A 72089-nucleotide genomic window follows, 5' to 3' on the forward strand; every position below is an offset into this window, starting at 1 on the left:
CATCACAAGTATTAGCCTTTTGTTTTCTTTCCTTTAATGGTCTTATGTGATTTTAAGTGATATGAAAAAAAATTTTTTTTAATTTTGTGGTGCATATCAAAGATATGTTTACACTATCCTATAGCTTTTTTTTTTCTTACTGGTTTCAAAATTCTTTCTTGTCTCAGACTTTTGACACTTTGACTACAATGTTTCTGGGTGTGGACTTCTTTTGGCTTTTCATTTGGGCATCTCTGGTGGGCTTCCTCAATCAGCATGTCCATTTACTTTCCCAGGTTTGGGAAGTTTTCAGACATTTATTTTGTTGAATAAGCTTTTTGCCTCTTTCTTTTTCTACTGGGATTTCTATAGTACATATATTAATCTGCTTCATGACATACCAAAGTCCCTTAAGTTTACTTCAAATATTTTCATTCTTATGTTTCTTCTCTGACTAGATAGTTTTCAGTGACCTGTCTTTAATTCTGCAGATCTTTTATTCTGCTATTCTAAAGGGATTCTGAATCTCTCTAGTGAAGTTTTCAGTTCTATTATTTTTTTCCTTTACTTCATGATATCTATCTGGTCCTTTTTTAAAATTTTGTATTTCTTTTTTGAAATTCTCCCTTTATCCATGCACCGTTCTGCTGACACTGATGACTATCTTTATTAAAGTTATTTTAATTCTCTGTCAGGTAAATCATACACAGGTTTTCCCCTACTATTCAAAAATAGGACATTTTTATGAAATCTTTCATAAACCAAAATTATATGAAACAAAGAAGCAAATACTTTAGTACAAATGTTGCTAAAGAATCCACAAAATATATCAAGATAAAGCATAGATGCTCACAGATGAAGTTCAAAGCTGTGGCAGCATGATGTTGAGATGCTGGGTGTAGTTCCCAGGAAAGGAGCTTGGAGGAACTTGGGGCATGTGCTATCTCTATAACAGTTTACTGCAAAACATATGCTGAAAGCTGTTTTCACTTTTCCCTTTTTTCATAAAAGCAAAAATCCTCTTCAGATTTCTTTCAGTTAGTTAGAACAGGTACTACTGTAGGTCTTTCATAAAAGCAAAGTGGCATAAAGAGAACTGTTGAAAGCATGGGATATCTGTATTTTCATTTCATTGGGATTGGTTTCTAGAAATTTGTCTTACACTTCCTTTAGGATGATATTTCACTGTTTCTTCATTTTTCTTAATTCTTTCTGTTGATATGTCAGCATTAAACAAACAGCCACCTCTTCCAGCCTTCTTGGATTGGCCTTATACTGAAGAAACTCCTCACTGATCATCATGGCCAGAGATTCTGGGGGCCTCTTAAATTTTTATGCTAGTCAAACCTACCAACTTTATTCTTAGTGATCCCCAGCTGTGTAGAATATGATGGATCATGATGAGCAAGGCAGAAGCCAATCCCTTGGATAGAATCTAGAAAAACTGGAACATTGGACACATTTAATTTTTTTCCTCTCTAGGGAGAAGTTGGGATCAGGTATTTTTTGCCCTCTTACTCTGTGCTGTGCTGACTGGATGAGCTGTGACGAGTGCTAGCATGCTAGGTTCAAATTTCCTTCTTTATTCTCAGTGACCCTACAGGCATCTGGAGTTTTCTGGGCCCCATCAGTATTCCAAGACAGGGAAGACAAAAGCAAGTGCCTTGGGCAGTCCCCAGAAAAATTAGACCCTTGGAAATATGATGCAGTCATTTCCTTGTTCCCCAGTTAGAAGCTAGAATCTGAAAGTTTCCTCCCAATCACCTGGTACTGAGACATAATTCATAATTTCTGAGGGTAGGAATTATGGGATGAATAGGTCCCAAATTTTCCTATTGGCTTCAAGGTAACTGGTTTTATGCTCACTCAGGATGCAGTAGACATTCAGTTTTCTGAGTTTTACGCAAAGGCAGTTGGTCTGTGTGTTGCTGTTGAATTGGTTTGTTCATGGGAGCAAGGAGAGTCTAGAAATTCCTATTCTGCCACCTTGCTCATTTCTCATCAGACAGACGATGACTGAAGTTGAGAGTTAAAGAGCCTGTGTTTATTATTTTCTGTAAGCACTTTAGTGCACTCAGAATCCACCCCATGTCATAATTCTTATGGTCATTATTAGTTCCATATTGATCAAGTGAACTAGCCACTTTAGTTCCCAAAGAATATGCTTCAACTGACACCGTAGTTTATAGCTTAACTGTGATTGCTATTTATGTTGCCCTGAATTACTAGTTGTCAGGTCTCATTGTCAAGGATCTTAGCACAATGATTAATCCAAGAATCAAACTTATTTCATAATTCCTTTTTTTGTGGAATCTATCTCCTGAAACCACTCCTAGCACCAAACCTGGATCAGCAAGAGTCCAGTTAAAAGACAAAGGAGAAGTTGGGAACAGGAGTAGATAACTAGAGAACTCAGAAAAATAATAAAGGTAAACTTGGAAGTAAAATTTTTTCCCAAGGCTGGGATCCAGACCTTGTCGTAGACTGGGACTTGCATCCCAGTGGATGGGAGAGTAAATCTGCTGGATTGCTTTGGGCCAGAGTTTATCCAAAGCTAGCTGGCTAATGAAGTAAAGAAGAAAACAAATGGGCCTGGAGCATCACTCAGGAAGCCTACAACTGAGGTATTGCTCATGAATTCATTGCTCACGAATGCTGTTGGTAATTATGTTGATGGATCAAGAGAAGACACTAATTAGAATTAGATAAGAACCAGCCTCTTATAATATCCTTCTAGTTCCCTCTACTGACAAAACTTATCACTGCACCATCTGACAAAGAAGTGTCCATGAGGTTCAGTTCCAGCATCACAAATAGATTAATAAAAGTATTCCTATTTAGCAATAAAAATCAATGAGCTGCTAGTACATACAACAATGTAAGTGAATCTCAAAAGTATTACACTGAATGTGCTGTGTGATTAGGTCACTCACTCATGTCTGACTCTTTGCAACCCCACGGACTTGTAGCCCACCAGGCTACTCTGTCCATGGGGATTCTCCAGGTGAGAATACTGGAGTGGATTGTCATGCCCTCCTCATTACACTGAATAAATATATCTAGACACAAGATCCTACAAACTGTTTTCATTTTGGAAAAGACATTTTAGTGGAGGCAAAACTATAGTGACAGGACACCAGGTTAGAAGCTGCCTAGGGCCAGATTGGGGGAAGAGACTGACTGCAAAGAGATATTCAACAACTTTTTAGGGTGATGAAAATGTCCTGAAATTTGACTGAGGTAGTGGTACAACTCTGTACAGTTTCCTTAAGTGAATAGATTTCATTACATATAAATTATACCTCAAAAAGCTGTAAAATAATCTCCAGTGATTTTTGTTCTTCTCTCTGCTGCTTTATTTATATAAACTATCCAAACTTGGTAATTTCACTCTCAAAAATTAGTCATCAGACATCAACAAGATAGCCTAATAAGATATCCCTAATTCATATTCCCGCTTCAGCAACAATAATCTGGCATCCATCCACAGACAAGAGTAACTTTGTGAGAGCTTTGAGGTTTAGGTAGAAGACTGTGAAAACCCAGTGAAGTCCACAATCTAGGAGAGCTGTTTTGAGAAAGAAGAGTTGTACTCAGGCAGCTGACTTAACCGACCATAGTCCCAGGTACAAACCTGGAAACAGCTCCATAACTCCTAAGAACTCGACTACAGCCCCATTTAGCTTTGGTTCCATTACCAGTACCATATACCAAGAATTCCAGGAAGAGTCATGCACACCTGTATGTCACACTTGTGTGTCAGGCACACAAACCTCTGTCTGAGCTGTGTACCTGAAGTGTTCCATGAAATGGCTCCAGTCCCTCTCAGCTGTAGTCCAGGTGCCCCTGGAGAGGCCTAGCAAACTCAGTCTGGTTGTAGACACAGAAAGAACCCTGTAACTGGAGGCCTTTCCAGTCACAATCCATGAACATTTCTACTGGCTCAGGGACCCAGAGGACGTGCTTCTGTCTGCACCCCTAGAGATTTTGAAAGGGCCCTAAATTCTGTTCCTGCTTACTCCCAGCTGCTCAGAGATAGCACAAGAAAGGAAAGAGTAAATATTAGAGCATAAACAAATAAAAGAGATTAGAAGGACAATAAAAAAGATCAATAAAACTAAGAGTTGATTTTTGAAAGATAAACAAAATCAAAAAACCTTCAGCTAGACTAACCAAGAAAAACAGAGAGGACTCAAATACAGTTATAAATAAGAAGAGACATTGCAATCAATACCACAGAAATACAAGGGATGATACAGGCTATTATGAAAAGCTATAATACAATAAATTGGATAATTTAGACCAGGGGTGGGCTACAGTCCATGGGGTCGCAAAGAGTTGGACATGGACATGATTGAGTGACTTCACTTTCACTTTCACTTTCACTTTCACTTTAGACCATTGGATAACTTTCTAAAAATATACAACCTACCAAGGCCGAATCATGAAGAAACGGAAAATCTGAATATATCAAGTAAAGAGATTTAATCAGTAATCAAATCCCTACCAAGAAATAAAAGCCCAGGACCAGTTCATTTCACTGGTGAATTCTATCAGACCTTTAAGCAGAATTAAAGCTACTGCTGCTGCTGCTGCTAAGTCGCTTCAGTCGTGTCCGACTCTGTGCGACCCCATAGACGGCAGCCCACCAGGCTCCCCCGTCCCTGGGATTCTCCAGGCAAGAACACTGGAGTGGGTTGCCATTTCCTTCTCCAATGCATGAAAGTGAAAAGTGAAAGTGAAGTCGCTCAGTCGTGTCCGACTCTTCGAGACTCCATGGACTGCAGCCTACCAGGCTCCTCTGTCCATGGGATTTTCCAGGCAAGAGTACTGGAGTGGGGTGCCATTGCCTTCTCCATTCCCTAAAGCTAATCCTCCCTAAATTCTTCTTAAAAATATAAAAGGAGGGAACACTTTCAACCTCATGATACAAAAATTAAATAGTAACACTACAAATACACTATGGGCCAATTTACATGAGGAACATAGATATAAAAACACTCAGCAAAATTCTAGTGGATCAAATTTCATAGCACATTAAAAGGATCATATACTATGAACAAGTGGGATCTATCCCTGCGATATGTGGTCAACATATACAAATCAACAAATGTAATAAGCCACATTGACAGAATGAAAGATGAAGTCATATGATCATTCAAAAGATGCAGAAAAATTACTTAATCAAAATTCAACTTCCTTTAACAATAACAGATTTCAACAAACCAAATGTAGAATTAAAATGGCTCAACATAATAAAGCCATATATAACAGGCTCACAGCTTAAATCACACTCAACAGTGAAGAGCTGAAATTTTTCCTTTAAAATCAGGAATATCACAAGGGTGCCTACTCTCACCACTCCCACTTAACAAAAATGTTAACAATACTTCCCAGAGTAATTAGGCAAGAGAAAGAGACAAAGACATCCAAATAGGAAATAAAGAAGCAAAATCATCCTTGTTTTCAGATGACATGCTCTTATATATAGACAAATCTAAAGACTCTACCAAAATACTATTAGAACTAATCAACAAGTTCAGTAAAGTTACAGGATACAAAATCAGCATACAAAAATCAGCTACATTTCTATACACTAATAACAAAATATATGAAAGAGAAACAAAGAGAATAATCCCACTCACAAAAGAATCAAAAACAATAATACACTAGAATATACAATGGAGAAAAGATAGTCTCTTCAATAAGTGGTGCTGGGAAAACTGAAAGGCTACATGTAAAAGAACGAAATTAGAACAGTCCTTAACACCAATCATAAACATAAACTCAAAATGGACTAAAGACCTAAATGTAAGGCTGGACACTATAAAGTTCTTAGAAGAAAACACCCATAACACTCTTTGACATAAATCGCAGCAAGATCTTTGTTGATCCACTATCTAGGATCATGAAAATAATAACAGAAATAAACAAATGGGATCTAATGAAACTTAAAAGCTTTTGCATAGCAAAGGAAACCACAAACAAAAAGAAAAGACAACGCTCAGAGTGGGAGAAAATATTTGCAAATGAAGCAATTGACAAGGGATTAATACTCAAAATATACAAACAGCTCATGCAGCTCTATATTAAACACAAACAAACAAACAAATCACCCAATCAAAAAATCGTCTGAAGACCTAAATAGAAATTCCTCCAAAGAAGACATGTAGATGGCCAACAAACACATGGAAAAAATGCTCAATATCACTAATTATAGAAATGCAAATGAAAACTACAATGAGGAATCACCTCACACCCATCCAAAAGGCCATCACTGAAAAATCTTCAAATAAATTCTGGAGAGGGTGTAGAGAAAAATGAACCCTCTTACCCTAATGGTGGGAGTGTAAATTGATACAGCCACTATAGAGAACAGTATGAAGATTCCCTAAAAACCTAAATATAGAACTACCATATGACTCAGCAATTCCATTCCTGGGCATATACCCAGAGAAAGCCATAATTCAAAAAGATACATGTACCCCAATGTTCACTGCAACACTATTTACAACAGCCAGGAATGAGAGCAACCTAAATGTAATCAACAGAGGAATGAAAAATGAAGATGTGGTATATAAATTCAATGGAATATTACTCAACCATAAAATAGAACAAAATTGTACCATTTGCAGAGATGCGGATAGACCTAGAGACTGTCATACAAGAGTGAAGTCAGAAAGAGAAAAACAAATATTATATATTAACACGTATATTAACTTGTGGAATCTAGGAAAATGGTATGTGTGTTAGTCTATCAGTCATGTCCAACTCTTTGCGACCCCATGGACTGTAGCCCACCAGGCTCCTCTGTCCATGGGATTTTCTAGGCAAGAACACTGGAGTGGGCTGCCATTTCCTTCCCCAGGGAGGAAAATGATATAGAAGAACTTATTTGCAAAACAGGACTAGAGACACAAATATAGAGAACAAGAGTATGGGTACCAAGGTGGGAAGCCGGGTGTGGGGTGGATTGGGAGATTGTTATATATACACTAATACCTATAAAATAGATAGTTAATGAAAATCGACTGTATAGCACAGGGTACTCTACTGAATGCTCTGTGATGGTCTAAATGGGAAGGAAATTCAAGGAAGAGGGGATATATGTGTACATGTGGCTGATTCACTCTGCTGTACATTATAAACTAACACAACATTGTCAAGTAACTATACTCCAATAAAAAATAAAGTTAAAACATAAAATATTTATAATATTACTTTGCTAGCTATGGGAAACCTAGATGAGATCACCTATTGTGTTCTGCCTTTTTGCCAGCTACTATATATCAATGATAATGATTATCACCAAATTTTAATTTATTATTTAAGCTTGCAGAAATAGCCAGAAGCCTTCATGTTCCCAGCAAACTTTAGAGGCTTCATTACCTTACTGTGTATAAAAGTCTTTATATTACTTTTCATTACTTTACTGTGTATAGAAGTATATATACTGTATATATATTTTAATGCTATTAAAATAAATTAATTTTTCCTATTTCAGTTATAGCACAAATAAAATCATCCTTTATTTCAAAACACTCAGTCTTATAAGCATCCATAGTACATAAATTTAGTTAACTGGTTCCATCTGGCGATATAAATCCTACAACAAATATACAAAGACTGGAGCCAAGAATGACATACAACCCTCTTGGTGGCACTCAACCTAAAGTGTCAAAATGAACTTCAGAAATACTTGCTCATGCTTGACATGAAACACACAACTAATCACACTCAGTATATGGCAGTTTAACAAAGAGAATTATAAGGACTGACTGGGCCAAATTTTATGCTTACCACTCCTGTTTCTCATGTGTACCCTCAAACTTAAACAAATCTTCAGAAGAGAGTTAAGTCTAATATGATGCTTTAGCCAACTCCTAGAGAACACTTTTAAAGTATAAAATCAAGAATATCTTGAACCCCTGTTTAAGTCACATCTATTTCCTCATTCTCCTTCTGATCCCTGTAAATCTGTTTAATTGTCATCACCTCAAATGATACTTCGGTAAGAAAATCTGTTCCGATTCCACTGCTATGGTTAAGCTTCTCACACATCTACTCTACTTCACTGAAGCGTTTTCACAATTGTGAAATGAAGTGAAGTAAAGTTGCTCAGTCACGTCTGACTCTTTGTGACCCCATGGACTATACAGTCCATGGAACTCTCCAGGCCAGAGTACTGGAGTGGGTAGCCTTCCCCTTCTCCAGGGGATCTTCCTGACCCAGGAATCAAACCGAGGTCTCCTGCATTGCACAGCTGTAAATATAAAAGATTCACACAATTTTGTTTAATGCTTGTCTCTCCAGTTTTATATCTGGCACATGCGTGCATGCTTAGTCACTCAGTCGTGTCCAACTCTTTGTGACCCCATGGACCACAGCCCACCAGGCTTCTCTGTCCATGGAATTTTCCAGGCAAGAACACTGGAGTGGGTTGTATTTCCTACTCCAATACCTGGCACAGCATTCAATAAATAACTTTTGAATGAAGAACAACAAAAAAAACCCAATGGTATACTTAGGAGTAAGATGAACCAAATAGGTAAAACATTTATGCACTGAAAACAATAAGGCATTGATGAAAGAAATTAGAACAGATGCAAAAAAAAAAAAAAAAGGAACAATATCCCATATCATGGTCTGGAAGAATTAATATTGTTAATATGTCCATACTATCCAAAGCCAGCTATAGATTCAATGCAATCCCTATAAAACTCCCAATGGCAGTTTTCCTCAAAATAGAAAAGAACAATCTTACAATTCATGTGGAATCACAAAAAGACCCCAAGAGCAAAAGTAGTTTTGAGAAAGAAGGACATAAAAATATTCTAAAGAATTTCAATGTGGTGTAGGTCCATTTAAATATATATATATATATATATATATATATATATATATATATATATTCAACACATTCTGATTAGTTAGCAAGAGCAGCTGACTAACATCAAGGAATATGGTAATTTACAAGCTAAATATTAGAAAAATTCTTTTTACAGGATTTTCTTGGAAGTCCAGGGGTTAACATTTCACCTTCCAATACAGGAGGTGTGGGTTTGATCCCTGGTGGAAGAGCTACAATTCCACATGCCTTGTGGCCAAAAAAACAAAACATAAAACAGAAACAGTATTATAACAAATTCAATAAAGACTTTAAAAATGGTCTACATCAAAAAAAAATTTTTTTAAGAAAAATCCTTTATAAATTAATAGTTTTTTAAAACAAAGTGCCATGATTTTTAAATGTACTCAAGGATGGGCTTTTTTTAGTTAAATAAATACGTACTTGTGAGGAAAAGAGGATCTAATATTCAGTTCAGTTCGGTTGCTCAGTCGTGTCTGACTCTTTGCGACCCCATGAACCGCGGCACACCAGGCCTCCCTGTCCATCACCAACTCCCAGGGATCTAATATAACACTGAGAAAAAAGTCAGAAATGCAGGAATAAAAATTATTATCATAGAATCCTGAGGAGGCAATGAGTATCAGAGTGTGATCAACAGTGACTAATTATTAACGTATAGCTAATTAAGATAATACTTGAAAAATGCATTTCAATTTGGCAATTAGGAAGGGAGAAGTTATCTTGGTGAGAGAGCAATGTCAGCAAAATGGAGGGTGTCAAAAACAGAACCAGTTACAACCAGAACCTCTCAGCCCCTCCTATTCCTAGAATACACACAGTCTCTGGCTACCCAGATTTACTCTCTATTCCTTAAATATGCTGTTTCTTCCTATTATACCTCACCACACATTTTCTGCTTAGTGAAATTTAGCTTTTCCTTGAAGAATCATTGGAATTCTTTGTGATGCCATCTCTTAGCTCTAAGTTATGCCCTTCTTTGTGTTCCCGTATACCTAGATCACAGTTTTATTTTGATCAAGTGTTTGAAAAATCAACATGATCCTTAAGCTAACTTTAAAGATGGCCATTTGATTTAACCTCAGACTTTCAAAAGTCTTAAATTGATGCTCTTTGGTTTACCTTTGTTTTGGGAACTATGTCTCTCAGGTTAAGAGTTTCTGCAGAAACACTGATGCAGATACCAAGGAAATCCCTTTAGAATCAATGGAAAACTTTTACTTTGCTCCAAGGCTAATATAATTATTGTCACTGACATATTGGTGGATGGAGTGTTCTAAATTTTCATAATTGATTCCCAAATGTTTTCAAGACCAAGGTTTTAATATTAATTTTGCTAAAAACAAATAATATCAGGTGGCCAATTACATACTATAAAATATCAGTGAACTCAAAATACAAGGACAAATTTCTAATTTATTTAAAATATTAAAATGCAGAAACACCCATTTTCCTAAAATGTCAGCATTTTTAATTGGTTGTTCATATTATCTAATTAATAATTTTCTTGGTTTCTCTCTAAATTGAAGACACTATGAAAGGCCATAACAAGACACAGTACCTATTTTGACTGCAAAAGGACCACTGTCTTATCAGCAGATACACAGGTAAGGCTATAAAGAATTCCGTAAAATAATTCTGGGAGATAAAGTAAACTGATTTCTAATTCAGTTTAATTTATATAATAATGTATGTTTCAAGTTGGGGAAGAGAAAATGAGTTTTCACTCAGGACTACTCTGATCCAATATCTTCTCTATAAAATATGATTATTGAAAATTAATCCATAGTCCACATGACAAGTAACTTTAGTTGACTCACCATCAGGTATTGCTAAAATAATAAAACACTGTCTTTGAATATTTTTACTAAGTTTTCATAAAATACTTTAATTCTGAAAGATTTTTCAAAAACTGTTATAGATCTACATTATAAAGGGCAAACATATTTTACTCATTTTACAGCCCTCTAGTGATAAAACTCCAGAAAACCTCATGATGCTATGTGAACAAAAAGAAAAACAATGTATTAAGTTCAGAACAGACAAGGATAAGAAAGGGAAAAAGTTAAATAAAATATTTTTAAGGTAATATACTTTGAAGAACTTTCAGGTTCTTCTCCAACATTATTTATTTGAAAATTTCAGAAACCAAAGATTTTATCAATTTATGGAAAAGAAGAAATATGATTTTACCATTCCTTAAAACTTATCCTTCTTGTAATAATAACTATTACAGTAATTTATAATAAATCTGGGTGATCAGTGAATTTCAATAAATATATAGTGCATTAGAAGGAAATGATGAGTTTGTAAACATAATCATATAATAAATGTAGAACCTCCATGGGATTCACCAAAATGACACTAGTTGCTTAGAAGAGGTATAACAGAGTGTGTGTGCTGTGCTCAATCACTTTAGTTGTGTCCGACTCTGCAACTCTATGGACTGTAGCCCGCCAGACGCTATCCATGGGATTCTCCAGGCAGGAATGCTGGAGTGGGTTGCCATGCCCTCCTCCAGGGAATCTTCCAGATCCAGGGATCGAATCCCTGTCTCCTGCATTGCAGATGAATTCTTTACCCACTGAGCCACCTAGGAATCCCATAATAGAGTACAAGATAGGTATTTATATAAATACTTTGAATGGAGACTTGGTAACATCATAATCTCATAATGTTAAACATGTATTTAGGAGTTAAACCTAAAGACAGGAAGTATTAGGATAAATGAGTAATTAAGAATAATAACTTCTTGAGGGCATATGCCATACCACCATAGTAGTAGGATCCAAAATGTGATGAAATAAATATAAAAATGATAACAAAATTAACCTATTAATAAAACTTCTAAAATTTCTATATTCTTACTGTCTTAAAGGCTTAAAATGTCTTCCTTTAAATTATCCCTTGATAAAGGGATACTAAGCAAGAGAAATAATTTTTAAAGCCAACTATGATTCTGGGAAGTTTTAAAAGTTAGGCATTTTAAATGTCTAAATTAATTTATTTTCAAACACCACATCAATCCCATAGGACTGTATTTAAAATTTTTTTTCCTGGAGAAAAAAACACCATAAAATTTTTTTATGTCTTCTAATTTTGGAAATGTCAAATTATATACATTAACCAGGAATTAGTACATCAGCATTAGATAATTCATGCATAAAAATGTTTTCTGCCCTGAGAATTTACACAGGATTTCTAGACTACCCCTCAGTACTCAGTCTGTGATACTTTTATTCTCACAGACTTAATCTACTATGCATGTACTAGTATTCAGGACACAGCACAGGATGATTAAAGACGAGCTTCTTTCTTTTTGTATGTGGGGAAATTAGAGGAAAGAACTAGATACTTTCTAATTTAGAATCTCATTTCTGTGCCATTTCTATCCCAGCTGAAAAGCCAGGAATGGCTAAGGAAAACCAATCTTTGACAACTGAGTTCATTCTCAAAGGACTTACAGATCATCCAGTGCTGAAGACCCTTCTGTTTCAGGTGTTTCTTACCATCTATCTGATCACTATGGTGGGCAATCTTGGTCTGGTGGCATTGATTTTTATGGAACGTCATCTTCACACTTCAATGTACTTCTTTCTGGGTAACCTCGCTCTGATGGATTTCTGTTGCTCCAGTGCCATAACCCCCAAGATGCTACAGAATTTATTTTCTAAAGACAGAATGATCTCCCTCTATGAATGCATGGTACAATTTTATTTTCTCTGCCTTGCTGAAACTGCAGATTGCTTTCTCCTGGCAGCAATGGCCTATGACCGCTATGTGGCCATCTGCAAACCACTGCAGTACCACACTATGATGTCAAAGAAACTCTGCATTCAGATGACCACAGGAGCCTACATAGCTAGTAACCTGCATTCTATGATTCATGTAGGACTTCTACTGAGGTTAACTTTCTGTAGATCTAGTCAAATTGACCACTTTTTCTGTGACATTCTTCCACTATATAGACTTTCCTGTACTGACCCTTATATTAATGAACTAATGATATATATTTTTTCAATGCCAATTCAAATCATTACCATTGCCACTGTCTTGATTTCTTATGTTTACATTCTTTTCACTGTTTTCAAAATGAAATCCAGAGAAGGGAGAGGTAAAGCCTTATCTACTTGTGCATCCCACTTTCTATCTGTCTCAATATTCTACATTTGTCTTCTCATGTATATTCGACCATTTGAAGAAGGGGATAAAGATATACCAGTGGCAATTTTTTACACAATAGTAATTCCTTTATTAAACCCTTTTATTTATAGCCTGAGAAATAAGGAAGTGATAAATGTTCTGAAAAAAATTATGAGGACCTATAATATTCTTAAACAAACTTAATCTTCTATGGAAAACTGATTTTATTAAAATGATTTATAGATTAAGGGACACAGAAAATGAAAACTGTATTCTTAAATAAAATATTAATCTATAATTCATTAGACTGCTGCTGCTGCTAAGTCACGACTCTGTGTGACCTCAGAGACAGTGGCCCACCAGGCTCCCGTCCCTGGAATTCTTCAGGCAAGCATACTGGAGTGGGTTGCCATTTCCTTTTCCGGTGTAGGAAAGTGAAAAGTGAAAGTGAAGTCGCTCAGTCGTGTCAGACTCTTCTCGACCCCACGGACTGCAGCCTACCAAGCTTCTCTGTCCATGGGATTCTCCAGGCAAGAACACTGGAGTGGGTTGCCATTTCCTTCTCCAATGCATGAAAGTGAAAAGTGAAAGTGAAGTCGCTCAGTCGTGTCCGACTCTTAGCGACCCCATGGACTGCAGCCTACCAGGCTCCTCCGTCCATGGGATTTTCCAGGCAAGAGTACTGGAGTGGGGTGCCATTGCTGGTAATAAAAGTTATTATTGAGTTTCCTCCTGATTTTAGTCTGGTATTTGTGGAATTTGGATTAAGATCTGCCGGACAATTTTGAATTTCATTCATATATCTTTAAACCAACGATTTATATAAAGATATATGAATGAAATTCAAAATTGTCCATCAGATCTTAATCCAAATTTCACAAATACCAGACTAAAATCAGGAGGAAACTCAATAATAACTTTTATTACCAGCAATGGCACCCCACTCCAGTACTCTTGCCTGGGAAATCCCATGGACGGAGGAGCCTGGTAGGCTGCAGTCCATGGGGTCGCTAAGAGTAGGACACGACTGAGCGACTTCACTTTCACTCTTCACTTTCTTTTTTTTTTTTTTTTACTTTATTTTTATTTATTTATTTTTTTAAATTTTATTTTATTTTTAAACTTTACATAATTGTATTAGTTTTGCCAAATATCGAAATGAATCCGCCACAGGTATACATGTGTCCCCCATCCTGAATCCTCCTCCCTCCTCCCTCCCCATACCATCCCTCTGGGTCATCCCTGTGCACTAGCCCCAAGCATCCAGTACCGTGCATCGAACCTGGACTGGCAACTCGTTTCTTACATGATATTTTACATGTTTCAATGTCATTCTTCACTTTCATGCACTGGAGAAGGAAATGGCAACCCACTCCAGTGTTCTTGCCCTGAGAATCCCAGGGACGGGGGAGCCTGATGGGCTGCCGTCTATGGGGTCTCACGGAGTTGGACACGACTGAAGCGACTTAGCAGCAGTAGCAGCAGAAGATTATTCTTATAGAATTGTCTCAGATCAGTATTTTCAACTTAATAACTCAACAAAGAATCAAAATTAAATGTTTAGAAGAATTTGCCTTGATTTACCTTGTTTAGCTAATGGAAAACATTATGTCTGATTCTATGTAGACTGTTTGAAACACTTAAAATTTTCTGGCAGACTGAAATGATAATTCTTATTCAGAAAACTGACCTGGTAGACACAAGTAGATGAGTTTGAGGGAGAGAGAGACTAGAAGCAAGCTAACTAATTGCATGTGTGAGCGTGTGCCCAGTTATTCATGATAGCTTATGGTGAACAGTGTCACTGGATTCATGGTCTCCAAATGAGAAGATTTAACTCTGGGACCAAAGATAGTCTCAGTCACTCAGAGCTTTGTGTAGAATTTATTAAAGTAAAAGGGACAGAGAAAGTGTCCAGCAAGAGGCACTGGAAGGGGGCAGGAGAGTACCCGCCTCACTAGTTTAAGCGGGGCCTTATATACTTCTCAACCAGCTGCTGAAAATAGATTAAAAAATATGTCAAGGCTACGAGAATTTTGCCCAGACCCTTTCCTGTAACGTACATCCTGGGTTGACATCAGAACAAGATTAGCCAGAAAGAACAGGTTGCTGCTGCTGCTGCTGCTGCTAAGTCACTTCAGTCGTGTCCGACTCTGTGCGACCCCATAGACGGCAGCCCATTAGGCGCCCCCGTCCCTGGGATTCTCCAGGCAAGAACACTGGAGTGGGTTGCCATTTCCTTCTCCAATGCACGAAAGTGAAAAGTGAAAGCGAATTTGCTCAGTTGTGTCCGACTCTTAGCAACCCCATGGACTGCAGCCTATGAGGCTCCTCCATCCATGGGATTTTCCAGGTTAACTCAGAGCTAAAAACTGTAGAAGTTTTTAACCCAGACCTTCTCCCATAACATACATCTGAAGCTCAAAAAAGGTGTGTCCTTGAACAAGTGATACTGTTGCCTATGAGACCAACTTGTTTCTGACAAAAGAAAGTGAAAAAGAAAGAATGTTTACCTCCTCCTTAAAGGGGCCTTAGGCTTGGACTCATCAACCTGCCTAAGTTAACTATCTCACTCAAGTCGTATCCAACTCTTTGCAACCCCTTGGACTGTAAGACCGTCAGGATCCTCTGTCCATGGAATTTTCCAGGCAAGAATATCAGAGTGGATTGCCATATCCTATTCCAGGGAATCTTCTTGATCCAAGGATCAAATCTGAGTCTCTTGCACCTCCTGCACTGGCAGGCGGATTCTTTACCACTGCACAGCCTGGAAAGCCCCTAACTGTGCAGTAATCTATATTTAAAGTAATGAAGTTTGATCTAGATACAATTCCAAGAATGGGGGGAAAAGGAGTGAGAAGGAATAAACACACACACACTCACAGTCACATATACATTTTGTAGAATAATTAACAACAAATTATAGCAAGTTGGCTACAGTAGATTCAGATCTACTTTAACCTGAAGTGTGATTAAGGTCCTTCACCTTTTTGAAGGCATCAATCATATTATATATTATGGAACATAGAATAGCAACTTACATAAAATATACTCAATAAGCATTCTAAAAAGTATTAATGAAGGCAGTTTTTTGTCTAATTTTTCAGTAATGCTGAAATATATTAATATTTTATTTGTTTTCTGGCCATTTTTACTTCTATGAATTTTCTATTCACTTTCTCTTTGTCTTACTATTTTTTTCCTCATTTATTTGTACCAATGTTTATAGAGAAAAAATATTAAAGTGTTGTGACTATTAGTGGTAAATGATTTCTCTGTGTGCTGATAGTATTTTCATACTTGTTTGTCTTATTTATAATTAATACAATTATAAAATTGATATATTTATTAATTTTTAAAATACGCACTTTTTTTTAGATTTCTTTTCTTTTCTTTTTCACATACTTTTGTTTAGATTTCTTTTCTTAATCCAAATTCTACTATTAGCCAATATTTGTTTCTCCTTCTTTTGTATTTTTTTTCTCCTCTTCCTCCCCCTTGTTTTCCTCCTTTTTTGTGTGTGTGATAGTGTGTATTTGACCTTTGAGTCTTCCTGGAAACTATTTAGTATATGGCATGAATTGAACATGTAACTTTACTTGGCTTTTTTATCCAAAAATAATCCACATATTAATTCAACTCAAATAAACATCAAAGGAGGACTTCTTTGGGAAAGTGGCAAAATTAATTCTAAAAGTTTTGTAGAAAAATAATAATAAATAAGCAAACACACTTGATGTATTATATATTAAAATATATAATGAAGTACCAGCAACTGAAATAATTTGGTTGCAAATTAAGAATTCAGTTCAGTTCAGTTGCTCAGTCGTATCCGACTCTTTGCGACCCCATGAATCGCAGCACGCCAGGCCTCCCTGTCCATCACCAACTCGAGGAGTTCACCCAGACTCACGTCCATCAAGTCAGTGATGCCACCCAGCCATCTCATCCTCTGTTGTCCCTTCTCCTCCTGCCCCCAATCCCTCCCAGCATCAGAGTCTTTTCCAGTGAGTCAACTCTTCACATGAGGTGGCCAAAGTACTGGACTTTCAGCTTTAGCATCATTCCCTCCAAAGAAATCCTAGGGCTGATCTCCTTCAGAATGGACTGGTTGGATCTCCTTGCAGGCCAAGGGACTCTCAGGAGTCTTCTCCAACACCACAGTTCAAAAGCATCAATTCTTTGGCGCTCAGCCTTCTTCACAGTCCAACTCTCACATTCATACATGACCACAGGAAAAACCATAGCCTTGACTAGATGAACCTTTGTTGGCAAAGTAATGTCTCTGCTTTTTAATAAGCTGTCTAGGTTGGTCATAACTTTCCTTCCAAGGAGTAAGCCTCTTTTAATTTCATGGCTGCAGTCACCATCTGCAGTGATTTTGGAGCCCAAAAAAATAAAGTCTGACACTGTTTCCACTGTTTCCCCATCTCTTTGCCATGAAGTGATGGGACCAGATGCCATGATCTTCATTTTCTAAATGTTGAGTTTTAAGCCAACTTTTTCACTCTCCTCTTTCACTCTCATCAAGAGGCTTTTTAGTTCCTCTTCACTTTCTGCCATAAGGGTGGTGTCATCTGCATACCTGAGGTTATTGATATTTCTCCTGGCAATCTTGATTCCAGCTTGTGCTTCTTCCAGTCCAGCATTTCTAATGATGTACTCTGCATATAAGTCAAATAAGCGGGGTGACAATATACAGCCTTGACATACTCCTTTTCCTATTTGGAACCAGTCTGTTGTTCCATGTCCAGTTCTAACTGTTGCTTTATAGATAAATGAAAAAATGAGATTATCCAAAAGTAAATTCCCAAATAAAACAGGAAGAGCAAAGTAAACCAATCAGGAAACAAAGGGTTGTTTAATGAATAGTCTTCCATCAATTGATTAACTGTTTCTTCCATTTGTGTTAAACTTTATAAATTTCCTCTCATTCAGAGATATCCTATAAATCTACACCATATTTTTTCCACCTTAAGTTTTTATACATAGCACTTTTACTCAACTGGAATTCATTCTATAATGTTGTGAAGTAAAAATTAAAATTTGATTTTATGGCTAAATGGCATTTATTAACTAACTCTTCTCTTACTAAATTTTATGCCTCCTTTCTGTTTATATACTCACATATATACATGCATACACAAAGAGGTCTATTTCTACCTTATCTAGTCTGCACAATAAAAAAAGACAGTTCTAAGTGATCAATGTGGCAAACTAGGAGGGTATGGACCTCATCTCCCACCATGAACACATCAAAATATATCTATATGTAGAGAAGGCAATGGCACCCCACTCCAGTACTCTTGCCTGGAAAATCCCATGGACGGAGGAGCCTGGTAGGCTGCAGTCCATGGGGTCACTAGGAGTCGGACAGGACTGAGAGATTTCACTTTCACTTTTCACTTTCATGAATTGGAGAAGGAAATGGCAACCCATTCCAGTGTTCTTGCCTGGAGAATCCCAGGGACAGGGGAGCCTGCTGGGCTGCCATCCCTGGGGTCACACAGAGTCGGACACAACTGAAGCGACTTAGCACCAGCAGCCGCAGAGTAATTCTCACTGAAAACAAACTGCAGACTGACAGACTCTTGTACAACCAAGGCTGTAAGACAGAACCACATGGAATTAGATAGGAAGGTAAGAGAAGTGAACAGATCAGGACTTGCATCTGTTAGAGGGGACAGAGAAGAAAAGAGGGATTACACAAGTGGCGATACTTTCTGGGGAGTGAGTGGTTGGAGCAACATATTGGATACTCTAGTCCAGGGTTGTAACACTGAGAAGTGGAGTCCCCTTACCTGGTTTGAAAAGCAGTAGAACTACCAGGAAGGCTGTAAGAAAGCTAGACTGCTTATGAAGAGCATGCATATACTTGCTTGCTCCCAAAGCAAGACAGAGGAAGCAGATTTCCCATGACTGCCCTGAGTTGAGCACTTGTTTCATCCCTGCTTGTTCTACTGCATAGCTCCGTGCTAGAGCAAGGGCTGCTGTGACTGACAGAAAAACTCAGTTGTGAGAGATGGAGTAGGCTTGGATCTTGAACACATCTGAAAGAGGTGAGTGAAGTGAACGTCGCTCAGTTGTGTCAGACTTTTTGTAAAACCATGGACTATACAATCCATGGAATTCTCCAGGCCAGAATACTGGAGCGGGTAGCCTATCCCTTCTCCAAGGGATCTTCTTAACCCAGGAATAGAACCAGAGTCTCCTGAATTGCAGGCACATTCTTTACCAACTGAGCTATCAGGGAAGTCCCTGAAAGAGGTGGGACAGCAATTAATGGTGTTTAAAAAGGCAGTGCATCAGAAGCATTCTGCAACTCTGAATAAGCCCAGAACCACCATAGCTCTTACCAGACCCATGCAGAGTATCCACTCCAGCTCCTCTAGCTCCAGCACTGCTTCCCTCTGGGATGAGGGCACTGGTGCTGGGAGGGAGAGAACCCACACTTAGAAGGAGCAGAGCTACCTCAGACTTGACACCTCTGGCTCCAACTTTCTCACCTCCAGCCCTGCCTGCTACCAAGGTGATAACTGTCAGGACATCCAGAGAAAATGCTAAGTCAGATGCAGATTCCCCACCAAAGCTACTAGGCATACGCAGACTGTACAAGCATGCTCCCACAAAAGGACACCACTTTAAGACCAAAGTAAGTAACTGTTTCACCTAATTTCACAGAAAGGGAGAAAGTTAAGCAAAAATGAGGAGACAGGCAAATTTGTCCCAATTAAATAACAGGACAAAATCCATGAAATAATAACTAATTAAGCAGAAATAAATGATTTACCAGATAAGGAGTTCAAAGCATTAGTAATAATAATGCTAACTGAATTAGGAAACAGAATATATGAATACAGTAAGAATTTTAAGAAGGAATTAGAAAATATAAAAACCGATCAGTCAGAACTGCTAAGACTAGACTAAGTGCATTCATCATACACACAAATGGTAACTATGTGAGGGGGTGATATGTAAATTAGCTTGACTGGAGTAATAACTGTTCTATGTATATATTAAATCATGTTGTACATCTTAAATATACACATTTTTATTAAAAGTGTATAGAAATATTATAAAAGAAATAACATTACCTAATTTCAGAAATGAACTGGGTTCTTATTTACTTCAGGATTGACTGGTTTGATCTCCTTGCAGTCCAAGGGGCTCTCAAGAGTCTTCTCCAACACCACAGTTCAAAAGCATCAATTCTTCAGTTTTCAGCTTTCTTTATGGTCTAACTCTCACATCCATACATGACTACTGGAAAAACCATAGCTTTGACTATACGAAACTTTGTCAGTAAAGTGATGTCTCTGCTTTTTAAATATGTTGTCTAGGTGTGTCATAGCTTTTCTTCCAAGGAACAAGCATTTTGAGTTTCATGGCTGCAGTCACCACCTGCAGTGATTTTGGAGCCCAAAATAATAAACTCTATCACTGTTTCCATTATTTCCCCATCTATTTGCCATGAAGAGATGAAACCAGATACCATGGTCTTAGTTTTTTGAATGTTGAATTTTAAGCCAGGTTTTTCATTCTCCTCTTTTACTTTCATCAAGAGGCTCTTTAGTTCTTATTCACTTTCTGCCATAAGGGTGGTGTCATCTGCATATCTGAGGTTTTTTACATTTCTCCTAGCAATTTGATTTCAGCCTGGGCTTCATCCAGTCCAACATTTCACATGATGCACTCTGCATATAAGTTAACTAAGCCGGGTGACAATATATAGCTTGACATACTTCTTTCCCAATCTGGAACTAGTCTGTTGTTCCAAGTCCATTTCTAAGTGTTCCTTCTTGACCTGGATAGAGGTTTCGCAGGAGGCAGGTAAGGTGGTTTGATAACACCACGTCTTTAAGAATTTTTCACAGTTTATTGTGATCCATACAGCCAAAGGCTTTAGCATAGTCAATGAAGCAGAAGTAGATGTTTTTCTGGAATTCTCTTGCCTTTTCTATGATCCAACAGATGTTGGCAATTTGATCTCTGGTTCCTCTGCCTTTTCCAAATCCAGCTTGAACTTCTGAAGTTCTCAGCTCACTCAATGTTGAATCCTAGCTTGGAGAGTTTTGAGGATTACTTTGCTAGCGTGTGAGATAAATGCAATTGTGTGGTAGTCTGAACATTCTTTGGCATTGCCTTTCTTTGGGATTGGAATGGAAACTGATCTTTTCCAGTCCTATGGCCACTGCTGAGTTTTCCAAATTTGCTAGAATATTGAGTGCAGTACTTTCACAGCATCATCTTTCAGGATTTGAAACAGCTCAACTGGAATTCCATCACCTCCACTAGTTTTGTTCACAGTGATGCTTCCTAAGGCCCACTTGACTTCACATTCCAGGATGTCTGGCTCTAGGTGAGTGATCACACCATCATGGTTATTTGGGTCATTAAGATCCTTTTTGTATATTTCTTCTGTGTATTCTTGCCACTTCTTCTTAATATCTTCTTCTTCTGTTAGGTTGATACCATTTCTGTCCTTTATTGAGCCCATCTTTGCATGAAATGTTCCCTTGGTATCTCTAATTTTCTTACAGTGGTCTCTTATCTTTCCCATTCTGTTGTTTTCCTCTATTTCCTTTCATTGATCACTGAGGAAGGCTTTCTTGTCTCTCCCTGCTATTCTTTGGAACTTTGCATTCAGATGAACTAGTATGTATAAAATAAAAATGCAGAAGGATGTATTGTACAACATGAGAAGTAGCCATTATTTTATAATAACTTTAAATGTAGTATGACCTATAAAAATATTGAATCACTATGTTGTACACATGACCTGAATGTAATATCATAAATCAACAGTATTTCAATAAGAGAAAAAACAAATGATAGTTTATATTCTGGTAGGTAGGACAGACATTTTTTAAATGATTATACTAAATAGTATTATGATTGGGGAAGATTTTTTACCTCTACCTGAAGTCAACATGTTAGATTCAACAAGGTTCAACAGGGAAGCCGGGAGTGCTTCAGTCCATGGGGTCGCAAAGAGTCGGACATGACTGAGCAACTGAACTGAACTGAATTGACTGAAGGTTCAACTACACAATTCTCTAATATATTCAATCAAGACACATAAAGTCACACTTGGGTAAAGTGGCAAATGCATTACAAAAAAAACAGATAAGTATTTTGTAAATGAAAGAAAATGAAAAAACAATTTAATTTAAATAACCCAGGAAAGTCCCTCATGGAGATCTAATTTGAGATCAAGAGTTAGTAGGATTGGGAGAAAAGAGAGAGAAAAGAAGGGGTTAGGTGAGGGAAACATTAAGAGTAAATTAATGAAACAGGTGCATAAAGGAACAGTAAAGGGATAAACATGGCCAGTATCCTGAGGTGAGAAAAAGTCAAGCTTTAGTTTAAGATGCAGAGATAATGTAGAGTATCTGGAATACTTAATTAAGGAAAATGGGTTTGTTTGAAAACTTAGACCATTTTCAAATTCTTGAGCAAGGAAGTATAATTTTTTTCATTCATGGGACAAAAATTTGATGCAAAGTACCACATACTATTCAAGGTGTAGGAAATACATGAATGAAAGTAACAGAAAAATCACCTCCCTCTCAAGGTTATACACTAATGGTGGTTGGGGAAATGGGACTGACCAATTATTATATTGAAGAATGATTCATGGAATGAAGTGGGGAAAAATCAAAACAGGGTAAAAAGATAAAGGCAGTTGGGGCAAATTGAAAAGAAAGGAGAATCATCACAGTAATTCATTTGTTGGATTACGTAATGATATCAGAGTCTCCAATGAGATTTTTGTAAAACAGCAGAACAAATCCAACTCACAGAATGAAACTGAAGACCCTACCACATCTTTTAGCCTTTTCTTAAAATCTAATCATATTTCATGAATCGTATTAATTTTCCCTGTCAAAAAAGAAAGGTCAAGTCAATATGACATTCTTTCTGCTCATTTCACATCTAGGTAGTAAGTCAAAGAGAATTTTTAAATGAAGTCAGTTACATAATAATCAACAAAGTGATCAATGAATGATGTTAGGTTACTTCACTAAGTAACCTTAGTGAAGATAATTTGCTTTAATCTCATTATCTCACAGGTCATTTTTATATGTTTATGGATTAAATCTCCCCACAGAAATACCCTGATGTTATTGCAGCAAATCCTTTAGGATTTGATGGAAATTTTTAACTTTCCATAGTTAGAAACATACTTAATGACTCTGAGCTCTTTGTAGTCTCCCAGATTTTCATTTTTTAATCCCAGATGTTTTTGAGACAAAGGTTTATATTCTGAAATTCTAAGGCTTAACATCAAGAAGCAAAAATGAGGTGCTGGAAGACTTTACAGTGTAAGCTACACAAGAAAAGTATTCTCATTTATTTTTACTTTTAATATTAGCATCCACTAATACATATTTATATGAATTATTACACATTTTTTCATTGTTGTTAGATTTCAACTACTCAGTGATCTTTATAGATCTTCTCAAAACGGAAGGTTATGGGAAACTTTTAATGTAGTTGTATCTACTCCAGAAAATCTTACATAATTTTTGCAGAAATAGAAAAATAACAGATGAATCAATTCAGATTAATGAACTGTGTAGGATATTTTGATTATATAAATATACACATGCATATATATTATACATATATATATATGATATATAACATTGTGTTCATTTAAATCCCCTGGAGAAGGAAATGGCTACCCACTCTGTTACAGCCACGCATTCCGGGAAACAAACTCACTCAGAAGGACAATGCAAATAGTGGAGTGCAATTTATTACACCGGCGGGCCCAAGGCAGAGTCTCCTCTCAGCCAAGGACCCCAACCAGCATGTGTGAAAATCTTTTATACCTCATGTGTACGTGTCCAAACCCACCATCCCAATTTCCTTGAGACTTACATAAAACAAAGGAAGGGTAAATACAATCACAATAACCCCATCATTCAAGTGTTAGGTGTTCAAACAGTTAATAATCAATAAGCCTATGGTTACACTCCGATAGATACAGAAAGAATTTATGACCTGTCTGGAGGCAGAGGTGATTAGAGCATATTTTCTCTTAGGCGATGAGTAACCTGGATGTGATCTTCAAGATTCCCCTGTCCAGAGGGGGTCTTATCCTTCTATTGTAGTTTCCATAGGCACTAAGCACAGAGTCCAGAGTCCATTGGAGAGGTGGCCGAGCATGATCAGCATGAACAGGCCTACGATGGAGTCCAGGCCCTATGAATTCCTTCTTCAACTCCAGTATTCTTGCCTGGAGAATCCCATGGACAGAGGAGCCTGGCAGGCTATAGTCCATGGGTCGCAAAAGTTGGACATGAGTTAGCAACTAAACCACCAACATATTGATTTGACAAAATGGTAAATAGAAATATGATTCCCATTTATTGAAGCATTAGTTGGCACTCTATCGCATCACAGAGCTGTCATTTAGTCTGTTAATAATTTTGATGACAATGATAAAATATTGTTGGTTTATATCCACTACACAATTAATTAGATTTCCAGGAATTATTTGTTGCAAGTTTGTGGTGGCTCAGTGATAAAGACTCTGCCTGCCAATGCACGAGATGTGAGTTGTATCCCTGAGTCTGGAAGATCCCTTGGAGAAGGAAATGGCAACCCACTCCAATATTCTTGCTTAGGAAATCCCATGGATAGAGGAGTCTGGCAGGCTACAGTCCACAGGTCGTAAAGAGTCAAGACAGAACTTAGCAACTAAACAACAACAACAGCCCTTAAACACCATCTCTCCTATTCCCTCAATCCTTATCCCCATGTATCCACAACTGCTTTTATGAATTTTTTTTTTTTAGATTCACCTGTAAATTAAATCATACAGTATATGTCTTTTTCCGTCTGACTTATTGGTAAATTCAAAATGCCTATAATTTAATAAGGGAATTCTCTATACACATATTTTCAAAAAGCAATGTAAATTACACATAAGGCATTCTAAAACATTTTGTGTACATAAGACATGCATAAGAGTAGAGAAAACAGAGAGTAGCTTGGCCTGGGACATTTAGTTAAATCTTTATGAGGTAATATTTTGTATAAATTTGCTTTACAGAGAGGAAACAAAGATTCAGATATATGGGTAAAATCAACAGGAATATGGCACAGACAGAGTCAGTGTTTATGGAAATGTGTATGACACTGGGGAAAGGAATGAAAAAACTGAATGATAATCAATGGATAATTAATCCCTTAGCTTTTCAAAATTACTTTCTTTAAAACTGAATAGTCCCCTTGTTAATCCTTAGTGATCTTCATGTAATTTTAACATATAAATTTAACATATTTATTGTATGCTATTTTTAAATATTCACTCCTCTAAGAAAACATATGAAAACATTTACTCAAGAAAAAATATCTTTCTGACCTACTTCACTCTGTATAACAGGCTCTAGTACCATGTGTAAAATAGATAGCTGGTAAAAAGTCGCTATATAATACAGGGAGCCCAGCCTGGCACTATGTGATGACCTAAAAGGGTGCACTGTGGGGAGAGAAGGGAGGCTCAAGTGGGAGGTGATATAGTTATGGCTGATTTGCGTTGTTGTAAGGCAGAAACAAATACAACGTTGTAAAGCAATTTTCCTCCAATTAAAAATTTAAAAAAGCTAAAATGAAAAAGATCTATATATAGGAAAATGAGTTTTGATTTATTTTTAATCTTTAATTTAAAAATTGACAATGAACTTATTTGGGAACCAGAGAAAGCAATGGCACCCCACTCCAGTACTCTTGCCTGGAAAATCCCATGGGCAGAGGAGCCTGGTAGGCTGTAGTGCATGGGGTCACTATGAGTCGGATACGACTGAACGACTTCACTTTCATTTTTCACTTTCATGCATTGGAGAAGGAAATGGCAACCCACTCCAGTGTTCTTGCCTGGAGAATCCCAGGGACGGGGGAGCCTGGTGGGCTGCCATCTATGGGGTCACACAGAGTCGGACACGACTGAAGTGACTTAGCAGTAGCAGTATTTGGGAACACTGTGCCAAATATGGGTACCCTAGATTTGTACAATAGAAAAAATTGATAAAGACAAATCTTTTCCACAGTAACCATCTTCCCTAAAATTATCAAAATAGTCTCATGAATCTTGAATTTAAGAGCTGAGGTCATAAAAGATGATATGTTAGTGAGACAAATGTCCCCCAGAAGTCTGTGTGCCTCTATCACAGAGACAGTGTGAGAAGCTTGAAGAAAAAGCTCCTCTCAATATTAAAAAAAAAAAAAATATATATATATATATATATATATATCGAAAACCATACACACTCTAAATTAGAATCTTATGTCTCCATCATTTCTATCTCAACAGACAAGGTAGAGATGACTGAGGATAACTTCTCCTTGACAACTGAATTTATTCTTATAGGATTTACACATCACCCACAGCTGAAGACCCCTCTTTTTCTGGTGTTCTTTACCATTTGCAGCCATTTGCAGTGGGGTTGCAAAGAGTCAGACATGACTGAGCGACTTCACTTTCTTTCTTTCTTTCACTTTCCATTATACAGACTCTCTTGTGTGGACCCTTATATCGATGAGTTGATGGTATTTATCTTTGTAGGGTCAATTCAAACCTTTACTATTACCACAGTAATAATCCCTTACCTTTTCATCCTTTTCACAATTTTCAAAATGAAATCTAAGAAGGGCAGAGGCAAAGCCTTATCTACTTGTGCATCCCACTTTCTCTCTGTCTCAATATTCTATGGTTCTCTTCTCTTCATGTACATTAGACCAAGTTCAGTTAATGAAGAAGAAAAAGACATACCTGTTGCTATTTTTTATACTCTAGTTATTCCTTTATTAAAATCTATTTATAGTCTAAGAAATAAGGAAATAATAAAAGTTATGAAAAAAATTATGAAGATTTCATAACATTCTGAAACAAATATCATGCCCTATAGCCAATTGATCTTGAGTAAATTTTTTTTTCAAAATCAAGGATTATTGAATGGAAAAGTGAAAATGTCCACTATTTAATATATAAAATTACTAAAACACAATTGGTTTATAAAATCAAATAGCTTCAGCAAGGAGAGACAGAGATGTAGAGAACAAATAAATAGATGCCAAGGGGGAAGGGGGAGGGATGAATTGGGAGACTGGGATTGACATATATACTGTACTTGCATTATGTATAAAACAGATAACTAATGAGAACCTACTGTATAGCAGCACAGGGAACTCTACTCAATGCTCTGTGGTGACCTAAATGGGAAGGAAATTCAAAAAAGAGGAGATACATGCTACGATGCATATGAATCATCTCCATAACTAGATTATGCTGATTCAACTCAAAATGAATTCCTCCCCAAAATGAATTTCTTCCCACTTTAGAATAAAAAAAGGTTCAGAGTAGCACTCTTACCACCAAGTGGCTGACTGATCTCCTTGAGTGATGTTGCCACACTGGATGCCAGAGTGGTCTTTTCTGGGCAAGTTGAACTTCTGGAAGTAACAGTTGCTAAATCAGCCTAGAAAAACTGGAACCTCTGCTATTAGGCAACATATATGCCTCAAGCTGGAATCAAGATTGCCAGGAGAAATATCAATAACCTCAGATATGCAGATGAAACCACCCTTATGGCAGAAAGTGAAGAGGAACTAAAGAGCCTCTTGATGAAAGTGAAAGTGGAAAGTGAAAAAGTTGGCTTAAAGCTCAACATTCAGAAAACGAAGATCCTGGCATCTGGTCCCATCACTTCATGGCAAATCGATGGGGAAACAGTGTCAGACTTTATTTTCTTGGGCTCCAAAATCACTGCAGATGGTGACTGCAGCCATGATATTAAAAGACACTTACTCCTTGGAAGGAAAGTTATGACCAACCTAGATAGCATATTCAAAAGCAGAGACATTACTTTGCCAACAAAGGTCCATCTAGTCAAGGCTATGGTTTTTCCTGTGGTCATGTATGGATGTGAGAGTTGGACTGTGAAGAAAGCTGAGAGCTGAAGAATTGATGCTTTTGAACTGTGGTGTTGTAGAAGACTCTTGAGAGTCCCTTGGACTGCAAGGAGATCCAACCAGTCCATTCTGAAGGAGATCAGCCCTGGGATTTCTTTGGAAGGAATAATGCTAAAGCTGAAACTCCAGTACTTTGGCCACCTCATGCGAAGAGTTGACTCATTGGAAAAGACTCTGATGCTGGGAGGGATTGGGGGCAGGAGGAGAAGGGGACGACAGAGGATGAGATGACTGGATGGCATCACCAACTGGATGGACATGAGTTTGAGTGAACTCTGGGAGTTGGTGATGGACAGGGAGGCCTGGCGTGCTGCAATTCATGGGGTCGCAAAGAGTCGGACACAACTGAGCAACTGAACTGAACTGAACTGATCCCAGCCATATAGCCATTGTTCATGTGTCCATAATCCAGCACTGGGGTGGTGGATGAACAAAGCTTTATGACCTCAACTGGCTGAGTCATTCTAATTTGGTTCTTTAGTAGCTCTGCCATAGTAGATGTTGTGTGGAGGACATTTACATACAATATAAGGTGCTCCTGCTCTGTACACCGTATCCATTCTGGGAGATTCATTTATATGCCTATTCTTCCTGATCTCTGACCTTCTCATCTCTCTCCCCCCAAGACACTGACCAATATCCAAATCATTCATCTCTACCCTGAATCTATATAGTTTTAACTTGGGCCACTTCTCTTTCTATAGAGTAGAAATGGATAATCATTCCAATACTCTAAAGGAGGAGTTCCCCTTCCTTTCAAGATCACTCTGGCTAGGGCTATAGCTCAGTGACAATTGGCTTGTATCAACAGACCAAGTTTACTGTCCAAAAACTAACTTGGCTGTTTGAGGCGAGATGTGTGGGTTGAGAGAAAGAGGTCATTGCAATGGTAGTAGTTAACAAGGCAGTCCGGGTCACCTACTTGTGTGGCTTATGGTATTCTCTGGCCCTGCTCATAATAAGTCCTTAAATGGTCCATCTTTGTCTTCTAATGAATTGTTCCTGGGCTCACTCAACCTTATACTTATTAGTCTGATAAATTCCAATTCATGAGTCAGCTCTGGCTTCTTGGTCACCTGATGTTCCAAAGTCAGGAGCTCTTTCTCTAGTAGGGTTTACAGCACTCCAGGGAATTATGTTTTTAAATAGTTTATTATTCTCTGCTGCAGAAAATAAGGCCTTGCCCCAACACCATAAGCAACTCTCCTACTAGAGTTTTCTGTTAACTTTCCACTCACTCTATATCCTCTTCCCACCCCAGATATCTCCAACACCATTGGTCTGATGAGTCACTGGACTCAAATATCAGGGCTCTTCACCCCCAGCTTGAGCCTGCTGAAGAGCCCATTCCTGTGTTGGGACCCACCAAAACTTGCTGCCTTCTCCATTTGGGCAGATGTGTCTTTGTATAGGATCTCTTCCTCTACGTCAGACATTTTTAAATGTTTGGAAATAGATTCAAACAAGTACATGAATTGCTATATCACAGCCCTAAGATTTTAATTATATACCATACATCATTACACCTTTTTCTGAATATAAGATTATTAATTTTTTAATTGATAATAGTGTTAGTAGGAGTAACATTGTTTTTATTTTTTTTAATTTTATTTTATTTTTAAACTTTACATAATTGTATTAGTTTTGCCAAATATCAAAATGAATCCGCCACAGGTATACATGTGTTCCCCATCCTGAACCCTCCTCCCTCCTCCCATTTTTAAATCAATACACAAAATAAAACTTTTAATACCAATTCTTTAATTCTTACTCTATTTTCATATTTTATACTACACATAATATTTTAGCATAGTGATACTTCTACCAAGTCATAGATAAAATGTACATATTCAGAATATACTCCCCAAGATTTTAGTAATATGAATATACACCAAAAATGGCTTGGAACTCTCCACTAGTGAAGCCACCATAAGACGGAACAAAGTGGAGTTACATAATTAGATGTGACAATCTAGAGGAAAATCTAGTATTAAAGAGGAAGGTCAAGTATAAAACTAAGGGAAACACAAGCATCATTAAACACAAACAGAGGAAAACAACCCAGCATAAAAGACAGATATGGAACAGTCAGGAAGATAGAAACAGTGAGTACTATCACAGAACCAGAGGTGAAGATTTAAAAAAATACCAAACATCACAGCTTGGTTAGAAAGATAATCACATGTTCTTTGGAGATGACATTTAGAGTTGGTTGTGACCTTATTGAGAGACAGAGTTTGGTGAATTGGCAGGGACAGAAAAGAATGGGAAGGAACCAATTAGAACAATTTCTAATCTATTTTCCCATTCCATTTATACTACCTGTATCTCCTATATCCCTTGGACCTATAAGGAGGTCCAACCAGTCCATCCTAAAGGAAATCAGTCTTGAATACTCATTGGAAGGACTGATGCTGAGGCTGAAATTCCAATACTTTGTCCACCTGATGTGAAAAACCAACTCATTGGAAAAGACCCTGTTGCTCGGAAAGATGAAGGCAAGAGGAGAAGGGGATGACAGAGGATGAGATGGTTGGATGGCACCACCTACGTGATGGACATAAGTTTGAGTAAGCTCCGGGAGTCAGTAATGGATAGGGAAGCCTGGTGTGCTGCAGTCCATGGGGTCGCAAAGAGTCAGACATGACTGAGCAAGTGAACTGAACTGAATCTCCAATATCATGTATGAGTAAGCCTCAGCCACCCTAGATTATTTATAAATATTTTATATATATTATTTATATCATATTATTAGAATATATACACTATTTATATATATTTTAATTAGGTCTTGCTCTTTCAAGCTTCCAGGATTTTTACATATGCTCCTATTAGTCTTCTTATTTTCCTCATGTGCATAATTTATTATAACTCTACTTATCCTGCAAAGTTAATCTGAAATGGCACTTCCAATGAGGAATCTTTCTTTTTTCCTCTGGGTCTCCATCCATTTTATTCACCATGTTTATATGTGACCTATTTACACTTTTTAATATCACAGCCTGAATTGCCTTCTAGTTAGCAATGCACGTGTCTTTCTCTCACTAGATTATGAGCTTCTTGTGGAGCCATTTCTAAAACTTAAATATTTCTCTTCCTGTGCTCATTCTACCTACCATCTCTTCCAGCACCCTGCATATTAGAAGTACTTGATTGAAGTTAAACAGAACTGAAATTTTAAATATCAGTGAAGCGTATATTGAGAATCTAACTCAGTGTGTTGTCAGAAGCATAGAATACGTAAGACATGATTGGTACTTTATGGATATTTAGCCAATACTTTTATAATCAACACATAAGAAGTCACATGTAACCAAGTGGCAAATGCAGTGTAATAGCAGGTAGTTACTAAGCAGAACAGGAAAAGGAACATCAATATAATTGAAAGGAATGTCCTCATGGAGATCTGACTTAAGATCAAGAACGAGTATGTTGGGCTGAAAAGAGAGGCTGAACAAGGTGTTTTAGCTGAAGTAAACTTTTAAGTGTAAATTAACCAAGTGGGCGCGCACAAGACCAGTGAAGGGATAAACACAACCAAGTGTCATGTCCTGAGGTCAGAAGAAGAAATCAGGATCATAAGTAAGATACTGAAAGACTGTGGACCATCTAGAATACTAAGTTGTTTTTAAAAATTGATTGTTTGAAACTAATGAAAGATGATTTCAAATTCTTGAGCAGGAAAATATAATTTCTTTCATCTAACAGGTATTTGTTGACCATTACAATCTGCCACATACTATCAAGGCATTATAAACACGGAAATGAACATAACAGAGAAGAAAACCTTTTCCATTTAGCTCCACATGCTAATAGTGAGGGAGATATTGATTGACTATAAATGTACCAACAAATAAATATGTAGTATACTGAAGAGTGATTAGTGGAATGTAGTGGGAAAAAACGGTAAGAAGGATAAAGGCAGCTGGGGAAAACTGAAAAGTAAGGAGAACCATCTAGGTAATTCATGTTGTTGCTGTTGTTCTTGTTTAGTCACTGCTTTAGTTGATAAGTTGGGTCTGACTCTTTGGCGACCCCATGGACTATAATCCCGCTGTCCATGCGATTTCCCAGGGAAAAATACTGGAGTGAGTTGCCATTTCCTTTTCCACGGGATCTTTCTGACCTAAGGATTGAACTCGCATCTCTTTCTTCCATTGCAGGTGGATTCTTAACTGCTGAGCCACCAGGGAAGTCCTGGGTAATTCATATGTGGGGCTAAAAAATAATATCAGAGTTTCCAATGATACTTTGCAAAATATCAGGACACATCTACTCACAGATGACCCATGATAAAACTACCACATCTTCTAGTCTCCTCTCAAAATTCTAATCATCTTTCATAAACCATATTAATTCCTCAAGTAAAAAAAGGTCAAGCCAACACGAGACGCTTTCTTGCTCATATTGCATTTAAGCAGAATAATAAACAGAATTTTAAAATGAGATCAGTTACATATTAATCAATGGGTAATGATCAAATAACCTTAGTGACCTTAATGAAAGTAAACTGTTTTAATCTCATTATTTCACAGGTCATCCTGATGTGTGTTGGTGACTGAATCTCCATATGGAAATATACTGGTGTCACTGTGGGGAAATCCCTTAGGATTTGATGGAAAATTTTACTTTGTAATGTAAGGAACATAATTATTGACTCTGACCTATTTGTATTTGCCCATATTTTCATTCTTTTAATCCCAAAAGTTTTAAGAGACTAATGTTTATATTCTGAAATTCTATGAGATCCAAGATCACAAGGGAAACATGAAATGCTGCAAAACCTTCTGCTGTGAAATTTAGGTAAGAGAAGTACTCTAATTTATTTTTAATATTAGTACCCCTTAATACTTATTTATCTAAAGTATTTTGTTGTTATTAGATTTCAATTACTCAGTTATCTTTTTACCTCTTCCCCAAACTGAAGGCTATGGAAAAACTAGAATGATATTCAAACTGTAAAGTACCCTGACCTTTTTTGTCAGTTAAATTTTTTAAAAATACACAGGTAAAGACAGAAAGTGATTGTTAAATAATTTAGGAACTTGCACTGAATATTTTGCTAGCTTAGCTCAATAATCCAACAGCTAATATTTAATATTTTACAACAAAGATTTTTCAGCTGAGTTCTTTAATACTTGATTATGGAAAAAATAAACCCATTTTTTAAAAAAACATAGAATTAATTTGATTAGATATCAGTCAATATTTCTAGTGGATCACTAAATAATGGTAGAAGATAGCCATCTAAAGGAAATAAAAATTTGTTCTCAAAAACTATATTAAGGCTTAAAGAAATTTCTCTTTTTCTAAATGTTAGAAAACTAAAGCATAAAGTTTATTTTATTAACTTTGAATCTATTGTGATATACTTCAGAAAATCTTGTATAAATTTTTAGAAGCAAAAAAAAAAAAAAAAAATAGATGAGTCAACCCAGATAAAAGATACCTAAAAAGTTCTTATTTTATATATATAAAATAGATGAGTCAACTCAGATAAAAGATACCTAAAAGTTCTTATTTTATATATATATAATTGAAATATATTTGACATACATTGTGTAAGTTTAATGCTTATAACATGTTGATTTGAAAAACTAGTAATTGATTGCATTTGCAGAATGTTAGCTCTCTATAACGTCACATAATTTTCATTTTTGTGGCAGAAATAATTGAGATCTAGTCTCTTGGCAGTTTAGATGATTATAGTAAAATATTGTTTATATTCACTATAGTGTGTACTAGATCTTATCTGTTAATTTCAAGTTTGTACCAATAAAGAATACCTTTCCTGTTTCCTCATCTCCCAGAGTCCCTGGTAACCACTATTTTACTCTGTTTTCATGTTTGGCTTTTTTAGATGCACGTTTCAGCTATGTCTTACAGTTTTTGTCTTTCTCTGACTTATATAACGTGGCACAATGTCCCCAAGGTCAATCCACGATGCTGTAAAATGGAAGGATATCCTTCTTTCTCATGTCTGAATGTCCTTTCACTTCTATCCATTCATCCTTAGACAGATACACAGATGTTTCTGTATTTTAGCTACTGTAACTAATGCTGCTATAAATACAAGACTGCATATATCCCTTTCATAATTTGTTTTCATTTTCTTTGAGTATATATACAGAAGCACAATTGTGGGATTACATGGTAGTTCTATTTTAAATTATTTGAGGAAACACCATGCTGGCATCCATAGTGGCTGAACCAATTTACATTTCCACCAACAGACTTCTTGCCACATTCTCTGTTCTCCACAGTTTAGGCAACAGTTGTTATCTCTCATCTTCTTGATGATAGGCATTCTGAAATGTGTGAGATAATATCTCATGGTTTTTGATTGGCATTTCTCTAATGATTAGTGATGTTGTCCATCTTTTCATGTGTCTGTTGATCATTTGGATGTCTTTTGTAAGATTATCTTGGTAGTTCCTCAGCCCATTTTTTAATCTGAACGTCTATACTTTTATTATTGAGCTGTATGAGTTTTCACATACTTTAGATATTAATCTTAATTTTTAGGTGATGAGTTTTGAATAATTCTCCTTGTAGAATCTTCTCAACCTGCAGAAGAGTTTACTAAGGATCACTGTAAGGACCACCAAAGAAGTTATTAAGGATCAGTGGTAGGACCTGGAAAACAAGTTCACCCATCCCAGATCACTGGGAGGGAAGTAGGACTAGAATCAATACTGTTCTTTCTCCTTTTGCACTGTACAGCTGCTATAAGAAGTATAAGTTACAGCTAACCTCAAAATGTCTACTATACAGTAAGTAAACTGTACACATTTATGAAAAATGCAATGTCAATTAGATATGTTATCAAAGATTGTGTTGGGTATACAAGACATGATGGAGAGTCCAGAAAGTGAAAATTAGTGTGATCAGGGGTATCTGGTTAACTTTATTAAATAATAGTATATCTGATCTGATATACAAACCATGCTTTAGATGAAGGAGAAAAGGATGCAGATGTCTTAGAAATAGAAATAATGGCACGGACAGTCAGTGTTTATGAAAATGGGTATGACACTGAGAAAACAGATACAGAGGTGATAATCAATTCTTATTTTACTCCTTAGCTTTCTGAGTTTACTTTCTTTAAAACTGAACAGTACTCTCAATAATCCTTAGTAATCTTCAAACAATTCTTAAGACATAAATTAACATATCTATTCCATGCTATTTTAAAATGTTTATTCCACTGGGAGAGTTTATGAAAATTTAATTTTTAAAAGTTTCTATATATAGAAAAAGTAATTTTAAATTCATTTTTTAAAAACTTTAATACAAAAACTGAAACAAATTTTATGGGCAAAATGAAGCAAAGATGAGTACCTAGTTTGTACACCATATTTCCATAAATTCATAAAGACAAACTTTTCCCACTGTTAGCATCTCCCCTGTGATTACCAAATAGTCATGTGAATTTTGAGTTTCAGAGTTGAGGTCATAGACGCTGACATGTTATGGAGATGAATATTCCCTAGAAGTTTGTGTCCTTGTATTCACAAGACAGCAAGAGAAGCTTTCTCCTTATTAAAAAAAATATATATATATTAAAAGGAAAGTTATACACATTCTTTTTTATATATATATACACATTCTAAATTGGAATCTTATCTCTCCATAATTCCTATCTCAACAGACAACAGTAGAGATGACGGAGGATAACCTCTCCTTGACAACTGAATTTATCCTCATAGGATTTACAGTTCATCCAGAGCTGAAGACCCTTCTGTTTCTGGTGTTCTTTACCATCTATCTGATCACCATGGTGGGAAATCTTGGCCTGGTGGCATTGATAGTTACAGAGCATCGTCTTCACACACCAATGTACATCTTCCTGGGGAATCTTGCTCTGATGGATTCCTGTTGTTCTTGTGCCATTACCCCTAAGATGCTACAGAACTTCTTTTCAAAAGACAGAATGATTTCCCTCTATGAATGTATGGCACAATTTTATTTTCTCTGCCTTGCTGAAACTGCAGATTGCTTTCTCCTGGCAGCAATGGCCTATGATCGCTATGTGGCCATCTGCAAACCACTGCAGTACCACACTATGACCACAGGGGCCTACATAGCTGGAAACCTGCATTCCATGATTCACATTGGACTTTTGTTTAGGTTAACTTTCTGTAGATCTCATCAAATCAATCACTTTTTTTGTGATGTTCTTCCATTATATAGACTCTCCTGTGCTGACCCTTATATCAATGAATTGATGATATTCATCTTTTCAGGGTCAGTTCAAGTATTCTCTATTATCATAGTAATAATCTCTTATCTTTTCATCCTTTTCACGATTTTTAAAATGAAATCCAAAAAAGGAAAAGGTAAAGCCTTATCTACTTGTGCATCCCACTTCGTCTCTGTCTCAATATTCTATGGTTCTCTTCTCTTCATGTATATTAGACCAAATTCAGTTAATGACAAAGATAAAGATATACCTCTTGTTATTTTTTATACACTAGTTATTCCTTTGTTAAATCCTTTCATTTATAGTCTAAGAAATAAGGAAGTAATAAATGTTATGAAAAAAATTATGAAGAAAACATAACATTCTAAAATATCATTCCATATGGACAATTGATTTTAATTTGATAAAACTTTATTTTCAAAATCAAGCAATACTGAGAAAGTAGAAAATAGCCTCTTTATATAAAATACTGAATTACTAAAACATTATGGTATATCAATCAAATAAGCAAGTTCAGTGAGGAGAGAGATTCTGCTAAAATATATTCCAAAATCTAAGCTACCAGGTTCTATCAAGGGTAAATAATTATTCTTGAGACCACAAATTGTGTCAGGATGAATTTAGTCACAATAGTAACTATTACTTCAGAGTATAATGAATTACAATTTTCAACAAATCCAACAAAGGTAAGGAATAGAAGTAACTATATAGGAAGGTCCCCTCCATTTAATACTGTTGGCATGCTGCTGGAATCCTAAGGCATAATCTTACAAAGCCCTCATATTCCAAGTTTTTAAATATCAATCCCATGTTAAGCAACACTGTATAACAGAAGTAAATAGTATGTTTGAATTTGAATTTCAGTTTTGAATTTGTTCAAGAGATTATGCTTCACCACGAATTCAAGCAGAGCATGTATTCTCTAATCAGGAACAGTTTTCTCTTTAGTGTTGGTAAATCTTCTCTCAACTTCTCCAAAATAGAGTATCTGAATACATTAATGGTTTATCAATCTGTAGTGAAAATCATGCTATTTATACTGATAAATGTATGAATTTTACATTTTCATGTAGTTTGATTGTTCATTACATATATGACTGTGTAATTTATGAACACAATTATTTTTAAAAAGAAGTTTTATTTTCTCTTTCTTACTTCCCTTGCTTGTTATTGGGAATAACACTAACCTGGACTGATCCAATGTAAAGGATTGATATATACACAGCATTAACAAAAGGTGAAGGTGCTATTGAAACATAAATGAGAGAGAAAGTAGCAAAAATTTAAATAAACAAAAATATTTATTGATCCTTACAGTGCAAATGTGATAGAAAAAATAATTCCCTGAGAACCTATTGTCTGCTGGGCACTAAGCTAGACATTTCATATATACAGACATGGCTTTTCATGTTTTCCTCAGTAAAAATCTCATACTTTGAAATATTGTGGTGTTTACCCAAGTTCATCCAAATCATTGGAGTAAAGTAGAATTTGGGTCAACAAAACCTTTTGCTACATACTTGGAAGTTCAGAAAGTGGAGATCCTTGTAGTTGGGACATTTAGTTCTTAAGTAGCATCAGAAATAATTGCACTTTAAAGTAAAGCAGGGGATAAAAAAAAATAAATAAAGCAGGGGAATTTTAATATTTGGAAAAAAACAGCAATGGGTATGACCAGTCAATGTTTATGGAAATGAGTGTGGCACAGGGAATGGGATCAGGGAGTTGAACAATGTAACAGAGTCAGAAAGCCTACAAAACTATTGGTTGAGCTGTTGATAAATATGAGAAGGTGGAAGTGGATAAGGTTACTGAGAAGCTTAAATTTAAGGAATTCCTTCAGATTCAGAGGAATCCAAATCTGTTTTAGAGGCATCAGATACTAAAGGCTTCCTAGAGCAGAGTGATATATTAATAACTTTACATTTTATAAACCTGATCATGTGACAGACTGGAAAGGGACCTGAAGCAAGAAGACTAATTTCAATAATTCATGTATTAGATGAGGAGAACTGAATCTGGGAAATGCTTTAAAAGTAGAGAATATTCTATATATTAAATTGTACTTGTTAGACAACAAAATGAAAGCCTATCTTTTTCCTGTATCAAACATGTCATAAATTATTTCATACCACCAATTCTTAATAAGAAGTCTGACACATTTGGCCATTCAATTAACATTTTTCTTTCAATATGGTTTTAATATAATTATATAAGTAAAAGTGTAATATTCTCATTTTTATTTTTGGATGAATTAATGAATACCTTTTAAATTATTAATTTCACTTTCTTACATTGTAAATACTGACAGATATAATTCGCATAAACAAAGTTCTTTAGGTTCCTAACATATTTTACAAGCTAAAAGGAATACAGATATCAAAAATTTTGAGAAGCTCCGAATTAGATGGATGTTGTACTTCCAATATTACCTTCTATTTCAGTGGCTATTTTTAGTTGCTAGACTTGCATGCATTGATTTATGTTTGCCATTTCTAAGGGCACCATGATATTGTTGCATATTTCTGTAATACCCTTGCCCATCCTTAGCAACACTGAATCCCAGAGGTCTGTAAGGGAAGAACCTGTAACTTACTTAGGGTCAATGAGACAAAAGAAATAATTTTCTGGAATTTTCAGGCAATTGTGTATCCTATATTTGAAAAGAAATCCACAAAACATATGATGTTTCTCCCTCTGAATGTCATAGAACATGCATATAATATCTGGCACAGTAAATGTCCATTTGCCATCAAGAGGTAAGCCAGCCTAGAGAGGAAGTCAAAATAGAAAAGGGGGCATAGCCAAAAAAATCACACAGAAATAGAGTCACTGGAATAAACCTTCCCTCTGGTTGCATAATCAAACAGATATCCTTACTTGTCAAGCTTGATTAGAAAAGATGCTTTATTTACAACAGAATAAATACTACCTGATATATTCGTGCCTCTTGCCTTATCTCCCATTTTTGTATCTTATTTTAAATTAATCCTCATACATCTTTTAGCTTACAAATAACTTTTCAATAGTATATACTTAACTATTAAGCAGATCTATAAGTCTTTTACTTTCATTACATTATTTTAATTTCCTATAATTCCACCTTAAAAAAGAGGCTTCATAATTTGTCCAAAGAAATATTAAGATGAAGCTGAAGAATCAAACTCAGTCTATTTTGCTCCTTAATCCATGTTCTTAACAACTAAGTCATACTATACATAGGATAAAAAAGTCAAAGTAGCATGAGAAGATAACTTTCAAGTAGCTAACTTGTTAAGGGGCAGAGAAATAGGGAAGATATTCAAGAAATATGTGAATCAATGACATTTTCCTCTAACTCTATTTTGAAAATTTTCACATCTATGGAAAACTTGAGAGAATCACACAATTAATGTGCATGGATTTTTTAAACACCATTAAACAAGTGTTATCATTTTACCACATTTGCCTGTGTCCAAATGTGTATGTGTGTTTATTTCATGTATATATACAAATACAAATGTGTATGATGACATTATGACACTTTATCCACCAGTTCACAGTCATAACATCATTATTATCATCAAGAAATTTAACATCACCTAATATGAAGTTCCGGAGAAGGCGATGGCACCCCACTCCAGTACCCTTGCCTGGAAAATCCCATGGATGGAGGAGCCTGGTAGGCTGCAGTCCATGGGGTCGCTAAGAGTCGGACACGACTGAGCGACTTCCCTTTCACTTTTCACTTTCATGCATTGGAGAAGGAAATGGCAACCCACTCCAGTGTTCTTGCCTGGAGAATCCCAGGGACGGGGGAGCCTGGTGGCTGCCGTCTATGGGGTCGCACAGAGTCGGACACGAAGTGACTTAGCAATGAAGTGACTTAGCAATATGAAGTTCACATTAAAAATTTTCCTAATTATCCAACCTAAATATTTTCCCATGTTTTCTCCTAGAAGGTTTATACTTTTAAGTTTTACATTTAGATCTGCAATCTATCTCAGTTAATTTCTGAAAAATATGTAGGGACTCTGTCTAAGTTTCTTGGACATAGAAATAAATTTGTTCCAGCACATTCATCAACATGGAGTGTGGAATAGATTAAGAGGATGTGGCACATATATAGAATGGAATATTACTCAGCCATAAAATGAACGAAATTGTGCCATGTGCTGAGATGTGGATGGACCAAGAAACTGTAATACAAAGTAAAGTAAGTCAGAAACAGAAAAAAAAAAACAAATACCATATATTAATGCTGCTGCTGCTGCTAAGTCGCTTCAGTCATGTCCAACTCTGTGTGACCCCATGGACGGCAGCCCACCAGGCTCCCCCGTCCCTGGGATTCTCCAGACAAGAACACTGGAGTGGGTTGCCCTTTCCTTCTCCAATGCGTGAAAGTGAAAAGTGAAAGTGAAAAGTGAAAGTGAAGTCGCTCAGTCGTGTCTGACTCTTAGGGACCCCATGGACTGCAGCCTACCAGGCTCCTCCGTTCATGGTTCTAGAAAAATGGTAGAGATGTACCCATATGCAAAGCAGAAACAGAGACACAGAGATAGACAACAAATGTATGGACACCAAGGGGTGGGGGGAAACAGGGAGGTGGGATGAACTGGGAGATTGAGATTGACACACATATACTACTATGTATACAATAGATGAGTAATAAGAACCTACAGTATAGCACAGTGAACTCTATTGGGTGCTCTGTGGTGACAAAGAGGGAATATATGTATACATATAACTGACTCACTTTGCTATATGGCAGAAATTAAAACTTCATTGTAAAGCAACTATACTCCAATTAAAAAAAATTTTTTTAAACACATATACATAATGAAAATAGATGATCAGTCGCACGATCTAACAGGATTTTCCCCTGTTGATGGAAGGTCACCCAAGGTAGAGCTATATTTCAGTAGCAATACATTATGACATCAATATACAAAGCTGACTATCCAAGAACTAACTTGGCCTTCTGAGGCCAAATCTGTGTGTCGAATAAAAGATGTCAGTGCAATGATGGTAGACAACAAGAAATACTGGATCACCTACTTCTGTGTCTTATTGTGTTATCTAGCCCTGTTCAGTCTAGATACTTTGTCATCTGATGAATAGCTCCTGGGCACACTCAACCTTGTACTTTTTTATCTGATAAATTCTAGCTCATATTCTGGCCTCTTGGTCACATTATGTCCCAAAGTAAAAAGCTCTTAGGGTAGTTTTTTTTTTTTTTTTAATAGTTTATAATTCTTTGCTGCAGTCAACAAGGCCTTGCTCAAAAACCATAAGCAGTTCTTCTATTAAACTTTCCCATAAACATTCCACTCACTCTACATCTCTTCTCACCTCCGACGTCTCTAATACCATTGGTCTGCTGAGTCATTGGGCCCAAATAACAAGGCTGTTTAACCCTACACCTTGACCTGTCAAAGGGCCCTTTCCTGTTTGGGGACCCAATCAAAACTTGCATTCTCCATTTGGGCAGACGTGTCTCTGTGTAGGATCTTTCACACTATGTCAGACATTAAGAAATGTTTGGAAATAAATTCAAACAAGTGCTTGTTATATTGCAACCCTCAGACTTAAACAATACACTGTATATTACTATATTTCTGTAACTATTATTTAATTAACAATAGTGTTAGTGGGAGTAACAATTTTTATAGCATTATACATGAAAATTATAATACCAATTATTTGAGTAATATTCTTTTCTATCTATATTTCATGTTTTATGATATATATAACATTTTAGCATAGTGGTACATTTACCTATAGGGACTTCCCTGGTGGTTCAGTAGTAAAGAACCATCCTGCCAATGTAGGGATGTGGGTTTGATCCCTGGGTCAGGAAAATCCCTGGAGAAGGAAATGACAACCCAGTCCAGTATTCTTCCCTGGGAAATCCCAAGGACAGAGGAGCCTGGTGGACTACAGTCCATGGGGTTGCAAAGAGTCAAACACAACTTAGCAATTGAACACACACACACACATTTACCTATTAGTAGGTATAAATGAATGTAATAGGAATGTACTCCCAATTATTTTCTTGATATGAATGTACACCAAAAGTGTCTTGGAACTGTCCTCTAGTAAAGTCACCATAAGATAGGACATAGTTGAAATACATAATTTGATGAGTTAATCTAGTGGAAATTCTAGAATGATAGAAGAGAAAGGTCAAGTATAGAACCAAGGAGAATACAAGCACTATTAAAGGCAAAAAAGAGAAATACAAACCAGCATACAAGACTGAGATGGAACAGTAAGGAAGACAGAAAAAGTGAACATTAACACAAAACCAGAGACAAAGACTTTCAACAGCACCAAATACCACAGCTTGTTTAGGAAGATAATTAGATGTCCTTTGGAGTTGGTATTCATCATTGGTTGTGACCTTACTGTGAGAGAGTTCTGTGAATTGGCAGGGAAAGAATCAAATAAATCAGTTTTCAGTCTATTTTCCTAATCCTTTTACATTATCTGTAAGTGTCTCCAATATCATGCATAAGTAAGCTTCAATCACCCTAGCTTAACATTCTTTTTAAAAGCAGGTCTTGTGTTTTTGAGTTTCAGGGATTTTATCATTTGCTTCCATTAGGCTGCTGCTTTTCCTCATGAAGATGGCTTATTATAAACCTACTTATCCTGCAAGGTTCATCTGAAATGATGCTTACAATGAGAAATCTTTTTCCCCTAGGTCACATTCACTTCCTTTGCAATATTTTTAAATAGCACATTCATTCACAGCCTGAACTGCTTGCTAGTTAGCAATGTAACTCCCCACTTAGATTATGAGCTTCTTGTCAGGAGCCATTTCTAAAACCTAAGAACTTCTTATCCCTACCATGCTCACATCATGTGTTCACTCAACCTATCATCTCTTCCAATATCCTGTATATTTTAAGTAATTGATTAAGGATAAAACAGAAGTAAAAGTTTAAATATCAATGGAGCATGTACTGAGGATCTACCTTAGTGAACTGTTAGGAGCTCAAAATACATATGGCATGATCAGTGATTTAAGGATACTTAGCCAATATTTTTGCAGGAGACACAAGGAATGAGGGTTTGATCTCTGGATAAGGAAGATCCCTTGAAGGAGGAAATGGTAACTACTCCAGTGTTCTTGCCTGGGAAATTCCACAGGCAGGGGAGCCTGGTGGGCTACAGTCCATGGGGTCACAAAAAGTTGGACACAACTGAGTGACTATGCAGCCGCAGCAGCCAAGGCTTTTATAATCAAGACACATAAAGTCACACTTGATAAAGTCGCAAATTAATTATAAAAGCAGCACCATGTGTATCAAGAAAAGACAAAATCAATTTAAATGACTTGGATATGGTGCTCGCTTCAGCAGCACATATGCAAAAATTGGAATGATATAGAGATTAGTATGACCCTGTGCAAGGATGACACATATGGCTTAGGAATGTCCTAATGGAGATCTGATCTGCAATTAAGGATGAGTAGGACTAAGGTAAGCAAAGAGAGAAGGTGGTTTTGGTGAGGGAAACATTGTGAGTAAATTAATGAAGCAGGTGCACAAATGAACAGTGAAGGGGTGACATGGCCAAGTGTCCTGAGGTGACAGGAAAAAATCAAGGCTGTAGTCAAGATACAGAGACACTGTAGAACATCTAGAATACCAAGAAGGAGAAATGATTTGGTTTGAAAATGAATTAAAGAACATTTCAAGCTCTTAAGTTGGTGAATAATTTTTTTTCTTTCATCTGACAGGTATTTGGTGAGCACTACAAACAGCCATTTATTATTCAAGCTGTTGAAAATACAGGAATGAATGTAACACAGATTCTCTTCCCACATTAGCCTACCTGCTAATGGTGGGTGAGGGGTAAGGTGGGTGGAGTAATCTATTACAGATGAACTAATAAATAAATATGTAGTATATCAAAGAGTGATTAATGGAATGAAGGGGGGAAACAGAATAAGAAACATAAAGGCAGCTGGGTAAACATAAAAAGAAAGGAGAACCATCTCAGTAATTCATATGTAGGACTAAATAATGGGTTTTCAGCGAGGTAGTTATAAGACATTCAGTTCAGTTCAGTCACTCAGTCGTGTCCGTGTCTTTGCAACTCCATGGATGGAGCATGCCAGGCTTAACTGTCCATCACCAACTCCCAGACTTTGCTCAAACTCATGTCCATCCAGCCAGTGATGCCATCCAACCACTTCATTCTCTGTCGTCTCATTTCCTCCTGCCTTCAACCTTTCCCAGCATCAGGGTCTTTTCCAGTGAATCAGTTCTTCGCATCAGATGGCCAAATTATTGGAGCTTCAGCTTCAGCATCAGTCCCTCCAATGAATATTCAGTACTGATTTCCTTTAGAGTCAAAAGAGTCAAAAGATTGACTCTTTTGATCTCCTTGCAGACCAAGGGATTCTCAAGAGTCTTCTCCAACACCACAGTTCAAAAGCATCAGTTCTTGAGCGCTCAGCTTTCTTCATGGTCCAGCTCTCACATACACACATGACTACTGGAAAAAGCATAGCTTTGACTAAATGGACCTTTGTCACCAAAGTGATGTCTCTGCTTTTTAATATGCTGTTTAGGTTGGTCACAGCTTTTCTTCCAAGGAGCATGCCTTTTAGTTTCATGCCTGCAGTCACAATCTGCAGTGATTTTAGATCCCAAGAAAATAAAGTCTGTCACTGTTTCCATTGTTTCCCCATCTATTTGCCATGAACTGATGGGACCAATGCCATCATCTTAGTTTTTTGAAAGTTGAGTTTTAAGCCAGCTTTTTCATTTTCCTCTTTCACCTTCATCAAGAGGCTCTTTAGTTCCTCTTTGCTTTCTGCCATAAGGGTGGTGTCATCTGCACATCTGCAGTTATTGACATTTCTCCCAGCAAACTTGATTCCAGCTTGTGCTTCATCCAGCCCAGCATATCACATGATGTATTCTGCATAGAAGTTAAATAAGCAGGGTGACAATACACAGCCTTGTCATACTCCTTTCCCAATTTGGAACCAGTCCATTTTTCCATGTCTGGTTCTAACTGTTGCTTCTTTACGTGCATCCAGATTTCTCAGGAGGCAGGTAAGGTGGTCTGGTATTCCCATCTCTTTCAGAATTTTCCATAATTTGTTGTGATCTACACAGTCAAATGTCAATAAAGCAGAAGTAGATGTTCTTCTGGAATTCTCTTGCTTTTTCTATGATCCAACAGATGTCAGCAATTTGATCTGTGGTTCCTCTGCCTTTTCTAAATCCAGCTTGAACATCTGGAAGTTCACATTTTATGTACTGTTGAAGCTTGGCATGGAGAATTTTGAGCATTACTTTGCTAGTGAGATGAGTGCAATTGTGCAGTAGTTTAAACATTTTATGGCATTGCCCAAAATTTCCAATTTTGGAATTCCATAATTCCAATTCCATTGCCCAGTTTTCCAATTTTGCTGGCATATTGAGTGCAGCACTTTCACAGCATTATCTTTTAGAATTTAAAATAGCTCAACTGTTATTCCATCACCTCCACTAGCTTTGTTTGTAGTGATGCTTCCTAAGGCCCACTTGACTTCACATTCCAAGGTGTCTGGTTCTAGGTGAGTGATCACACCATCATGGTTATCTGGGTCACGAAGATCTTTTTTGTATATTTCTTCTATCTTCTTGTCACCTCTTCTTAATATCTTTGGAACAAACCAACTCAGTTTGATGACCTTCACTGAACATACCAAACCTTTTAGTCTCCTCTCAAAATTCTAATCATACTCATAAACCATACTAATTGATCCAGTAAAAGGCCAAGCTAACACAAGACCCTTTTATGCTCATTGTAAATTTATATAGAATAATAAAGAGAATTTTTAAATGAGGTCAGTTATTTAATAATCAACAGATGATGCTCAAATGACCTTCATAACCTTAGAGAAGGCAACGGTTTTAACCTCATTATCTTATAAGGAATCCTGATGTGTCCAAAAAAATACCTTAAGATTTGTGGAAACTTTTAACTTTTCATTAAAAGGAACATAATTATTGACTCTAACCTATTTGTAGCCAGCCATATTTTCATTCTTTTAATCCCAAATGTTTTAGAGAACAAGGTTTATATTCTGAAATTCTATTAGCCATAACACCACAAAACAAATATGAGAAGGTACAAATCTAGGTAAGGAAAATATTCTACTTTTTACTTTTAATACTACCCCTTATTATTGAATTATCTGAAATATTCAGACAGTAGTAGTCAGCTACTCAATCATTTTTCTAGCTCCTCTCAAATCTAAAGACTATGATAAAAGTAAGATGAGAATAAAAGTTTAATTCCCACTGATATTTTCTGATTAAGGCAAACATCAAAATATACAGGTAAGGATACAAATAACTATTAAATAATTTGGGAATGATAATGAAAGTTTTTCTTTATAGTTTAGCTGAATAATTTAGGGATTATATTTAATATTTTAAAAGAAATAAAATTTTCAGCTGGGCTCTTAAATATTTGACTATGGAAAATAAACCCATTTTCAACATAGATTGCTATAATTAGACAAAATGTCAGTATTCCTAGTGTATCACTACCAAATAATGGTGATCTACTAGGAAGATAGCCATTTAAAGGAAAACAAAGCTTATTCTCAAAAATTGTATTAAAGTTAAATGGTTTTTCTTTTTCCAAGTGTTAGAAAATAAAGTAAAAGGTAAACTTACCTTTATTTATTAGCTTCTAATCTACAGTGATATGCTTTACAAAATCTTAACATGATTTTCTTAGAAACAGAAAAATAGATAAGTAGATTGCAATAAAAGATATCTAATTTTTAAAATTTTATTATTTTAAATTGTTTATAACTTTATTGTTGAATTGTATGAGTTCCTTACACATTTTGGATCAGATCAGATCAGATCAGTCGCTCAGCCGTGTCCGATTTTTTGCGACCCCATGAATCGCAGCAGGCCAGGCCTCTCTGTCCATCACCAATTCCTGGAGTTTACTCAGACTCACGTCCATCAAGTCAGTGATGCCATCCAGCCATCTCATCCTCTGTCGTCCCCTTCTCCTCCTGCCCTCAATCTTTCCCAGCATCGGGGTCTCTTCAAATGAGTCAGCTCTTCACATCAGGTGGCCAAAGTACTGGAGTTTCAGCTTCAGCATCAGTCCTTGCAATGAATACCCAGGACTAATCTCCTTTAGGATGGACTGGTTGGATCTCCTTGCAGTCCAAGGGACTCTCAAGAGTCTTCTCCAACACCACAGTTCAAAAGCATCAATTTTTCAGCATTCAGCTTTCTTTATAGTGAAACACTCACATCCATACATGAGTGCTGGAAAAGCCATAGCCTTGACTAGATGGACATTTGTTGACAAACTAATGTCCCTGCTTTTTAATATGCTGTCTAGGTTGGTCATAACTTTCCTTCCAAGGAATAAGCGTCCTTTACTTTCATGGTTGCAATCACCATCTGCAGTGATTTTGGAGCCCCAAAAAATAAACTCTGACACTGTTTCCACTGCTTCCCCATCTATTTGCCATGTAGTAATGGGACTGGAGGCCATGATCTTAGTTTTCTGAATGTTGAGTTTTAAGCCAACTTTTTAACTCTCCTCTTTCACCTTCATCAAGAGGCTCTTCAGTTCTTCTTCACTTTCTGCCATAAGAGTGGTGTCAAATGCATATCTGAGGTTATTTCTCCTGGCAATCTTGATTCAAGCTTGTGCTTCTTCCAGCCCAGCATTTCTCATAATGTACTCTGCATATAAGTTAAATAAGCAGGGTGACAATATATAGCCTTGACGTACTCCTTTTCCTATTTGCAACCAGTCTGTTATTTCATGTCCAGTACCAAGGGAACATTTCATGCAAATATGGGCTCAATAAAGGACAGAAATTGTAGGGACCTAACAGAAGCAGAAGATATTAACAAGAGGTAGCAAGAATACACAGCACTATACAAAAAAGTTCTTCACGACCCACATAATCATGATGGTGTGATCACCCACCTAGAGCCAGGCATCCTGGAATGTGAAGTCAAGTGGGCCTTAGGAAGCAACACTACAAACAAAGATAGTGGAGGTGATGGAATTCCAATTGAGCTATTTCAAATCCTAAAAGATGATGCTGTGAAAGTGCTTCACTCAATATGCCAGCAAATTTGAAAAACTCGGCAGTGGCCACAGGACTGGAAAAGGTCAGTTTCCATTCCAATCCCAAAGAAAGGCAATGCCAAAGAATGCTCAAACTACAACACAACTGCACTCATCTCATTCGCTAGTAAAGTAATGCTCAAAATTCTCCAAGCCAGGCTTCAGCAATATGTGAACCGTGAACTTCCAGATGTTCAAGCTGGTTTTAGAAAAGGGAGAGGAACCAGAGATCAATTGCCAACATCCGCTGGATCATTGCGAAAGCAAGAGAGTTCCAGAAAAACATCTATTTCTGCTTAACTGACTATGCCAAAGCCTTTGACTGTGTGGATCACAATAAACTGTGGAAAATTCTGAAAGAGATAGGAATACCAGACCACCTGACCTGCCTCTTGAGAAACCTGTATGCAGGTCAGGAAGTTAACATGTAACAATATTATTTTTATTTTTGAATTAATTAATAAATACATTTTAATTTCTTTGTTTAAATTTTAATACTGTAAATAATAATAGATTTAATACACATAAAGAAAGCTCTTTATGTCCTAAGACACTTTGCAAACAAGAGGAAATCTAGATACAAAAATTAGATGGATATTATACCTCCTGTGTCACCCTCTGTTTTACTCAACATTTTCAGTTTTCAGGCTTGAATGCACTAATTTTGTTACCCTTTTCTAAGAGTACCACAATTTTTGTCATTCTTTCTGCACCGTCAATCCCAACCCTTAAGAATGCTGAATCCCAGAGGTCTGTTAAAAGAATATATGACTTATTTGGGGCTAAGGCAAAAGGGTGTTTTAATGGAAGTTTCTGAGGAAATATGTATCTTTTATTTTAAAATAGATCCACAAAACAGGTAGTGTGTCTCCCTCTTAATGCCATGCTGTGTGGATATGATATTCAGCAGTTGGGGTGCATTTTGCCATCCCAGGTGGCACAGTGGTGTAGAATCCGCCTGCCAATGTAGGAGACACAAGAGACAAGTGTTTGATCCCTGGGTCCGGAATATCCCCTGGAGAAGGAAATGACAACCCACTACAGTATTCTTATCTGGAAAATCCCATGGACACAGAAGTCTGGCAGGCTACAACCCATGGGGTTGCAAAGAGCTGGACACTACTGAACACACAGGGATACAGGCCATCAAGATGGTAACCAGCTTGGAGATGAAGTCAATACACAATGAAGGGCAAAGCTGAGGAAATCAGAGAAACAGATTCAGAGAAATTGGAACAAACCATTCTGCTGAGTGTATAATCTAACAGATCTTAATGTTTAAGCTTATTTGGAAAAGATGCTTTATTTTCAAATGAGTAGTAACTGAAAAAATTCATATATCTTACTTTATCTCTCATTTTCCTCTGTGTGTGTATGTACACGCATGCATTCAATCATGTCTGACTTTTTGTGACCCAATGGAATGTAGCCTACTACATTCCTGCTGCTGCTGCTAAGTTGCTTCAGTCATGTCCAACTCTGTGCGACCCCAGAGACGGCAGCCCAACAGGCTCCCCCGTCCCTGGGATTCTCCAGGCAAGAATACTGGAGTGGGTTACAATTTCCTTCTCCAAGGGATCTTCCGGACTCAGGGATCAAACTTGCATCTCTTGTGTCTCATGCATTGGCTCAGTGATTTCGGACTCTTTGCGACCCCATGGGTCCAGGATATGACTGTATAGTCTGACTTCCGTGGTTGCTCTGATGGTAAAGCATCTGCCTACAATGCAGGAGACCTGGGTTCGATCCCCGGGTCAGGAAGATCCTTTGGAGAAGGAAATATCAACCCACTCCAGTACTCTTGCACAGAAAATCCCATGGACGGAGGAGCCTAGTAGGTTGCAGTCCATGGGATCGCAAAGAGTGGGACAGGACTGAGTGACTTCACTTTCACTTTCATACAGGCACAGAATTCTCCAGGCCAGAATACTGGAGTGGATAGCCTGTCCCTTCTCCAGGCGATCTTCCCAACCCAAGGATTGAACCCAGGTCTCCCGCATTGCAGGCGGATTCTTTACCAACTGAGCCACTGCAGGTGGATTCTTTACCAACTGAGCTCTCAGGGAAGCCTCATGCGTTGGCAGGAGAGTTCTTTACCAGCTGAACCACACGGTGCTAGTGGTAAAGAATCTGCTTGCCAATGCAGGATGTAAGAGATGCAAGTTCTATCCCTGGGTTGGAAAGATCCCTTGGAGCAGGAAGTGGCACCACACTTCAGTAGTCTTGCCTGGAAAATTCTATGGGCAGAGGAGACTGGCAGGCTACAGTCCATGGGATTCCAAAGAGTCAGACATGATTGAATGACTCAGCACACATTCTCTTGTTTACAAATAACTTTTCACCTGCATCCATTCAACTATTCAGCACAAATATTTCATGTCACCTTTATGACACTATTTTCATTTCATATAACTTCACTTAAAAAAAATTGAACGGCAGAGATGTTCCATGATCTATTCACAGAAATACTAAGGTGGAGCTCAGGAATCAAACCCAGGCTATCTAGTTCCATAATCCATGTTCTTAGCAACTAAATCATACTATACATAGCATGAAGAAGTAAAGGAAGTATGAGAGGATAATTTTCAAGATTATCTAACAGTACACACAAAAATAAATGTAAAATGGATTAAAGACCTAAATGTAATGCTGGATACTATACAATTTATAGAGGAAAACATAGGCAGAATACTACAACATAAATCACAGCAATATCTTTTGGAAAACTCAGCAGTGGCCACAGGACTGAAAAAGGTCAGTTTTCATTCTGATCCCAAAGAAAGGCAATGCCAAAGAATGCTCAATCTACTTGCACTCATCTCACATGCTAGTAAATTGCACTCATCTCACATGCTAGTAAAGTAATGCTCAAAATTCTCCAAGCCAGGCTTCAGCAATACGTGAACTGTAAACTTCCAGATGTTCAAGCTGGTTTTAGAAAAGGCAGAGGAACCAGAGATCAAATTGCCAACATCCGCTGGATCATGGAAAAAGCAAGAGAGTTCCAGAAAACATCTATTTCTGCTTTATTGACTATGCCAAAGCCTTTGACTGTGTGGATCACAATAAAATGTGGAAAATTCTGAAAGAGATGGGAATACCAGACCACCTGACCTGCCTCTTCAGAAATCTGTATGCAGGTCAAGAAGCAACAGTTAGAACTGGACATGGAACAACAGACTGGTTCCAAATAGGAAAAGGAGTACGTCAAGGCTGTATACTGTCACCCTGCTTATTTAACTTATTTAACCTCAGATATGCAGATGACACCACCCTTATGGCAGAAAGTGAAGAAGAACTGAAAAGCCTCTTGATGAAAGTGAAAGAGGAGAGTGAAAAAGTTGGCTTAAAGCTCAATATTCAGAAAACAAAGATCATGGCATCTGGTCCCATCACTTCATGGGAAATAGATGGGGAAACAGTGGAAACAGTGTCAGACTTTATTTTTTGGGGGTTCCAAAATCACTGCAGATGGTGACTGCAGCCATGAAATTAAAAGACGCTTACTCCTTGGAAGTAAAGTTATGACCAACCTAGATAGCATATTCAAAAGCAGAGACATTACTTTGCCAACAAAGGTCCATCTAGTCAAGGCTATGGTCTTTCCTGTGGTCATGTATGGATGTGAGAGTTGGACTGTGAAGAAGGCTGAGCACCGAAGAATTGATGCTTTTGAACTGTGGTGTTGGATAAGACTCTTGAGAGTCCCTTGGCCTGCAAGGAGATTCAACGAGTCCATTCTGAAGGAGATCAGCCCTGGGATTTCTTTGGAAGGAATGATGCTAAAGCTGAAACTCCAGTACTTTGGCCACCTCACGTGAAGAGTTGACTCATTGGAAAAGACTCTGATGCTGGGAGGGATTGGGGGTAGGAGGAGAAGGGGATGACAGAGGATGAGATGGCCAGATGACATGCCTGACTCGATGGACGTGAGTCTGAGTGAACTCCAGGAGTTGGTGATGGACAGGGAGGCCTGGCGTGCTGCGATTCACGGGGTTGCAAAGAGTCGGACATGACAGAGTGACTGAACTGAACTGAACTGATTTCAGGCTTCCAGGATTTATCATATGTTTCCATTCTGTTGCTGCTTTTTCTTCTGGGCTTCACATATGATAATTCTACTTATTCTGTAAAGTTCATCTGAAATGATACTTCCAATTAAAAAAATCTTTCTTTTTTCCTCTGTGTCTCTATTCATTTTCTTCACCATATTTTCATATAGCATATTAACAATTTTATATCACAGATTGACTTGTCTGGTAGTTACCAATGTAACCATTTTTCTCCCCACCAGATTATGAGCTTCTTGTCAGGAGCCATTTCTAAAATCTAAGAACTCCTTATACTCTGCTCATTCTACCAAAGGTCTCTTCTAACATCCTATATACTGTAAATACCTGACTAAGGTTAAACAGCACTGAAATTTGAAAAATAAAGCAGCTTGTATTAATGATCCAGCTCATTATGTTGTCAGGAGCCCAAAAGTCATAAGACATGATTGGTAACTTATATGGGCTTCCCAGGTGATCCAGTGGTAAAGACTCTGCCCGCCAATGCAGGAGACATAAGAGACGCAGGTTTGATCACGGTGTTGGGAAGATCCCCTGGGGAAGGGAAAGGCTACTCACTCCAGTATTCTGGCTTGGAGAATTCCATGGACAGATAAGCCTGGCAGGCTACAGTCCATGAGGTCACAAACAGCCGGACATGGTTGAGCGACTGAGCACACAAACATACACGTGGATATTTATTCAATACTTTACAATCGAGGCGTATACAATCCATATTTGATAAAATGGTAAATACATTTTACATTTACTGGCTTTGTCTTATCACAGAAGCCAGTAAAAGGGAAATCCTTTTTTAATGTTCAGTTCAGTTCAGTCGCTCAGTCGTGTCCGATTCTTTGCAACCCCATGAATCGCAGCACACCAGGCCTCCCTGTCCATCACCAACTCCCAGAGTTCACTCAGACTCACGTCCATCGAGTCAGGCATGTCATCTGGCCATCTCATCCTCTGTCGTCCCCTTCTCCTCCTACCCCCAATCCCTCCCAGCATCAGAGTCTTTTCCAATGAGTCAACTCTTCGCATGAGGTGGCCAAAGTACTGGAGTTTCAGCTTTAGCATCATTCCTTCCAAAGAAATCCCAGGGCTGATCTCCTTCAGAATGGACTGGTTGGATCTCCTTGCAGTCCAAGGGACTCTCAAGAGTCTTCTCCAACAACACAGTTCAAAAGCGTCAATTCTTCGGTGCTCAGCTTTCTTCACAGTCCAACTCTCACATCCATACATGACCACAGGAAAAACCATAGCCTTGACTAGACGGACCTTTGCTGGCAAAGTAATGTCTCTGCTTTTGAATATGCTATCTAGGTTGGTCATAACTTTACTTCCAAGGAGTAAGCGTCTTTTAATTTCATGGCTGCAGTCACCATCTGCAGTGATTTTGGAACCCAAAAAAATAAAGTCTGACACTGTTTCCACTGTTTCCCCATCTATTTCCCATGAAGTGATGGGACCAGATGCCATGATCTTTGTTTTCTGAATATTGAGCTTTAAGCCAACTTTTTCACTCTCCTCTTTCACTTTCATCAAGAGGCTTTTTAGTTTCTCTTCACTTTCTGCCATAAGGGTGGTATCATCTGAGGTTATTGATATTTCTCCCAACAATCTTGATTCCAGCTTGTGTTTCTTCCAGTCCAGCGTTTCTCATGATGTACTCTGCATATAAGTTAAATAAGCAGGGTGACAATATACAGCCTTGACGTACTCCTTTTCCTATTTGGAACCAGCCTGTTGTTCCATGTCTAGTTCTGTTGCTTCCTGACCTACATATAAGTTTCTCAAGAGGCAGGTCAGGTGGTCTGGTATTCCCATCTCTTTCAGAATTTTCCACATTTTATTGTGATCCACACAGTCAAAGGCTTTGGCATAGCCAATAATGCAGAAATAGATGTTTTCTGGAACTCTTGCTTTTACCATGATCCAGCAGATGTTGGCAATTTGATCTCTGGTTCCTCTGCCTTTTCTAACACCAGCTTGAACATCTGGAAGTTCACAGTTCACATATTGCTGATGCCTGGGTTGAAGAATTTTGAGCATTACTTTACTAGCGTATGAGATGAGAGCAATTGTGCGGTAGATTGAGCATTCTTTGGCATTGCCTTTCTTTGGGATCAGAATGAAAACTGACCTTTTTCAGTCCTGTGGCCACTGCCGAGTTTTTCAAATTTGCTGGCATATTGAGTGAAGCACTTTCACAGCATCATCTTTCAGGATTTGAAATAGTTCAACTGGAATTCCATCACCTCCACTAGCTTTGTTCGTAGTGATGCTTCCTAAGGTCCACTTGACTTCACATTCTAGGATGTCTGGCTCTAAGTGAGTGATCACATCATTGTGATTATCTTGGTCTTGAAGATCTTTTTTGTACAGTTTCCTGTGTATTCTTGCCACCTCTTCTTGATATCTTCTGCTTCTGTTAGGTCCACACCGTTTCTGTCCTTTATTGAGCCCATCTTTGCATGAAATGTTCCCCTGGTATCTCTAATTTTCTTGAAGAGATCTCTAGTCTTTCCCATTCTGTTGTTTTCCTCTATTTCTTTGCATTGATCGCTGAGGAAGGCTTTCTTATCTCTTCTTGCTATTCTTTGGAACTCTGCATTCAGATGCTTATATCTTTCCTTTTCTCCTTTGCTTTTCACTTCTCTTCTTTTCATAGCTATTTGTAAGGCCTCCCCAGACAGCCATTTTGCTTTTTTGCATTTCTTTTCCATGGGGATGGTCTTGATCCCTGTCTCCTGTACAATGTCACGAACCTCATTCTATAGTTCATCAGGCACTCTATCTATCAGATCTAGTCCCTTAAATCTATTTCTCACTTCCACTGTATAATCATAAGGTGTTTGATTTAGGTCATACCTGAATGGTCTAGTGGTTTTCCCTACTTTCTTCAATTTAAGTCTGAATTTGGCAATAAGGAGTTCAGGATCTGAGCCACAGTCAGGTCTTGGTCTTGTTTTTGTTGACTGTATAGAGCTTCTCCATCTTTGGCTGCAAAGTATATAATCAATCTGATTTCGGTGTTGACCATCTGGTGATGTCCAAGTGTAGAGTCTTCTCTTGTGTTGTTGGAAGAGGGTGTTTGCTATGACCAGTGCATTTTCTTGGCAAAACTCTATTAGTCTTTGCCCTGCTTCATTCCGTATTCCAAGGCCAAATTTGCCTGTTACTCCAGGTGTTTCTTGACTTCCTACTTTTGCATTCCAGTCCCCTATAATGAAAAGGACATATTTTTGGGGTGTTAGTTCTAAAAGGTCTTGTAGGTCTTCATGGAACCGTTCAACTTCAGCTTTTTTTTTTTTTTTTTTTAATGTAGAGTACTTAAATGTGCTCAAGGAGGAGATCTTAGTCGAGAACAAAAATGAGTAGGTCTAGGGTGAGAGAGAGTGAGAAGATATTTTAGTGAGGAAATAAAAGCAAATTAATGAAGCAGGTGTATAAGAGGAAGAGTAAAGGGATGCACGTGGCCAACTGCCCTGATCTGAGAGGAAGAAAGCAAAGTGAGAGGCAAGATGCAGACTGTGGGGCATCTGGGATGACAAAACAAGGAAAAACTGTTTGAAAGCTAATCAAAGATCCTTACAAATACTTGAACAAGGAAGTATTATCATTTCTTTCATTCAACAGATAAGTATTTGTTGAGCACTACGAAGTACGATGTATCTATTCAAGTGTTAGAAATAAAGGAATGAACATAATCAAGACATCTCTTTCCTCTTAAAACAACAGAGATTAGAGGAGGAGTGACTGATTATAGACATGCTGAGTGCTAAAGAACTGATGCTTTTGAACTGTGGAGCCGGAGAAGACTCTTGAGAGTCCCATGCACAACAAGGAGATGAAACCAGTCTATCTTAAAGAAAATCAACCCTTAAAAATTCACTGGGAGTATTGATACTGAAGCTGAAGCTCTAATAATATGGCCATCTGATGTGAAGAGTTGACTCACTGGAAAAGACCCTGAAGCTGGGGAAGATTGAAGGCAAAAGGGGAAAAGGGGGCTGCAGAGGATGAAATGATTCAATAGCATCAGCTACTCAATGGACATGAATTTGAACAACCTCCAGGAGAGAGTGAAGGATAGAGGAGCCTGGCATGCTACACAGTCCCTTGTCATTCAGTTGCTCAGTCCTTTCCGACTCTTTGTGACCCCATGGCCTGCAACTCGCCAGGCTTCCCTGTCCTTCACCATCTCCCAGAGTTTGTATCAGGTGGCCAAAATATAGGAGCTTCAGCTTCAGCATCAGTCTTTCCAATGCATATTCAGGGTTGATTGCCTTTAGGATTGATTGGTTTGATGTCCTTGCAGTCCAAGGGACTCAAGAGTCTTCTCTAACACCACAGTTTGAAAGCATCAATTCTTTGGCATTCAGCCTTCTTTATGGTCCAACTCTCACATTCGTACATGACTACTGGAAAAACCATAGTTTTGACTAGACAGACTTTTGTTGGCAAAGTGATGTCTCTGGTTTTTAACGCACTGTCTAGGTTTGTCATAGCTTTCATTCCAAGGAGCAAGCATCTTGTAACTTCATGGCTGCAGTCACCACCTGCAGTGATTTTGGAGCCCAAGAAAATAAAGTCTGTCACTGTTTCCATTGTTTCCCCATCTATTTGCCATGAAGTGATGGGACCACATGCCATGATCTTCATTTTTTGAATGCTGAGTTTTAAGCCAGTTTTTTCACTCTCCTCTTTCACCTTCATCAAGAGGCTCTTTAGTTCCTCTTTGCTTTCTCCCATAAGCGTGGTGTTGTCTGCATATCTGAGTTATTGATATTTCTCCCGGCAATCTTGATCCCAGCTTGTGTTTCATCCAGCCCAGAATTTTGCATGATATGGTGGTGGATGTTTTTCTCTAAGTCATGTCCAAATCTTGTGATCTGCTGGACTGTAGCCTGCCAGGCTCCTATGTCCATGGGGATTCTCCAGGCAAGAATACTGGAGTAAGTTGCCATTTCCTTCTCCAGGGGATCTTCAAGACCCAGGGATCAAACCCGTTCTCCTCCATTGCAGGCTGAATCTTTACCGACTGAGCTATGAAGAAAGCCCCTTCACATGATATACTCTGCATACAGTTTAAATAAGCAGGGTGACAATCTACAGCCTTGACATACTCTTTTCCCAATAAGGAACCCATCTTTGTTTTGTGTCCAGTTCTAACTGTTGCTTCTTGACCTGCATACAGGTTTCTGAGGAGACGAGGTCAGGAGGTCAGGTGGTCTGGTATTCCCATCTCTAAGAATTTTCCACAGCTTGTTGTGACCCACGTAGTCAAAGGCTTTAGTGTAGTCAATGAAGCAGAAGTAGATGTTTTACTGAAATTCTCTTGTTTTTTTCTATGATCCAACGGATACCGGCAATTTGATCTCTGGTTCCTCTGCCTTTTCTAAACCCAGTTAGTATATCTGGAAGTTCTCAGTTCACATACTGTTGAAGCCTAGCTTGAAAAATTTTGAGCATGACCTTCCTAGCATGTGAAAGGAGTGCAACTGTGAGATAGTTTGAAATTGCGCTACACAGTGCATGGTGTCACAAACAGTCGGACACAACTTAATGACTGAACAATAACAAATAAATATATAGCCTCCAGGAGAGTAATTATTAGAATAAAGGAGGAATCAGCATAATAAAGACAAAACAGCTGGTAAGGACTTAAAAGAAAGAACAACTTCAGTAATTCATATCTGGGACTAAATAATAGTATCAAAGTTTCCACTATGGGTTGAGGAGGACACGGGACCAAATTCAATTCACAGGGGGAAGGTGATACTCTGGCTACATCTTCAACACCATTTAGTATCATCTCCAAAGTAAATCATCTTTCATAAACAATATTAAGGCCATAAAATATTAATTACTTCAACAGAAGGTGAAACCAACCTGACTCTTCTGCTTATTTTACATTTTACAAAATGAAGGCAGAGAATTGTAAAAATGAGGTCAGTTACGTTAGATTCAGCAAGATGACCTCAAATTACCTTGGTGACTTTAATGAAGGTCTTTTACTTTAACCTAATTTTTTTCACAGGTCATCTTTAATTAACTTTTGGTAGCTAGATCATAGTGACATAATCTCCCCACAGAAACACAATGAAATCATTACAAGGAAATCCCTTTAGCATTTGATGGAAAATTTAAATTTGTGTTGTATGGAAAATAATTACTGATGCTCACCTATTAGTAGTCTCCCAGATGTTTATTCCTTTAACCCCAAGTGTTTTAGAGACTAAGGTTTATATTCTAAAATTCTAGTAGACCTAACACCGGAAAGCAAATAACTAGGCATTTACATAAGGCATATGTAACTAGGCATTACATAAGACTTCTCAGTGAAATCTAGGTAAGAATAAACTTCTATTTTACTTTGCTTTTATTTCTGTTTCTATTTTACTTTTAATATTAATATAAATTAACATTTATTTTTTGAATTATTAAGCATTTTTGTTATGCAAGATTTCAACTATTTAGTTATCATCCTAGCTATTTCCAAAACTGAAAACTATGGGAATGAGGGTGAAAAAATTCATTGCAACTTATGCTGACCTCTCTGATTATAAAACTTCAAAATATACAGGTAAAGACAGAATATAATTCTGTTATATAATTCAGACCTGCACATAGAAAGTTATTTCTATCTTGGCTGAATAATAAATTGGCATATATTTAATATTTTAAAACAAAAAATAGATAAAACTTTCAGCCAGTTCCCATAGTTTGAAATTGAAATAAACCATTTTGACCATAGAATTTATATGATTAGACACTCAGTCAATATGTCTTGTAGGTTACTAAATAATAGTAGAAGGTAGCTCTTTAAAGAAAAACAAAATTTGTTCTCACAAATCATATTAAGATTTAAAGGGTTTTCTCTGAGTCTTAGGAAACTAAAGTAGAAAAGCGTGGCTTACTTTTATTTACTTTTAATGTACTATGACATACTTCTGAAAATCTTACATAACTTTCTTAGGAAACAGAAAATAGTAGGCATGTTAATTCAGATAAAAGATACACAGATACTTCTAAGCAAAGAATTTTGATAATATCCTTTGTAAACTGTTCTTCAAAATTAAATCTCAACTTGCAGATAGCAAATAGTTCATTAAGGATCATTGGTAGGATACTAAAAATAAGTTCACCCGTCCCAGGTCACTGACCTGGAGGTAGGACTGGAAATAATCATGCTTTTTTCCCATAGCACTCTACAACTGTTTTTGAAGTATAAATTACAGAATATCTCAGAATACTTATAATATAAAAAGAAAAATACACATACACATATGGAAAAAGCAAGGTTAGATTTTATACAAGCAATTCTAGATTGTATTGGATATAAAAAATACTCTTGATGGTTCAAAAAAATGGAGACTGGTATAGTTTGGGACACTGAATAAACTTTATTATGCATTATTATAAAAAACTATGCTTTATATAAAGAAGAAACTATGCTTATATAAAGCATATATAAAACACTTGACTGAGTGACTGAACTGAACTGATGCTTTATATTTATATAAAGATGTAGGTATCTAGGCATGTTCAAAGAGAATAGTGGATGCAGCATGACACTGTGAAAAGAGATGAAAGAGATGAAAATCTGTAAGTGCAATTTTCTTAGGTAATTTTCTTTAAAGATGAACAGCCCTGTCCTTCATCCTTAGTGATTTCCACACATTCCTAAGATATAAATCAAACATAACTGTGTATGTTATTCAAAAATTGCCTCTACTGGGAGAATACATGAAAAGTATCTAATTATATATATATATATATATATATATATATATATATATATATACACACAAACACACATTTGTTGTTGTTCAGTCACTAAGCAATGTCTGACTCTGTGATACCATGGACTGCAGCACACCAGGCTTTCCCCTGTCATTCACTCTCTCAGAGTTTGCTCAAATTCATATCCATTGAGTTGGTGATGCCATCAAACCATTTCATCCTCTGTCACCCTGTTCTTCTCCTGCCCTCAATCTTTCCCAGCACTGGGGTCTTTTCCAATGAGTTGGCTCTTCCCATCAGGTGGCCAAAGTATTGGAGCTTTAACTTCAGCATCAGTTCATTCAATGAACATTCAAAGTTGATTTCCTTTAGGATGGACTAGTTGGATCTCTTTGCTGTCCAAGGAATTCTCAAGAGTCTTCTCCAGCACCACAATTCCAAAACATCAACTCTTCAGCGCTCAGCTTTCTTTATGGACCAACTCTAATCTGTACATGACTGCTGGAAAAACCACAGTTTTGACTATACAGACCTTTACTGGCAAAGTGATGTCCCTGCTTTTTACTGTACTGTCTAGCGATGACATAGCTTTTTTCCCAAGGAACCAGCATCTCTTAATTGCATGGCTGCAGCCACCATCTACAGTGATTTAGGAGCCCAAGAAAATAAAATAAAATAAACTGTTTCCACCTTTTCTTCATCTATGTGCCATGAAGTGATAGGACCAGAAGCCATGATCTTATTTTTTTTGCATGTTGAGTTTTAAGCCAACTTTTTTACTCTCCTCTTTCACCTTCATCAAGAGGCTCTTTAGTTCCTCCTCACTTTCTGCTATTAGAATGATATCACCTGCATATCTGAGGTTGTTGTTATTTCTCTCAGAAATCTTGATTTCAGCTTGTGATTCATTCAGCCCAGCATTTTGTATGATATACTCTGCATATAAGCAGGGTGATAATATACAGCCTTGACATACTTCTTTCCCAATTTTGAATGTGTCTATTGTTCAATGTCTGGTTCTATCTGTTGCTTTTTGATCTGCATACAGGTTTCTCAGCAGACAGGTAAGGTGGTCTGGTATTCCCATCTCTTTAAGAATTTTTGACAGTTTGTTGTGATCCACACAGTCAAAGGCTTTAGCGTAGTCAATGACGCAGAAGTAGATGTTTTGTTTTGTTTTGTTTTGTTTTAATTCTCTTGCTTTTTCTATGATCCAACAGATGTAGGCAGTTTGATCTCTGGTTCCTCTGCCTTTTCTAAATCCAGCTTGTACATATGGAAGTTCTTGGTTCACATACTGTTGAAGCTTAGCTTGAAGGATTTTGAGTGTTACCTTGCTAGCATGTGAAATGAGTGCAATTGTGCAGTAGTCTGAGCATTCTTTAGCATTGCCTTTCTTTGGGATTGGAATGAAAATTGACCTTTTCCAGTCCTGTGACCATTGCTGAGTTTCCCAAATTGGCTCAACATACTGAGTGCAGCACTTCAACAGCATCATCCTTTAGGATTTGAAATAGCTCAGCCAGAATTCCCTCACCCGCACTACTTTTTATTGTGGCACTTCACACTCCTGGATGTCTGGCTCTAGGTGAATGAGATATATATGTGACTTGGTATTTATTTTAAGGGACTCATACAAAATCTGGGGCTTCTCAGATGCCTTTAGTGGTAAAGAATCTGCCTGCCAGTGCAGGAGATGTGGGTTTGATCCCTGAGTCAGGAAGAGCCTCTGAAGGAGGAAATAGAACCCACTCTAGTATTCTTGCCTGGAAAATCCCATGGACAGAGGCGCCTAGGGAGCTACAGTCCACAGGGTTGCAAATGGTTGGACATGGGTCAGCGACTGCACACGAGCACATATAAAAAATGACACATTATTTGGGAATACTGAATATGGGTGCCATAGATATATATAGTGTTCTTCATAAATTCATAAAGACAACCCCTTTTCACTGCAAGCATTCCCCCTAAAACTACAAAAATATTTTGGAGAATCCTGAATTTCAGAATCAAAATTTTACATTTCAAAGAAATAAATGTCTCCCACAGGTCCATGTCCCTATATCCCAGAGGAAATAGGGGAAGTTTTAAGAATGGCTACATTCCTTGTATAAAGAAAAATTTGAAGAGGAAAACTATAGACACTCTAATTTCAATGCTGTATCTCCACAATTCCTGGGTCAACAGAGAAGGTAGATATGACTGAAGATAACCACTCCTTGACAACAGAGTTTACTCTCACAGGATTTACAGAACGTCCAGAGCTGAAGACCCTTCTGTTCCTGATATTCCTTACCATCTATCTGATCACCATGGTGGGGAATCTTGGTCTGGTGGCATTGATAGTCACAGAGCATCGTCTTCACACACCAATGTACATCTTTCTGGGTAACCTCGCGCTGATGGATTCCTATTGTTCCAGTGCCATTACCCCAAAGATGCTACAGAACCTCTTTTCCAAAGACAGAATGATTTCTCTGTACGAATGCATGGCACAATTCTATTGTCTCTGCCTTGCAGAAACTACAGATAGCTTTCTCCTGGCAGCAATGGCCTATGATCGCTATGTGGCCATCTGCAAACCACTGCAGTACCACACCATGATGTCAAAGAAACTCTGCATTCAGATGACCACAGGGGCCTACATAGCTGGAAACATTCACCCCGCAATTCATGTAGGGTTTCTCTTTAGGTTAACTTTCTGTAGGTCTCATCAAATTAATCACTTTTTTTGTGATGTCCTTCCATTATACAGACTCTCCTGTGTGAACCCTTATATCAATGAACTGATGATATTTATTGTTTCAGGGTCACTTTCAGTCTTCACTATTACCATAGTCATAATCTCTTACCTTTTTATCCTTTTCACAATTTTCAAAATGAAATCCAAAGAAGGAAAAAGCAAAGCCTTGTCTACTTGTGCCTCCCACTTTCTCTCTGTCTCAATTTTCTATGGTTCTCTTCTCTTCATGTACATTCGACCAAATTCAGTTAATGAAGAGAACAAAGATATTATACCTATTGCTATTTTTTATACTTCAGTGATTCCTTTATTAAACCCTTTTATTTACAGTCTAAGAAATAGGGAAGTAATTAATATTATGAAGAAAATTATGAAGATTTCATAACATTCTGCAACAAGTATCATTCCATATGAACAAGTGATTTTAATTTGATTAAAGTTTTTTCAAAATCAAGAAATACTAAGAAAATGGAAAATGGCCACCTCACAAATAACATTAGATTGTTAAAACATGATGGCATTATCAGTCAAATAAATACAGTCAAACGAAGAAAATATGGTAAAATATATTCACAAATCTAAGCTACTAGGTTTCATCAGAAGTGAACTAAATAATTACCATTGAGGTCACATTTGTGTCACAGTATGTTAGTTAAACTAGAAGCTATATTTCAGAGTACAGTAAGTTACACTTTTAGACAAATTCAGCAAAGGCCAGGAATTGAGGTCAGTACATATAAAGAGCACCTTCATGTGGCAAATTTCTAGAATCCCAAGGTATAATCTTACAAACTTCCCAATATCCCAAGTTCTCAAATATTAGTACCCTCTTAAGCATGTGACAGAAGAAAAAACATATATCAACTTCATTTTCAATTTTTTAGTTTGTTCAAAAGATTATGTTTGAGTATGAAATCTCACAGAACGTATATTGATTAATAAAAACTTTTTCTCTTTAGACTGAGTCAATTTACACTTAAGTTCTCTGAAATGCAGTATATGTACTTTGGTGTACTATCAATCTGTACTTGAAGATGATGCTATTTATATTGACATCACTATGAATTTGACATTTTCATGTAGTTTGATCATCACATATAACAGTGAAATTCCTGAATATATCCTTAAATAAAGTTTTTTCTCTCTGATATTATTATTTGTCCTTTTTATCATTAGGAATACCACCAATATGGTCTGATTCCAGGGTAAATTACTGGTATATGCATATCATTAACAAAAAGTTGGAGATGCTGATCAAACATAAAGGAGCCAGAAAACAGTAAAAATTTAAATATCTAAACAATGATATTTATTGATCCTAACATATAAATATGGAAGAAAAATAATTTACTGAGAACGTGCTCTCTGCTTGATGCTACATTAGACCTTTCATATATATTACATATCAATTCATAAAACGTGATTTTTCATGCTTTTCATCAGTAAAAATCTCATATTTTGCAATATTAAGGAGCTGGCCCAAGTTCATCCAGCTCATCAAATTCTGCCAGAATTGAATCAGTACTACCTTTTCCCTATGTGATTAGGAGTTCAGAAAATGGAAATCCTTGGAGCCTAGCGTATTTAGCTCTTAAGTTGCATCAGAAGTAAAAATATGCCTTAAAAATGGGAAAAAAATGATTTTTGGAGGAAAATAGAAATGGTTATGGCTGATGTCAATGTTTATGGAAAACAGAGTGGCTCTGGGAATGAGGATGAAGATGAACCATGGGATGGAATCAAAAAATGAACAAAACAGTCAGAGAGAGCTATCAGTTAATTTGGGGGAAACAGGGGAGGTGCCTCAGTTACTGAGAATCTTAAAGGCCACCCTAAGGAATCTGACTTAATCTTAGAAGCTGAAGTCTCCTTGGAGCAGAGCAATATGATTGTACATTTCAGAATCCTGATCTTGCAGCTAATCAGAAAGAGACTTAAAGCAAGAAGGCTAACTTCAAAAATTCATGTATTAGATGAGAAGAACTGAAACTGGAGAATATTCTAAATGGAGGGGGATGCACAGATAGAAACATTTTAATGAAATAAATAGTAAACTGGAACTGTTGATAATAAAATGAAAGCCTATCTTTTCCCTGCAAATATCAAACATGACATAACCAATTCCATATCACCAATACTTAATAAGGTACCTGATACATTTGGACTTCAATAAACTTTTCACTGCAGCCAGGTTTTCTGGAAGAGTTTTTAGGCCTCCCTCTGAGCCCTCCTTCAATATAGTTTAATATAATTGTGTAAATTAATGTAATAGGCTTATTATTTTTATTTTTGAATGAATTAGTAAATTTTAATTTCTAACATTGTAAAATGGATAGATATAATCCACATAAACAAAGTTCTTTATGGTCATAAGACACTTTATAAGCAAAAAGAAATCTCAATTCAGTCACTCAGTCATGTCCAACTCTTTGAGAGCCCATGAACTGCAGAACGCTAGACCTCCCTGTCTATCACCAACTCCCAGAGTCCACCCAAACCCATGTCCACTGTATCGGTGATGCCATCCAACCATCTCATCCTCTGTCATCCCCTTCTCCTCTGGCCCTCAATCTTTCCCAGCATCAGGGTATTTTCAAATGAGTCAGCTCTCCACATCAGGTGGCCAAAGTATTGGAGTTTCAGCTTCAACATCAATCCCTCCAATGAACACCCAGGACTGATCTCCTTTAGGAGGGACTGGTTGGATCTTCTTGCAGTCCAAGGGACTCTCAAGAGTCTTCTCCAACACCACAGTTCAAAAGCATCAATTCTTCTGCATTCAGCTTTCTTTATAGTCCAACTTTCACATCCATACATGACTATTGGAAAAACCATAACCTTGACTAGATGGACCTTTATTGGCAAAATAATGTCTCTGCTTTTTAATATGCTATCTAATTTGGTCATAACTTTCCTTCCAAGGAGCAAGCATCTTTTAATTTCATGGCTGCAATCACCATCCGCTGTGATTTTGGATCCCAGAAAAATAAAGTCAGCCACTGTTTCCCCATCTATTTGCCATGAAGTGATGGGGCTGGATGCCATGATCTTAGTTTTCTGAATGTTGAGCTTTAAGCCAACTTCTTCACCCTCTTCTTTCACTTTCATCAAGAAAAACTGTACAAAAAAAGATCTTCATGATCCAGATGATCACGATGGTGTGATCACTCCCACGCACCTAGAGCCCGACATACTGGAATGTGAAGTCAAGTGGGCCTTAGGAAGCACCACTACAAACAAAGTTAGTGGAGGTGATGGATTACAGTTGAGCTATTTCAAATTCTAAAAGATGATGCTGTGAAAGTGCTGCACTCAACATGCCAGCAAATTTGGAAAACTCAGCAGTGGCCACAGGACTGGAAAAGGTCTGTTTTCATTCCAATCCCAAAGAAAGGCAATGCCAAAGAATGCTCAAACTACCGCACAATTGCACTCATCTCACACGCTAGTAAAGTAATGCTTAAAATTCTCCAAGCCAGGCTTCAGTAATACGTGAACTATGAACTTCCGGATGTTCAAGCTGGTTTTAGCAAAGACAGAGGAACCAGAGCTCAAATTGCCAACATCTCCTGGACCATCAAAAAAGCAAGAGAGTTCCAGACAAACATCTATTTCTGCTTTATTGACTATGCCAAAGCCTTTGACTGTGTGGATCAGAATAAAATGTGGAAAATTCTTAAATAGATGGGAATACCAGACCACCTGACCTGCCTCTTGGGAAACCTGTATGCAGGTCAGGAAGCAACAGTTAGAACTGGACAGGGAACAACAGACTGGTTCCAAATAGGAAAAGGAGTATGTCAAGGCTGTATATTGTCACCCTGCTTATTTAAAAAGAAATCTAGATACCAAAAATTATGAGAAGCTATGAATTAGAGGTATGTTGCACATTCTATATTCACTATTTTAATGGATATTTTTAGTTTTCAGGCTTGTATGCATTGATTTAGTTCCCCTTTCCTAAGGGTACCAAAATTTGAGCTATGTATCTCTGCACCACTCCCCAACCCTTAGCAACACTGGAGCACCAGAGATCTGTTAAGAAAAGAACATGTGACTGACTCAGGGCTAATGAGACCAAAAAAAATTTATTGTCTAGAACTATCTGGGAAATAAGTATCATTTATTTGAAAAGATGTTCACAAAAAGGATAGTGTCTCTCCTTCGAGTCATGGTATGTGACTATGATATATGGCACAATTTATGTGAGGGATCGGGGGCAGGAGGAGAAGGGGATGACAGAGGATGAGATGGCTGGATGGCATCACTGACTCGATTGAGTGAACTCCGGGAGTTGGTGATGGACAGGGAGGCCTGGTGCGCTGCGATTCATGGGGTTGCAAAGAGTCGGACATGACTGAGTGACTGAACTGAACTGAACTGACTGATGTGTATTTTTACTCACAGTCTTCAGGCATCTGACTTTACAGGATGGATCTGGTAGGCTTTGGCTGAGGATGGCACAACTAGATGTGTTTTTCCAGTAGTCATGTATGGATGTATGGATGTATAGTTGGACTATGAAGAAAGCTGAGTGCCGAAGAATTGATGCTTTTGAACTGTTGTGTTGGAGAAGATTCTTGAGAGTCCTTTGGAGTGCAAGGAGATCCAACCAGTCCATCCTAAAGGAAATCAGTCCTGAATATTCATTGGAAGGACTGATCCTGAAGCTGACACTCCAATACTTTGGCCACCTGATGGGAAGAACTGACTCATTTGAAAAGACCCTGATGCTGGGAAAGATTGAAGGCAGGAGGAGAAGGGGATGGCAGAGGATGAGATTGTTGGATGGCATCACCAACTCAATGGACATGAGTTTGAGTAAGTTCCGGGAGTTGGTGATGGACAGGGAAGCCTGGCGTGCTGCATTCCATGGATTCACAGAGTTGAACATGACTGAGCGGCTGAACTGATGTGTATTTTGCCATCAAGAAGGAAACCAGATTGGAGATAAAGTCAATACACAATGGATGGCATAGCTGAGGAAGTCACAGAAACAGACCCAGAGTCACTGGCATAAATTCATCTGGTTTTACAATCTAACAGCTCTTCTTAATGTTTAACTTTGGAAGACATGCATTATTTATAACTAAGGAAATGTTAATCGATACATTCATGTCTCTTGCCTTACCTCCCCTTTTCTATTTTTAAATAATCTATTTTTAAGTCTATTTTTAAATAATCATCAGACAGTCTTTAGTTTACAAATTACTCTTCAGTAGTACCCATTCAGGTATTATTCACATCTATCTTATTTTAACTTTTTTTTTTGATTCTGTACTTTTTAAATAGAATAACTGTAACAATATACTGTAATAAAAGTTATATGGATATAATTCTATACTTTTATTTCTTTTATTTTTTATTTTTTGCAGAGCTTTCTTTTTTTTTTAATTTTATTTTATTTTTAAAATTTACAATGTTGCATTAGTTTTGCCAAATATCAAAATGAATCCGCCACAGGTATACATGTGTTCCGCATCCTGAACCCTCCTCCCTCCTCCCTCTCCATACCATTCCTCTGGGTTGTCCCAGTGCACCAGCCCCAAGCATCCAGTATTGTGCATCGAACCTGGACTGGCAACTCATTTCATACATGATATTATACATGTTTCAATGCCATTCTCCCATATCTTCCCACCCTCTCCCTCTCCCACAGAGTCCATAAGACTGTTCTATACATCAGTGTCTCTTTTGCTGTCTCGTACACAGGGTTATTGTTACCATCTTTCTAAATTCCATATATATGCATTAGTATACTGTATTTATGTTTTTCCTTCTGGCTTACTTCACTCTGTATAATAGGCTCCAGTTTCATCCACCTCATTAGAACTGATTCAAATGTATTCTTTTTAATGGCTGAGTAATACTCCATTGTGTATATGTACCACTGCTTTCTTATCCATTCATCTGCTGATGGATATCTAGGTTGCTTCCATGTCCTGGCTATTATAAACAGTGCTGCGATGAACATTGGGGTACAGTGTCTCTTTCCCTTCTGGTTTCCTTGGTGTGTATGCCCAGCAGTGGGATTGCTGGATCATAAGGCACTTCTATTTCCAGTTTTTTAAGGACTCTCCACACTGTTCTCCATAGTGGCTGTACTAGTTTGCATTCCCACCAACAGTGTAAGAGGGTTCCCTTTTCTCCACACCCTCCCCAGCATTTATTGCTTGTAGACTTTTGGATCGCAGCCATTCTGACTGGCATGAAATGGTACCTCATTGTGGTTTTGATTTGCATTTCTCTGATAATGAGTGATGTTGAGCATCTTTTCATGTGTTTGTTAGCCATCTGTATGTCTTCTTTGGAGAAATGTCTATTTAGTTCTTTGGCCCATTTTTTGATTGGGTCATTTATTTTTCTGGAGTTGAGCTGGAGGAGTTGCTTGTATATTTTTGAGATTAGTTGTTTGTCAATTGCTTCATTTGCTATTATTTTCTCCCATTCTGAAGGCTGTCTTTTCACCTTGCTAATAGTTTCCTTTGATGTGCAGAAGCTTTTAAGGTTAATTAGGTCCCATTTGTTTATTTTTGCTTTTATTTCCAATATTCTGGGAGGTGGGTCATAGAGGATCCTGCTGTGATGTATGTCAGAGAGTGTTTTGCTATGTTCTCCTCTAGGAATTTTATAGTTTCTGGTCTTACGTTGAGATCTTTAATCCATTTTGAGTTTATTTTTGTATATGGTGTTAGAAAGTGTTCTAGTTTCATTCTTTTACAAGTGGTTGACCAGATTTCCCAGCACCACTTGTTAAAGAGATTGTCTTTAATCCATTGTATATTCTTGCCTCCTTTGTCAAAGATAAGGTGTCCATATGTGCGTGGATTTATCTCTGGGCTTTCTATTTTGTTCCATTGATCTATATTTCTGTCTTTGTGCCAGTACCATACTCTCTTGATAACTGTGGCTTCTTGTTTTATATTGGAGTACAGTTGATTAACAGTCTTGTGTTAGTTTCAGTTGTACAATAAAGTGATTCAGTTATATATATATATATATATATATATATATATATATATACACATGTATCTATTTTTTTTTCAAATATTTTTCTCAGTTAGGCTGTTACATAATAATGAGCAGCGTTCCTGCACTATACAATAGGTCCCTGTTGGTTATCCATTTAAAATACAGCAGTGCATACATGTCAATCCCAAACTCCCTACTATCCCTCTCCACCATCCTTCCCCAATGGTAACCTTAAGTTTGTTCTTTAAGTCCATGAGTCTGTTTCTGTTTTGTAAATAAGTTCAGTTGTATCATTTTTTTTTAGATTTCACATATAAGCTATATCACATGATAGTCTCATTGCAATACTATTTATAATGGCCAAGACATAGAAGCAACCTAAATGTCCATCAACATAAAAATGGATAAAGAACATGTGCTACCTATATACAATAGAATATTACTCATCTACGTCTATTGTCTTTTACCTTCCTTACTCTATTTTAATTCTGTATAATTCCACTTTAAAAATTTATCCACAAAAATACTAAGGTGGAGCTCAGGAACCAAATCCAGGCTATCTAGCTTCAGAGGCTATATTCTAACCACTAAGTCATAGTGTGTTGTTAGTCATTCAGTCAAGTTACACTCTTTGTGATCCCATGGTCTGCAGTCTGCCTCTGTCCGTGGGATTCTCCATGCAAGAATATTGGAATGGGTAACTATTCTCTTCTCCAGGGGATCTTCCTGATCCAGCGATCGAACCTGGGTCTCTTGCATTGCAGGCAGATTCTTTACCATCTCAGCCATAAGAGGTTCACATAGGATAAAGAAGTTAAAGTAGCAGGAGGAGAAAACTTCCAAGAAGCTAAGCTATCTAGTGGATAGGACAGAAATTCAAGAATGCTATGAATCAATGATATTTTCCTCCAAATTTATTTTGAAAAATTTCAAACATATCAAAGTTAAGAGAATGCTCAGAGATTTTTAAAATCAATATTAAACAACTATTAACATTTTACATTTGACTGGTAAGCCATCTCCAAATGTGTACATACATATATACTTATGGATGTGAGAGTTGGACTGTGAAAAAGGCTGAGCGCCAAAGAATTGATGCTTTTGAACTGTGGTGCTGGAGAAGACTCTTGAGAGTCCCTTGGACTGCAAGGAGATCCAACCAGTCCATTCTGAAGGAGATCAGCCCTGGGATTTCTTTGGAAGGAATGATGCTAAAGCTGAACCTCCAGTACTTTGGCCACCTCACGTGAAGACTTGACTCATTGGAAAAGACCCTGATGCTGGGAGGGATTGGGGGCAGGAGGAAAGGGGGACGACAGAGGATGAGATGGCTGGATGGCATCACTGACTCGATGGACGTGAGTCTGAGTGAACTCCGGGAGTTGGTGATGGACAGGGAGGCCGGGCGTGCTGCGATTCATGGGGTTGCTAAGAGTCGGACATGACTGAGCGACTGAACTGAACTGAACTGAACTGATACATGTAAACAGTATGACAGTTTACCCAAAAATACTTCAACATACATCTCAAAGGAACACAGACATTTCCTACATGATCATAATGTCATTATAATCTCTATGTAATTTAACAGCACCAAATATGAAAGTCACATCTGAACTTTTCCCAATTTTCCCAGATTGTCCTCTATAGTGATTTATTTTTCATCAAGAATTCAGTTAAATGTCATTTTTTATTTATTTGATAATTTTTATATTTTATATAGTTTTCAAAGGTTACACTCCATTTCTACTTATTATAAATATTGGTTTTAGTCTCCATGTTATATAATGCATCTGTGTAGGCTTTCTTACACCAAATAGTTTGTACCTCCCACTCTCCCAACTCTATATTCGCCTTCCCCACTTCCTCATTGGTATGTTCTCTGTATCTGTGAGTCTGCTCTCTTTTTCTAATATTTACTAGTTCACTGCATAGTTTAGATTTCACATGTAAGTGATATCATACAGTATTTGTCTTTCTCAGTTTGACTTGTTTCACTTAGCACAATGCCCTTCAAGTCCTCTCATAAGACAACAAATGGTAAAAAGGCATTATTTATATGGCTGAGTACTTTTCCACTGTGTGTGTGTGTGTGTGTGTGTGTGTACACTTCTTCATCCATTCATCTGTTAGTAGACACTAGTTTCCACGTCTTTACAATTGTATAATGCTGCTAGGAACACTGGGGTACGTGTATCTTTTTGAATTAATGGGCTTTTCCCCAGATGTATACCCAGAAGTGGAACTGCTGGGTCAAATGGCAGTTCAGTTATTAGTTTTTTGGAGAAACCT

The 72089-nt window shown here is 37.4% G+C and overlaps 3 protein-coding genes and 1 non-coding gene across 4 annotated transcripts; all 4 read left to right on the forward strand.

The window, feature by feature from the left end:
* The first annotated feature begins 12259 nt into the window (after positions 1 to 12259).
* On the forward strand, positions 12260 to 13195 carry LOC113898660 (olfactory receptor 5K4-like). The gene has a single exon (XM_027552008.1). It carries the CDS (start codon positions 12260 to 12262, stop codon positions 13193 to 13195), a length of 936 nt encoding a protein of 311 aa, XP_027407809.1.
* A 22441-nt stretch (positions 13196 to 35636) lies between these two features.
* Positions 35637 to 37873, forward strand: LOC113897626 (olfactory receptor 5K1-like). The gene is made up of 2 exons (XM_027550453.1): positions 35637 to 36525; positions 37812 to 37873. Exons 1-2 carry the CDS (start codon positions 35637 to 35639, stop codon positions 37871 to 37873), a joined length of 951 nt encoding a protein of 316 aa, XP_027406254.1.
* A 5633-nt stretch (positions 37874 to 43506) lies between these two features.
* LOC113899480 lies at positions 43507 to 43609 on the forward strand. The gene has a single exon (XR_003512917.1). It is a non-coding gene; the product is annotated as a U6 spliceosomal RNA (small nuclear RNA).
* Positions 43610 to 62280: 18671 nt separating this feature from the next.
* On the forward strand, positions 62281 to 63333 carry LOC113897631 (olfactory receptor 5K1-like). The gene is made up of 2 exons (XM_027550459.1): positions 62281 to 63202; positions 63278 to 63333. The coding sequence occupies exons 1-2, from the start codon at positions 62281 to 62283 to the stop codon at positions 63331 to 63333; spliced, it is 978 nt and encodes a 325-aa protein (XP_027406260.1).
* The last annotated feature ends 8756 nt before the right edge of the window (positions 63334 to 72089 follow it).

Source organism: Bos indicus x Bos taurus, chromosome 1 (genome assembly GCF_003369695.1).
Source record: "Bos indicus x Bos taurus breed Angus x Brahman F1 hybrid chromosome 1, Bos_hybrid_MaternalHap_v2.0, whole genome shotgun sequence".
Taxonomy (NCBI): domain Eukaryota; kingdom Metazoa; phylum Chordata; class Mammalia; order Artiodactyla; family Bovidae; genus Bos; species Bos indicus x Bos taurus.

Excerpts from the sequence above, each read along its gene's own strand:
- LOC113898660 (XM_027552008.1), top strand. The coding sequence starts at position 12,260 with ATGGCTAAGGAAAACCAATCTTTGACAACTGAGTTCATTCTCAAAGGA.
- LOC113897626 (XM_027550453.1), top strand. The coding sequence starts at position 35,637 with ATGACGGAGGATAACCTCTCCTTGACAACTGAATTTATCCTCATAGGA. Across the intron at positions 36,526-37,811 it reads TGTTATGAAAAAAATTATGA|GGAATTTTAATATTTGGAAA; the intron begins AGAAAACATAAC and ends AAATAAAGCAGG.
- LOC113897631 (XM_027550459.1), top strand. The coding sequence starts at position 62,281 with ATGACTGAAGATAACCACTCCTTGACAACAGAGTTTACTCTCACAGGA. Across the intron at positions 63,203-63,277 it reads TATGAAGAAAATTATGAAGA|AAGAAATACTAAGAAAATGG; the intron begins TTTCATAACATT and ends TTTTTCAAAATC.